The sequence below is a fragment of the Lacerta agilis genome, chromosome 2 (genome assembly GCF_009819535.1).
Source record: "Lacerta agilis isolate rLacAgi1 chromosome 2, rLacAgi1.pri, whole genome shotgun sequence".
Lineage (NCBI taxonomy): Eukaryota > Metazoa > Chordata > Lepidosauria > Squamata > Lacertidae > Lacerta > Lacerta agilis.
Window position 1 is genome coordinate 1,773,804 of NC_046313.1, and position 63,566 is coordinate 1,837,369.

Genomic DNA, 63,566 nt, shown 5'->3' on the forward strand with positions numbered 1-63,566 from the left:
CATGGAATACAGAATAGGGAAGGGCGAGGGCCGAAGGTCTGGGGAGGAAACCAGATAGCTCAGGACTTGGGGCCAACCCTGTGAAAGGTCAGTCAATGAAAAGGCACCAGACAAGTGGTTGGGACTTGCGAATATTTTCAGGATCCTTGTAATTTGCTTTTCCTCTAAGTTTTCATTATCTTGGGCTGCTGCCCAAAGTGGGCCCTGAAAAGCAAGGAAGGGGTAGATCCTTTGAAGGCAGGGAGCCAGGGGTCCTTTCCCTTTAGCTCTCTTTAAAAAAAATAAAAAACAACAACACCGCATATATAAAAGGGTACACAGTCAACTAAGCATTGTGAGCCCTGCCAGTTTGATTAACTAGTGGTGTTTGAAGGGGCAAGGAGGCTCCTAAAACCACTTCATGTAGGATCTTCTTACTAACTTCACTTAATGAAACAAGCAGGAAGCGAGCCAACTCCTTTTGATAACCACTAAGGATGTAAATATCTATGTTGACATGTTACATGTTGTCTGTTATGTGTGTTGTCTTGATTTCAGCAAGGCCTTTGACAAGGTGCCCCGTGATATTCTTGTAAAGAAGCTGGTAAAATGTGGGCTAGACAATGCTACCATTCAGTGGATTTGTAACTGGCTGGCTGACCGAACCCAAAGGGTGCTCATGAACGGCTCCTCTTCATCCTGGAGAGAAGTGACTAGTGGGGTGCCACAGGGTTCTGTCTTGGGCCCAGTCTTATTCAACATCTTCATCAATGACTTGGATGATGGGCTTGAGGGCATCCTGATCAAGTTTGCAGATGACACCAAATTGGGAGGGGTGGCTAATACCCCAGAGGACAGGATCACACTTCAAAAAGACCTTAACAGATTAGAGAACTGGGCCAAAGCAAACAAGATGAATTTTAACAGGGAGAAATGTAAAGTACTACACTTGGGCAAAAAAAATGAAAGGCACAAATACAGGATGGGTGACACCTGGCTTGAGAGCAGTACACGTGAAAAGGATCTAGGAGTCTTGGTAGACCATAAACTTGACATGAGTCAACAGTGTGATGCAGCAGCTAAAAAAGCCAATGCAATTCTGGGCTGCATCAATAGGAGTATAGCATCTAGATCAAGGGAAGTAATAGTACCACTGCATTCCGCTCTGGTCAGACCTCACCTGGAATACTGTGTCCAGTTCTGGGCACCACAGTTCAAGAAGGATACTGACAAGCTGGAAGGTGTCCAGAGGAGGGCAACCAAAATGGTCAAAGGCCTGGAAACAATGCCTTATGAGGAACGGCTTAGGGAGCTGGGTATGTTTAGCCTGGAGAAGAGAAGGTTAAGGGGTGATATGATAGCCATGTTCAAATATATCAAAGGATGTCAAATAGATGAGGGAGAAAGGTTGTTTTCTGCTGCTCCAGAGAAGCGGACACGGGGCAATGGATTCAAACTACAAGAAAGAAGATTCCACCTAAACATTAGGAAGAACTTCCTGACAGTAAGAGCTGTTCGACAGTGGAATTTGCTGCCAAGGAGTGTGGTGGAGTCTCCTTCTTTGGAGGTCTTTAAGTGGAGGCTTGACAGCCATCTGTCAGGAATGCTTTGATGGTGTTTCCTGCTTGGCAGGGGGTTGGACTGGATGGCCCTTGTGGTCTCTTCCAACTCTAGGATTCTATGATTCTATGAAATACGGTATGAAAGGTGCAGGAGCCCTGTGCTCTTTTTGCATCTGGCAACCCTGTGGCTAGCTGTGAAGAACACGACTGTCTAGTAAAAGGCAGAGCTTTGCCAACTTTGCCTTTTGAATACCTGAAGAACTTTGATGGGTCAGCAAAAGATCCCTCTGGAGCAGCACCCTGTTCAAAAGAGGGACCATCCAGATGCCTGCTGTGTGCCATCCTCCCTCCCAAGCGTCAGGTGTATGGAGGGGTTTTATAATGAACTCTCTTGTTAAGGAACATTAGTGCATTTCGTTTTGTTGCAAACTCACTTTGAATGCAAAAACCTCAGGACAGGGGTGTATAAATAAGCATTGCAGTTCCATTTGGTCATGAATTCTGCGAAGAAACCTCTTTTGTTCCCATGGCACCATTTGGGGGTCTGGCTCAGGGCTAGATTACCAAATAGGCAGACTAAGAACATGCTGAGGGCACCAGCCAAGCAGCGGGACACACACACAAAAAGATACATATATATATTTGGAAAGAATTCAATATTTGATTTTTTAAAAAGCATCGGAGTAGTTTTGTTAAGACTCCACTGGACACACTTCTCCCATTTTTATTTTCTTTTTCCTACTTATTTATTTTGAATTACATGAGGAGACACCATAAAAAAATTCAGTGCTTAAGTTCTCTAAAGGTCCCTGCTTAGGGCAGGAGGCTTTGACTCTCTTGGGCCAGCATTGTGGGAAGGGAGGGGGGAGGGAGGGAGGGGAGGATGGTCTCTTAACTTAGTTAATTGACTCACAGGGCACCGACTAACATGCCAAACTAAGTTGTTAAGTCAATCTCTGAGCACAGCCTTCAGCTTGGATGCCCTGTGGAATCCAGTACTGATCCAGTTTACAATCCGATTAACCGTGTAACACTGACAAGTTATAGCCAATGGCAGAGTTTGCAGGTCACTTTAAACCACAGTTATGATTAACTACGGTTTACTATGCAATTGTCATCAGACCTAAAAACAAAGGCTGCCTCTTTGAAAGGTGAAGCCCTACAAAAAGCAATTGTCAGCTGCCTTACCTGAGACCAAAGCTTGAATCTGTATTCAAGTGCCAGAGACCGGCCAGGGAATGGGTGCATGCAATACAGGGGTGTGCAGTCAGTGGACTGGGGGACCTAAATGTTCCCCTGGCGCCTCCTTCCCAAAGCCTGGGAAGCTTCTGCCTGGCTTAGGGAGGGAGGCACAATGCTCATGCATCACAGGACACCTGGAGGCCAGGCGCACTCCCCCTCCCCCCACAATCACCCTCACAAGCTGGCACCTCTAGCCCTAACTGTGCCCCCTATGAAAGGTTTCACTGCACGCCACTGCAATCACAGTAAAGGCATGCATCTGCTGAACTGGGCTGTGGCCTACAAAATCATACAATACAATATGTTTGTATTCAGGGTGGGTTTAATGGGCAGTTTGGGTTTCAATCTCACGTGTTAAATTAGCATGCAATAGCTTGAAAGCCGATGTCTTCAGTGGCTGCTGCTATGAAATTAGTCACTCTGTTCTTATCTTGTATATATTTGAGCCTGACGAAAAAGTGGCACAGACCTGCGTTGTTACCTCTATTCTAGGGAAGGATGACTCTTTCTGCATACAGTGAAGTCTACCAAAGTCACAATAATGCTGTTAGGTATCACAAGATATTTAGATTTTGCTGGAGCAAATTAGCAGTGCAGTCTGGTGTGTGTTTTCTTCAAAACAGATTTCACTGTGTTCAGTGGGGCTGGACTAAACTCCCATCATCCCTGACTGTTGATGATGCTTGTCGGGGCTGGTGGGAATTGAAGGAGCAGGGATTAGTGTCATACCACCATTTCCTGTGGATCAGCAAGGATATCCTTTCCTGGTTGGGTTGCTTTACAAAATACAGTGGTACCCCGCTAGACAAATGCTTCGCTAGACGAAAAACTCGCTAGACAAAAGCATTCGTCTAGCGGGAGGCTGCCCCGCTAGACGAAAAAGTCTATGGGGCTGCCTCGCAAGACGAAAAAATTTCGTCTTTTTTTTTTTTTTCGTTTTGCGGAGCGCGGCTCCCATTGCCGCTCCGCAAGACGAAAACCCCGCTAGACGAAAATTTTCGCGGGACGAATTATTTTCGTCTAGCGGGGCACCACTGTAGACAGTTCTGATGGAATCTCAGCCTGTTTCCCCCAATTTGGATTTTTCTCTACAGCAATAGTACATTTGGAGATGGAACAGAATGCTGCATCTGACAGCCCCCAAGTGTATTCGAGACAAGAATTTTGGAACCTTCACAAACCTATTCTGTCTTTATTGCCTTTTTATTTCTTCCTCTAGAGTTGTGGGTGTACAGTCGGTTGGCTGACACAAGCAAAGGTCCAGTGAGGAGAGGGCTCTTGGGCTCGGGTCACAGTTGCTGAGTTTCTGCAGGCATCTCGTTGGCTGCTGTGAGATCTGAATTCAGTGGCCTTTGGTCTGATCCAGCAGGGCTCTTCTTATGTTAAGTCCTATCATGCTGCTGTCACTCCCCTCCCTGGCCCTGCTTTGCACCCTACCCTGTTTTTTGCCTGGCTGGAATGTGTCCCTGAACTCTGACAATGGCTCGTGCGTGCCTGGGAGGAGGAGAAAGAGAGAGGGGGTGAGTCTGTGAAGTAACTAGCCTACTGGACAAAGGGAGAATCCACTTGTGTTGCTCTGTCCAATTTTGCCTCTCTGCACACATGACTGCCATGGACCTCGGGTTTCTGGAATTCGTGGTGGGTGACTGTGTCATAATTGTGGACAACAGCACAAAGAGCAAATGTATCCCTCCCATCTAGCACAGCCCCCCCATTGTGGACAGGAAACACTGAGATAGATTGGAGAGGCCTAAAACTGAAATGCTCATGTGTGGATGAAGATGCATCAACGCACATATGGAAACAGCGATCCAGGATACTAGGATATCCTAGTATGGACACAGCCAAAATCAAAGGCACAAGCCAAGGGCCCAAACATCCAGCATTCCGAAGGCAACATCTGTATATCTCTCTCTTCACGTGCTCCTTCCTTGAAGTTTTTAAGTAGGCTTCCAAGATTTTACCGGCTATTAGAGCCAGCGCTATTATAACTGTCTAATCTCCAAACTCAATTTCCTTGTTCTCATTTATGCCAGTAAAAACTGCCATGAGCCAGGACTGAATGGAGGCTCTCCCTATGCCTTAGGATACCTGGTGATTATGTGTGAAATCGAACAATTTAATATTTCATACAGACCAGCTCATCAAATCTGGTGGCTGACGGGTTGGTGTTCCAAGGTGCAGGGGGTGATATTTTACTGGGTGACTGACCTGTGATGCAGGGGAATATTGGAATAGGACTGGTTCAGTTGAGTAACTGCTTTATAAACCCATATGACTCTCATTTCAACGTGGTTAACAACTGAATTAATCAGTGAGGTAAGGTTGTGGCTTGTTTTTGAATATTGTTGATCTTAATCTGATGACTGATTAATTTTTGCAGCTCTTTGAATTTGATTCAAGATAAGTCTGGTGTGTTTCCTCAATGTTAAGTAAATAAGGTCCTGTGAAGGACTGGGTGTTTCTGAGACATGGGCTTTAGAGCAGAATAGTTAGTATTAACTAATTGGTTTAGGATATTGGGGACATTCTTCTACCAAATAAAATTCTAGCCCATTCAAAGTTGGACCATCAACTGTGATGCCACACTGAGTTTTCCCTGTCTTAGATTCTCTTAACTAAGTTTTGTAATTTTCAAGATGCAGAATTGTTTTGTTAAGGTGAGAAATCCAATTATCCCCAAATTGATTTAACTATAAATTATCTTTTGCATTCTCCCCACTACGTCTTCGGTCCCTGTCTTTGGCAATTAATTCTGTAGACAAGATCAGATTGGTCCACTGAATGAGGTAACACCATAGTGTAAGCAGTGTTGCATTATGTCACCGGACTTCAGTGGATGAAATCATGTACTTAACACCATGTCAGATGTCATTATTCTTGCCCCTAGATGTGACCATAGCTCAGGGGTGAAGTGCATGATTTGCATGCAAAAGGTCCCAAGTTCAATCCTTGGCATTTCTAGATATGCCTGGGAAAGACTGCCTTATATCCTGACTAGCCCACTGTGGACAACGCTGAGCTGGATGGATCTGCAGCCTGCCTGACTTAATACATCTGCTTTTGCTACACATGTGTATCTGTGTGTTTTATTATATTGAGAATAGGAAGTATGTTTATAGGTATTTTAACATGCCCCCCAATCTGACTGGGTTACCCGAGCCACCCTGGGTGACTCCAAACATTAAAAACGTCCCTATATAGGGCTGCCTTCAGATGTCTTCTAAAGGTTGTAGAGTTGTTTATCTACTTGACATATGATGGGACTGGTTTCTAAGTCACCTTCAACGGTAGACCCACACAGAGCACATTGCAGTAATCTAAGCAGGAGATCCAGAGTATGTGCCACATTGTGCAGGCAGGTAGGATCTCAGCTGGCGTACCAGATGGAGCTGGTAGACAGCTGCCCTGACCTGTGCCTCCATGGACAGCTGTGAGTCCAGAATGAAAATGTAATTATGTGTTAGTGACCAATTCAGACTAACATCATCCTACCGTGTTTCTCCTAAAATAAGACACCGTCTTATATATATTTTTGCTCAAAAAAACACAGTATGGCTTATTTTCAGGGGATGTCTTATTTTAACCGCATCACATCAGTACGCTGCATAGCCACGCCTCCCCAGGCTGTTTTAATGGGAGGTACCACGTCACTATGGCTTATTTTCGGGGTATGGCTTATTTTCGGGGAACGGCTTATATTTCACAAATGCATAGAAATCCTGCTATGGCTTATTTTATGGCTATGTCTTATTTTAGGAGAAACAGGGTAAACAAAGGTGGTCCAACGCAAGGGCCACATGCAGCCCTTGAGGACTTTTTTGGTGGCCCTCAGGGTCTCCCACCAGCCCCTGCTCTGCCTTCCCAAAGCCAGGTGAGCTGGGTGCTATGGCTTTTAAAATGTGTTTGTGGGAGCGGGGCTTATTGGTTTGTTTTTGTTTTATTCTGTATTCTGTATTTGTGTTCTCATTTTGTATTTTTCTGTTGGGAACCGCACAGGGATCTTTGGATGAGAGGCGGTAGGCTATGCAAATTTTATAAATAAAAAATAAACATAAAACAAACCAATAACCAATATAGCCCTTCCCTGCCTTTTTGTTCGAAATGTAGCTCTTCATTCACCCCTTCTTCTTTGGCCCGGAGAGGGGGCACAATTGGTGGTCTGCCTCGGGTGCCAAAATACCTTGGGCGGCCCTTGTAGGAGGGAGGGCGTTGGTGCCCGTCTCTTCGCTGCTTTCTGAAGGCTGCCGAGGAGCTGGTCCGGCTGCTTCGAGCTCCTCCAGACTCGCTTTACCCGAAACGTCGCTGCCTGCCAGGTCCCTTCCCCAGCCCCGGGTGGGGTCAGGGTGGCGCGGGTGGTGGGGCGTGGCGCTCCCGGCCTCCGCGAGCGCCTTTTGCAGCCCAGAGCTTCCGGGCGCCGCGCCAGGCACTCTCCTGCCTGCCTCCAGCTCCGGCGGCGCGTTGTCGCGCTCTTGCTCGCCGTGCTGGCGGAGAGGGAAGGCGCTGCCGGAGCCCTCGCTCTCCCTCCTGGGCACGGCGGGCGGGCGACTGTGGGACCAGGAAGCCCAGAGCAAGATCCTGGTGGCGGCTTTTGCTCCAGCGCCAGCGGGCGGGGGCGCGCGCGCGTCTAAGCGGGCCAGCCGGCCAGTGCTGTTTGCGTAAAGCGCGTACGGGCTCCGAAAAAACCGTCGCTTCCAATGGGTTCCGCGTTGGCTTCCTCGGGGCTTCTCCTGCCCGAGGATGGTTCGGCTCGCCTCTTTTCCCCGTAAGGTCATCCATCCGGGGCCCCCAAGATAGCGCCCCCACTCTGGACAGGCTTCTCCAGGCGGGCCGAGTAGGGGGCATGAAGGTGAGTGCGTGGCGCCCGAGGGAGGTTACCTGCTGGCGACAGGTGGGGTGCGGGCTTGGCAGCGCCTCGGATGGATGTGCGGGCGCCGAGTTAAAAGCCTGCGAGAAGTGGCATCAGCAGAGGGGAAGCCGCAAAAACCACCCACCTCGTGACACCTCCAACCAAGGCTAACAGATTTAGGATGGCCACACAAGCTTTTGCGGACCCGAGTCCATGGAAGAAGGACGAAACGGCACCACTTTTGCCAGATGCCCGGCGCAGCCACTGTCTATATTGTCTGGCAGATGAATGAGCCATGAGAACGGAGGCATGCTAGAGTTGCCAGCTGTGAGCCAGGAAGCCTTGAATTCAGATGTCACCCTTAATATCGCCTAAGTGGTAGCCTTAGGCAAGGAAAACTGCTCTTACCTTCAGTCCCTGCAGTTAAGCATTTTCACCCACCTTTCAGGAGGAGTGTTAAGACAGTGTCGGCAACGTGCTTTAAGCACCCTGGAGTGCTGTGATATTGCAGTAATACAGAAATATAAATAACAACAATGTTACAGTACTGCTGTTGGGGGGCACAGCCCTCCCATTGCACAGGCAGAATGCAGCATGAGCAAAATGCTTTTCTATTTTATTTTCTCACTGCTTCCCTTTGCTCCCCAAGGTGGCATGGAGGGGACAGGGAAGAAGGTGGAATGTTGGGCTTCTGCCTGGTGACGTCACAGACTTGCCCCAGCTCCCCAAGGGGCTCATGGATCCCATCCCAGAAGAAAGCCTTCTCGAAGTGATTTGGAAAAAGATGCACTTGTTCCGCAGCTACAGCTATCAGATCCAGCTGGAGGGGCAGGTGGGCAGTGCCCCCAGGATCCAGGGGATCCGATGGGTGAGTACCGGTGCTCTGAAGCCGGGTGGTGCGTCTCAACAGGTGGTTTTTGTTGTGACTGGGTAGGCAGGTGGCTCTGAGTGACAGGGAGGCTTCTCCTGACCCCAAGTGAGCATGTGGAACCAGTCAGGATAAGCTACCTGTTTGTCATTATGCCCAGAGCTGGTTTTGCAGGCTGCTGTGAGTCAGTGTGATAGCAAAACCACTGGCACAAACAGGGCCAGGGTTCAGTATGTTCTTGGCTCCAGAAAAGACATGAAGCCGTTTTCCATAACCGGAATCTCTCTCTCTCTCTCTCTCTCTGAGTGAGTGTGTCTGTGTGCGCGCATAACCTTTTGGCACAGGGCTGACAAACACCCTCTCAAGTGTGTCCTGGACCAGCGTTCGTAGCACCTGGCCGGTCCACTTTACTTCTTTGGTCGCAATTGTTTTCAGTGCTGTACTTTGCAGAAGTTGTGTTGGCACTGGCTTTGCTCGGTTTGTCTGTTTCCACACACACACGCTTTCTAATAGTGGCAATGTAGCAAATGGTTAAAGCCACTATGCATGCAGTCTTTGTTTTTCACGTTTGTACCTTGGCTTCTTCCAAGGAGCTCAGTTAATCTGCACTTTATCTCCGACAGGAGATTAAATAATGTATATGACTGACCCAATCTCTGCACACGTCTGTATATGTCTACTCAGAAGTAAGTCCTACTGTGTTCAAAGGGACTTGCTTCCAAGTAAGTAGGGACAGATGCCAACCCCAAGGAATTTTGTCAGAGATGTAAGCCCTTTTGAGGTCTATTCTCTACTGCCCCTTAGGTTTCGGAGTTCTAGAATTCCTACATGGAGGGCACATTATTATTATTATTATTTATTAAGCATTTATTTAGAGTTTCTGAGTATGCAAAGTGTTCTGCATACCAGCTCAGTAATCTTCAAAACCACCATGTAAGCTAGACCAGTATTACTCATAGATTGCATTAGTCTAGGAGTGAGCATGCTAATGCATAAGACAGTCCTGCATATGGGTAGAAGCTGTGCTGTGTGTATACCTATTCAGGAGCATCAACAGGACAAATGTTTAGAAGGTATAGGAGCAAATGTGTCCTTTGGGTCCTTAAGCCCTGGGATCCCTTGCATTCACACACAAACCATGCTGGATCATTCTCACACAAACTGCTAAACATCTCCAACCCACAATGAAAATCATTAGAGTTTAGCTGTTTTGAGGTGGATCAAAGCTGCTTATCCCTACCTTCATCAAGATCTAATTACAGGTGAGATTGCTTACTCCCACAGGTGTGCAATATGAAATCTGGTACCTTCCACTGAATTTAGATTCCTTTAACAAGAAATCATTCATTCATTCATTCATAGAGTTCTAGCTTTATACTAGTGTAGTATCTATAAATCAGGCAGTCAGTTGCATGCATTAAACCAGAGAGATAACACGTGGTTTTGTTTTTTTAAAGCCTGCATCCAACACCATTGGGCTACTTTATATCTGTTTGTGTGAAAACATAGTTTGAAACATAATCTTCACTATAAAATAAAAGCTGGGATTCCCAGGAATCTGGGATGGATCAATGAATCATGGCGTTCATGAACTGCCTTACCTCTTGCAATCCTTTGCTTCTGATCATAGAATTACAGAGTTGGAAGGGACCCTGAGGGTCATCCAGTCCAACCTCCTGCAATGCAGGACTCTCAACACATGGTCCCCCATTCAATTTGGAGCCACCCCGAACCCCCTTGGCTTTTCAAATGTGCTGGCAGTTTTTAAAACTGTGCCATGCTACATCTGGACCAAATGAGATTCCCACTTATTGCTAACCCCTTTGAGATGATGGATTCCTTTCCTGGTTCTCTGGAGGAAGCAAGCAATCAGTGTCAAGTTATAACAAGCACAAGTCACTTTGTTTCCCCCTCTTTTATTTTAGTGCTAACAGGCAAGGACGCCACTCCCTGCCCCCAGGACTCCAGCTTAAATGCTGCTGCTGTTTTTAAAACATACCCTTTAGTCTCTAGAATTTGGGAAGTTAACAATAGACTTCTAGAAGAAATGGGGCAGTGACAAAATCTGTCCCCATGGCCTCTCCCTCTTGGAATATACTGGGAAGGGACACTGTTTTGGATGACTTTGGGCAGAGCCTTGTCGCTTGGCCTACCCTCTCTCACAGCATTGTCATAAGGCAAAAACTGGTGAGCTGATCTCCTTGGAGGAAGGGTGGGATACCAATCTCGTAACAAGCAGAAAAATAAATGCAGCCAATAGCTTGGATCTGACCAGTATGTGAGAGCACTTGAGCTTGCTTTCTGAAAATAAGAGTCTTCCTTTGTAATCCAAGAGATGAGAAGGCAGGGTGTCAATACCCAGCGGTGAAAGACAAGCACTTGGTACATGCTCAGAGGTACTCCCACACTTTATTATAATTTCCAAAGCTGTTTTAGCAGACTGAGGTTTTCACCTTGGTATGAAGGCAACCAGGAGTGGACTATGGTTCAATTTATGTATTTCTTTCATTTATATCCCACTTTTTCTCCAAGGAACTCAAAGTGGCGTACATGCTTCTCCACCCTCCTCATTTGATCCCCACAACAACCCTGTAAGGTAGGTAGGGCTGAGAGGCAGCGTCTGACCCAACGTCCCCCAGTGAGCTTCATGGCCAAGTGGGGATTTGAACCTTGGTCTCCCAAGTCCTAGTCCAGCACTGTACCACACTGGCTATCAATGAAGCCGTGCAGCACTCATCAAACATATGTAAGCAGACAGATCCTCAAGTCCCTGAGTTCTAGGAAGTTGTTCCAAAAAACAAGCAAACAGTCCTCATTCCATACAAGCCTGCATGATCACCAACCTAGTCCACCATACAATCAAACCCAGAGGAAGGAGGCTCCCCTGGGGAATTCTTGACTGTTCTCTTTGGTCTGAGGAAGGGCGATGGCCTTTTGGGGACAGAAGTAGCCAAACATAGCCAGGAAGAAAACGGCAGGCCCCAGGTTTGGCTGGCTGCCCGTGCAGGCCGGATTTCTGGCGACAGGCAGACTCTCTTCTCCCTACGGCCACAGGCAGGAAAGTGGGGGAGGGGACAGCCCCTTAGGAAGTTGCTTGGATGCTCAGAGCTGGCGCTGCCTGACTGGAAGAACAGCTGTCCTGATCAACAACACAAGAGCTGCGGTGGTCGGGGAAGAGTTGTGCCAAGGGTGGGGGATGTAAACAATGGGATACCCCAAGGACACAATTGGGGCTGGTGCTGTTTTAACTTGCTTGCAACTTGCTTCTATTAGGAAATCAGAGAGGTGAGGAAGGCATGCGCTAGTGGGCAGGGTGCTGGAGCTTGGGAATCCTGCCTTCAGAAGACAGGATCCAGCCGTTCACTGCAGTATGTGGGGGCAGCAATGAATATGGCTTAAATGCAACTTATCAGCTGTGCAATCCTGGGAATCTGGGAATGTTATTTTGTAAGGGCTAAAGGCGAACTCATATGGGGTAGGAACCAAAGGTAGAAACAACTTCAGATTGTGCTTGTTTCCTACAGCAGCTAAGAGGCAAGTCCCTGGTTCATCTATTTCCTTTTCCATGAGTGAATGCAGCAGCGAGCCCTTTGGGAGTTCCATAGCTAAGAGCACATGCTTTTCATTCTGAGAAGGCCCTAGGATCAGCCCCTGCCATATTTAGTTAAAGCATTGATGTAGCAGGTGAGGGGAAAGACCCTCTCTGCCTCAGACCCCTGGACAGCTGCTGCCAGTCAGAGTGGACAGTAATGGGCTGACCTGTAGTCTGACTTGATGTAAAACAGCTTTCCATGTTCCACAAAGCCTCAGCCCCCCCCCATGCAAATTAATACCAGCCCGCCTTGCAGGAATGTTGTAAAGATTCACCAGCACTGCTGCTGTGATTTAGAATCTGCACAAGGTGATACTGGGCTCAGCTCTGTAGTAGGTTTTCTGGATATCGTGAGGGCACAGCTGTGGCCTGTTACTTTCACTCCTCCCAAGCAGCAGGTGGTGTGGCTGGGTTTGTATGAGGAAATGCTCCTAGGTGCAAAAATAGCTTTATCCACTAGCTGACACCTAGATTTTCATATGCAGAGAATTAGGGTGTGTTTATGAAGGAGCCTTCAGTTGTTTTGAGACCTCATCTCATTACTTGAGTCTGAAATGGTACGGTCTGGTCATCACTCCACCTGTTGTTGGTGACCACTAGTCCTCTTTGGTACCATGAAGATAAAAGGAGCCCATCTCTCAGGACTACTGTGTGAGGATGAAGAAGAGCCAAGCTAACGAATCCAGATACAAACAAAGAGACGGCTCTTGCACCTTTAATAGTTGTGTTGGAATTCAAGCAGGTGTAGCAGGCATGACAAGCTACACCTGTTGAAATTTCCTCTTCCACACAACTATTAAAGGTTCAGGAGGCCCCTGGCCAGCGCAGCTGAGATACACATTATATTTGATGTGGACAGGCTCCCATCTTTGCCTCGTGGGAGTTTAAAGACTCTCTTGCTGACATGCAGAAAAAGCTGGATAGCAATCAGATGCGTAGGCAAGGAGGAGCCGGTGTGTCTTGCGCTTTCTGCTTCTCTCAATTGATATCCCGTCTCAGCAGCTAACAGTGCAATTCTCTGCTAGTGTGCTTAGGACAGCTCAGTTGGTGGAGCGTGAGACTCTTAATCTCAGGAACATGGGTTTGAGCCCCATGTTGGACAAAAGATTCCTGCATTGCAGAGGGTTGGACTACATAACCCTCACGTTCCCTTCCAACACTACAATTCTAGGATTCTAGGAATGCAGCCACCAAGGAAGAAGACGAGCAATGGTAAAAGGCAACAAGCCCAAATGTGCCTGAATGTGTGGTGGTGATCCCTTCCAGCTTTCTCTGCATGCACTGCGTTGGGACCCATGCGTGGCTGATGGGCTGCCTTTGGATTGATGAGTGACAGCTGGCCAGGTGTGTGGTGAGGATACAGGCAGCTGTTTCATGCCAAGTCATCCTGACTAGCAGCAGCAATTCAGGGTCATAAGCAGAGGTCTTCCCCAGCTCTGCTACCAGAAATAATTTTAGCCACAGAATGTCATGTTAGGTATTGATGCCAAGCATGTACTTTGCCACTGAGTTATGGCTCCTGAACTGCACTATGGCAAACCTGTTCCTAGAATTTGCTACTACAGGCGGCCTGTGACGTTCTCAGGGTCCCCTAGAGGCCCACAGGGTGATGAGTCTAGAGGTCCCTTAATGGTCCTCGCAATACAATACTGCCACCACCTACTGAGTCATAGCGGGCAAAAGGGTTTTCTCTCTATATTATTGTTTGAATATCTCCACACTAGACATGTGGGATGGGATACACCAACCTTGTAATCAACCTAGGCTAGAACACTGACATTTAAAACAGTAAACATGTATTTATTTCTAGAATATACCGGTAGTACCTAGAACAAGTAGCCATTTCATGCAGAATACTAAAAGAGGAGTTCAAATATTCTCACCCAGCTTTCCCTGGCTTGGTGACTTCCAAATGTTGTTGGACTCCAAATCCCATCAGCCCCAGCCAGCATGGCATAGGGCAGGCATCCCCAAACTCAGCCCTCCGGATGTTTTGGGACTACAGTTCCCATCATCCCTGACCACTGGTCCTGTTAGCTAGGGATGGTGGGAGTTGTAGTCCCAAAACATCTGGAGGTCTGAGTTTGGGGGTGCCTGGCCTAGGGGGTCAGGGGTGATGGGTATTGGAGTCGAAGAACATCTGGAAGGCACCGGCTTGAGGAAGGCTGCCCTTACCTAACATAACGAACCCTGAAAAAGCTACCTTTACTTAGGCTTTCTTTATCCCTCCCATCTCATTCGCTGGTCACCTCTCCAGTACTGTCTTTGCGGGAGGCATTCAGCTGCATAGAGGAAATTTAGGTTTGTGCCATTAAAGTGGATTGCAGTGTTCTGGTGCAACAAGTCCACATTAAAAACAAAAACAAAAACTCACAACAGACTTTCTTCCTGTTAAGAAAGTGACCAGCGGACTGCACTAAAAAGTGTGGGATAAACACTGTGCAAGCAAACCAAAGCGAGTGCTCATTGTTGCATAACCACCACATAAGTAAACCAAATGCTCAGTGAATACAGGGTATCATCTAACCTTGTGTGTAAGCTTTGTGCAAGTGAATGAGGGTGAATGCTCAATGAACAGGTCTTTTGGATGAGCTCTCTCTGTCCCTCCCTTCTTCCCTCTCTGTCTCCCTCTGTTTCTGCCTCTCTCTTTCCCAGCAGCCTTCAACTGTCATTCTTGAGAGACACTGTCCACCTGTCACTCACTCTAACCCCAGCCCACATTCCATCACGCTCCGCTGCTGTCAAACACCCTTCTGCTCCCTCTTCCGTTACACTGCCCATGTGGGACAGGTTCTTTTGTTTCTCACATGTGCACCCACTCGCACTCTGCACACAGAACACTTGCATGCCAAGGATTAAACTAGCGTAGAACTAGGACCACTAAGAGGGCTCCTGCTGCACTGGGGACAAAGCCCCCCTAACTCACGTTCTCTGCTTTTTAAGTGACTGTGGGAATCTGCTGCCTGGCCAGCCCTTCCATTTCTCTCCCCTACATCCCAGTCTGTGGTGAAACTGACAGTGTTGGGAAAGGCTTGCCAGTTTTGTAGCTGTCTCATCAGTTTTGTGTGCTTGTCAGGAGTGGGGAATCTGGTGCCCTCCAGATGTTTAATTAGTCATTCATTTGACTAAGTGGATTTGCTCAGTCATCTGCAACCTCAGTCTAAGTGGTTTACTGTTGCTGGGCTCCAGGTCCCTTCAGTTCCATCCAGCACAGCCAATGGTCAGGGATTATGGGAAATTGTAGGCCAACAATGTTAAAGGAGAAATCTGAGGGCTCCCTTGGACAAAAAGCAAGGACACCAGCCAGGAATGCCAGAGCAAAACAGCAGCCAGTGGGCTTGGTCTTTATTGAAGACTGATGGAAAACCCCGAACAGGAAGAGACCCCAAATTTATTAGTTACTAATCCCCCAAGTTACACCCCCAAACTACATCATTACTACATCACGGATGCATCAGAACTACATCACAAACTGGGAGGGTCAGAGGAGGTAACCTGAGTGTCCTGACACCTGTGTCATCCCTCCTTCGACCCCTCCCAGGCACACATTTCTGCAAAACAAAAGAGTGTTCAAGACTTCCTGCCCTGGCCAGGTAGAGCTAATGACTGTCCTTTGTTCTAGCTCCTCGGGCCAAATCCATTTTCAGGTGGTGGATCCTTTGTGAGGGAAATGACCCATAGTCTGGCAGCTTTGGGTGGGTACATCCCCTAGGCAGGGCTCCGCTGTGGACGTGCTGGTATGCTTAGGGGATTATGGCTGCCTTGTGAGCACACCAGGCCTCCCCCCTTCGACAGCCCTCCTAATCAGTGCTGTCAAGTATCCCATTTTCCCCGGGATTCTCTCTTATTTCAAGCAGTTTCCCGCTGCTCTCCCTTATTTTTTTATTTCCCTTAAATTTCCCGTTTTTAATGGAAGCAGCTCCTCCCCTGCTGGCCAGGGACTGGGTGGGAAGACCTCGCCTACTTGGAGAGAAAAGCCTCAGCCCTCAAAGCAAGTGGGAGCCGTTTCCCGTGCTTACAGGGGGGTGTATTCCTCCCCCTGCATCAGCCCCTATCCGTTGCTGCTGAGCCCCTCAGCCGGCCAATAGGGTTAGCTGGCGGGCAGAACCTGGCTGCCTTTGAGCAGCTGCTGCTTCCTGTCCTGTTTTGATGGGATCAGACAAGAAGACGATGGGGCTCCATCGCACAGAGCACATGGCTGCCCTCCTCTTTGCTGGCTGCCCTCTTCTATGCTCTGCTCCGAGCCTGAGCCCGCTTGGAGTTTACATTGCTGCTCCGCCCACTTTTGCTTCTGGCTCCGCCCACCACTGACATGTGACTGTCCCCGGGATAGGTGAGACTGCTGATCCCTTATTTTCAAATCCAAAACTTGACAGCTATGCTCCTAATATGGTGAAGAACAAAAGTGGAATGGCCCTGATCTGATATACGGTTGAATTTATAGGAATTAATAACAGAAACACTATAGAGAAAGAAATATTTTCACTCAAGTGTGTGTGTGTGAGTGTTGTGCCTGTGGAACTGGGTGGTTCAGGGAAATTCCTGTAACACAATATCTGGAGAGAGGCAGGGTTCCTACCCTGGTGTACACATCCCTACCCTTTTAAAGAAAGTGCCTTTGACAGACCCATGGGAAATTGAAAAGGCATTTCCCCAATCCAGTCCATTTTGTCAGAGAAGTCAGCAGGTAATGCAGAAAATGGAGAGGGGTGAAGGTTACGTGTGTCCAGAATGTCACAAAACATGTCATGATGGAATTGTATCTGAGTGAGGCTACAATATATTATGAACCATAATCTAGGGAGGCAAATTGGGGGGGGGGGTGCCTTGGACCTCACTATTTGAGATGAGCATGGTGACATCTGAAGCATGAAAAGCTTTATTTGTGAATGGTGGTAAGGGACCCCTGACCGTTAGGTCCAGTTGGAGACGACTCTGGGGTTGCGGGCACCGAGGGAGCCGGCGTACAGCTTCTGGGTCATGTGGCCAGCCTGACTAAGCCGCTTCTGGCGAACCAGAGCAGCTCACAGAAACACTGTTTACCTTCTCGCCGGAGCAGTACCTATTTATCTACTTGCACTTTGACGTGCTTTCGAACTGCTAGGTTGGCAGGAGCAGGGACCGAACAATGGGAGCTCACCCCATTGCGGGGATTCGAACTGCCAACTTTCTGATCAGCAAGCCCTAGGCTCTGTGGGGGAGAGATTACAGAGTGATAATTAAAGCACCTTTAAAGTGCCCATTTAGCTTTGACCATTGTTGCATCTGAAACCAATGTGCATCTCATGTGGGCTTTGCATTTCATCCTACACAGTCTCTGCCATTGTAGTGGCACAGCTGGGATCAGCCCATGCACCATGTTGTATCTTTTACAACAGTCTTGTTCTGCTGTTGTTTTCTCACACTTCATAAATGTGCTGACTTAAGTGATTATGTGTGCTAAAAATGGCTCCTCTCTTGCCTCTTTGAGTCCACATTCCTGGCTGGTGCCAAATTTGCTCCAAAATGTTTACAGATACTCTGAGGGGGAAGGGTCTGTGATGGAAAGATAAAGATCAGTGTAGTTGCTTCAAGGGAAGCAGCACTTTGGTTAGACTGGGGAAAGGACTAGATGCATACTATAGTGGTGGGAATTAAGGAAACATGTTGCAGTGACATTTGGGCTGGGACTATGGTTGTAAAAAGATATTGCTAAAAAGGTCAAATCAGGTGGACAGCATTATATTGGGAGAAACCTTTGGTTGGAAAAAGTGGGTCTTTCCATAACTGAAAAGATGGCCAATACAGGTGATGTGTTGTCCCAGAAACTAAATAGCTGTACCGTACTTCTTTCTCAAAGGGTGATGCCATTGTTCTCCCCTTTCTCTGCCTGGGGGGTGAAGTCATGAAAGCCTCTCTCTCTCTCTCTCTCTCTGTAAAAACAACAAACTGGCTATCTCAAAGCTGGTTCTGAAAGTGATAGAGAGAAGCTATGGCAAAATGCCCCCCCCCCATTGTTGGGGAGCAGGGTCTGTTGGAGTGTTAGTGTTGTGAACCTTCCATTTCAAGGCGGGGTGAGGTAGTGACCTTTGAGCAGCTGGAAAGGGTTGCAGATCAGGCTTTTGAGAAGTTCACCACCTCCTGCACACTTGGCACCTTCCTGCCTCCCCCCACTGCACACCCTCCAGCCACTGTGCTACTGCCACTGGGTTGCGGTGGGTGGACGTGCATGAGGGGTAGGCATGTGATAGGCGGTGAGGCAGCAGAGGGGTTAGCATTTCTGTTTTGTCTCTCCCGGCAAAACGTTCTGGGCTGGCCCTGTTCCATCTTGTGTATGCAAACAAAACCTTTTATCACAGAAATACCACAAGTCTCCTGTGACATTTATTCCAAGGGAACCAATCCCATGCCCCAGGTATGTACTGGGATCATCTTCCATGTGACAGCCCTTTATGTATTTGAGGATGGCTGCCTTATCTCCTCTCGGTCTCTTCTTTTCCAGGCTAAACATTCCCAACTCCCCCAACTGCTTCTCATAAGGCTTGGTCTCTAGACCCTTGAACATCTTGGTTGTCTTCCTCTGAACATGTCCCAACTTGTCAATACCCTCCTTATATTGTGGTGCCCAAAACTGGCCACCATATTCCAGGTGTGGTCTGACCAAGGCAGAGTAGAGTAGGCCTATTCCTTCCCTTGATCTGGACACTATATTTCTGCTGATGCAGCCTATGATAGCATTAGGTTTTTGTTTTTTTTTGCTGTTGCATCACACTGTTGACTTATGCTAAGCAAGACCCCAAGATCCCTTTCACGTGTACTGCTAGTAAGCAAGGAGTGGGGAGCTTGGTTTTTGTGTATTTTTGAGTCAGTAGCCAACTAAATTTGGCCACATGTCCGTACAGAGTGATTTGATTCTTAATTCCTTGGCAAGCAGATGCCTCCTGCTTGGAAACAGGACTGATGGAGTTAATTTCTGAAACTTCATCCCAGCCTTTTCTAACAGTCTGGCTAAGAAACAGGTCAGACTGGTCCTCTTCTGGCCAAGCTTTGCCCCTAGGGCGTCTGGCATGTGTGGCTACAGAGTAAAATGCTACATCTCCAGGATATGGCAGTGAAGAAGGACCTGCTGCTTCCAAAATAGCAGAGCCTGCGTCATCTTTTACGAAGCTTGGACCCCTTTCTGCAGCTCCAATGGTCTCAGTAGGCATTCACCTGCCTGACCCCGAGGTAAGGAGAGGGAGAACGGTGCCGCTCTCTTGTCTCCCTTGGAATTCTAAATGTCTATTTAAAATCTGCCTATTTCCTTGGAAAGAAATACCTCCAGCTGATTTGGCCTAAAGGCACAGCTGGGGAAAAAGTGGGTAACTGGTGGTGCATTGATAATTACTAGCTACTTCTGTTTTGCTGCGGAAAGTTCTTCTGCCACCTCCTCACACCTGATCAATATTGGTTTGGAAATAAATCAGTGTTGGCTTATCTAGCAGTTTACCATGGTTTTCCCCTCTGGGTGTTTGTTGGTGACTGCGGTGGTTCTAAAGCAAACATGGTTGGGCCACAGGCCATTGTCCGATGACCTTCACAACTCCATACTCATGGCAAATGATTAAGGGGGCAGATGCTTGTTTCTCTTTCTAGCATGGTAATAAAATGTGACTTGATCTCCACTGAAAATACAGTGTGAGCCTCGTAGAAGTGAAATGCTCCTTTAGCACTGTGGTGTAGTGGTTTGTTTGTGGAATTAGGACCAAGAAGACCAGGTTCAAATTCTCAGTTGTGTGGCAACTTTTTGTGAAGATAAAATGTGGGGATGACAGCACTGTATGCTGCTTTGAGGTCCTTGGAGAAAACACAGGAAATAATATATAAACTAAAGTGAACACGAGGGTTATCAAACTTGCCTGATTAAGGTGTCCTCCCTTCAGGTTGATTTCAGCTGTGCACAAAATGCCCTTTTAATTCTGAACTTTTCGGGGTGGCAAGCTTTCATCAGGTAGCCTTATAACTGAGGAAAAGCTGGTTTTCATTAGTGATTTATAATTAGGCTTTATAATTGTTGTTACCCATTCTGAGCCCACAGGACTGGGCAGCTTAAGTGTCTAATCACATGGAACTCCCTGTACCAAAACTGGCTCGCTTATGGAAGCAGAAAGTAGCTTTTGTGGCAATAGAACTTGCTGGAAAGCAGCTTTGTGTCATGGACCTGCTGGATGCAGAGGAATGATGAGAGGTAACAGCTGGGGAACCCCCAGGGGAAGAAGGCTCAGAGCCAGGGCACTGGTGGCAGGATGACAATGTGTGGCCAGAAGAAGAGGAAGAAGACTGGGAGGAGGAGGTGATGGAAGCTGAAGAGGTGACAGGGTTTAGTGAGCAGGAAGAGGCTGTGGCAGAGAGTAGTCCAGAGTCAGAGGCAGAAGTGGAGGCTGGAGAGGAGGGGGAATAAGAGACAGAAATGAGGCAGGCTGCTGAAGAATCCAGGGGGTCTTCCCTTCTTGCTGTGACCAGGTCTCATCCCCCCGGTCTCCCAGAACACGGAGAGGAATGAAGAGGGCAGAGCAAAGAGAGACAATATGAAGGAGCCTCAGGTTACTCGGAAAGGACCCAGGAGAGGAGTTTTAGACAGCAGTGGGACCTTCAGTCCTTGCAACTACTTTACTGGGACAAGACCTACTGGGAAGAGTTGCTGGGATCACTAGGCCTGAGCTGTTTTGCTTGAATAAAGAGTTAACTTAGTTGACACTGAGTGTTTTATTTCTGACCTGCTCCCGACTCCAGCTCCTGACACTTGGTTTGTGGCTAAGGACTATTCCATGCCTCCAAAATATATTATTCCTTCTAATAGCAAACTCAGGTGGTGAGTGACGACAAAAATGGAGCCAAAGCAGGGTTCTTGAGAAACAAGAGGAATTTATTAGCAGGCCCTGAGCATCCCAAGGCTTGCAGTAATAAGAAAGAAAACAAACCCCAAGCTTTTCAGGAAAAACAAGCAAACGGCCCAGTGAGGACTGAGCAGGCTCAGTACCCACTAATCACAGAACACCCAGTGCATTTTTTGTAAAACCTGGCAAGGAGCATTGTTGGGGAATGGAATGGAATGCATTGCTTACAACTAATAGTGTTGCAGAGAAGGGCCAGTCTGGTTGGCAAGAATCCTGCACAGGAGCACTCCACAAGATGGTGAGGATACACTGCAATCTTATGTTGAAGGTCCCACATGTTGTAAATAATTTTTATCATCTCAGCCTCAAACAGGAGTTAGTTCCTCTGCAGTGCAGACGTTGCCCCCCTAGATGCTGAGGACTAACATAAGCACTAGCATGTGCATGGGTGGATTAATTTATCTGGTAGATGTGTGGCATGGGCCAATGTGAAGGTGCTCATAAGTTTTGGAAAGGGCTGGTCCAGCTGCACATCAGTTGGGAGGTTGACTCACCTGTGCTTCTGGGCCAAATCCGCTAGTCTTTTCAACATTATCTTGGCAAAGCAGGAGGTGGCACAAGGCCCCTGGCACGAATGCTTGGCACGCCTGCCCAGCTGATGTAACAGCTTCTGAGATTGCAGATTAGGCAGGCTTCTTTAACAGAGCTACAGTGATTACAAGGAGTCGCAGTGATTACAGCAATCAGCCGCCTTCACCCTTTTCAGAGTTGGGACCCATGTTTAACGTCACCATAGAGTGTCAAACACGTTATAGATTTGGGGGGACCCCCCAAACCCTAGAAAGCAATAAATGGTAGGATTTTGATTATTTGGAGTATTGAAGGGAAGATTGGAAGTCAGTGGAAAAGTACAGGCTAAGATTTCTTTCCAAACCAGGGCCTCGTCTGGGATAGAAGCATCAACATGACAACATGGCGTCTTTGGGGCTCCTTAGTCCCCACCCCTTTTCCTGATGCTCCAAGCAGAGCAAGGGGGGTGGCTCTAGCTTCCATTTTAATTTCCCACAATCCCCCAAAGCAACATTACGTTGAGGCCATTGTGAGAAAATGAACTTGAGGTTAGACCCACACCCCATGCTGTGCTGCTTGGAGCACTGTTGCCTCCAGAGATCCACCCACCAACAGAGGAGACCCGCCAGTCTCTTCAAACCTGGAGCTGGCACTACCTAAGGAATGAGGAGAGATGCAACAGAAAGCGGAGTGCAGGGGAGCAGGTGCTCAGTTGGTTGCAGGTCCTACATTGCAGAGACGCTCCCCTGTGTGAAGGGATGTCAGAGGACGGTTCTCTGCTTGAGGAGGTCCTCTCCTTGAGGTGCTCTCTGGTCCAGCTCCAGTTAAATACAAGGAATCCTAAGATGGGAGAAAGTTGCCCATCAACAACTAACTCCATCCAGAACATCTGATGGAGCAGGCAGACAGAGCACCTGGCCACAGCCTTCTCCACTATGGCAAGATGCATTAAAAAAGAAAAGGGGGGAAAAGACAGCAATTACTGTATCGGCTGCACTTTTTTTTCCCTTCCAAATTCTGACCATGAAAAGTTAAAGTGTGGCTTATATTCACGACTTTACAGGTGGCAAAGCGGCGCGGCTCTTTCTCTCCCCCCCCCCCCACCGGGAAACAGCCTGTGAGCGCAGGGCAATGGCGCACTGCCTGCCCGCTGCTTCCAAATCTCCAAATCGTTAGGGGGAAAGGGGGGAGGCTGCCGGCAAAGCGGCGTGGCTCCCTCCCCAGACACGCAGCCCATCCGCCACTCCCAAGCCTCCCCTGAGCCACCGAAAAGAAGGAGGAGGGGGGGAAGGTCACTGGCAAAGTGCCCCCCCCCAGGAAGCAGCCCAGGTATTGCTTTTTCTCTCTCCTCCCCTTCAATTTTAAAGGTTTGGCTTATTTGCGGGTGCGGCTTATATTCAGGCCAATACGGTATGTGAAAACTTGCCTCTGGGCCTATATATTATTCTATGCAAAGATTATGCGAATATGAGTTGGGAATATGTGTCCTTTTCCAGGAGGGAGATGTTATTTCCTTTTTGGGGGTGATATGTGAGTGGCTACCAAAGCACCTGTCCTGATGAGATCTCAGCAGGATGGGCCTTTTTCAGGTGCTGGGTGGGAAGATAAGAGGGCTAAGGGGGGCAGGTGGGAATCGGAACCTATGGGGAGGAGCTGTGCATATATTGATCGTGTTTATTACTAGCCCTTCACCAAAGGTGTCAGGGTTGAGTACAACAGTAGTCAACCTTTTCAGACCTGGGCTTCACCTTTAGCCCAAACATGCATTTGGAACCCATTAATTTAGTTTTTACGTCACATCTGCATGCTGCTGCTGCTGTGACAATCCACCTTGGATCAGGCCCTGACCCACCAGTTGAAGACCGGTGGATTACAATGGAATGAACACAATAAAATGCAGTAGATAAACAATTAGAACGACAAACCAACCAATAACAACATTTGCAGAAAGGAAACAATCATTGCACATTCCTGAAAGCCTGGGTGAAAAGGTACGCCTTTGTGTGTGTTTTTGGAAACCTCCAGTGGTGGGGGCCAGGTGTACACCAAGGGGCAAGGAGTTCCAAAGTCTGGGCGTCATCACAATGCACTCTGCTTTATGTGTTTAAATTGTTAGAGATTTGCTTGCTACCTTATTGGGCAGGTGAAAGATATCAACATGAATTAGCTAAGCTCTTACGGACGAACCCATTTATTTTTCTGCATGCTTTTTGATGCACGAGGATATTGCTTCAGGGAAAGGCAGGGTGACTTCTGGGTGTCTCACTTTGGCATCGGCAAGCTCTTCTGATCTCTGGGTTGCAAGCAAGGCAATGTGATGAGGCTTCGGCAGAATTTGGGGCCTCCCTGCCTGCCTGCTGAGCTCAGTTTCTTCCCTTACCTGCTGAGTCTGGACTGGAGGCATTTCTCCATCTCCTGACAGATGGCAGCCCTTGTGGTATTTGCCGTGTAAACACGCCAAGGGGCGGGGTGCTGTTTGTACTCCACAGCTGGGGAAATGAGGAGTCCTGGAGAACTGGCAAGAGACCTTGGGAAGGGAGGCTGCCTTCCTGAGACTCAGGGCATTTCTGAGAACCAAGGGAGCAGCCGCTGCTGCCTGGTCTGCCCACTCCCTCTGATCTCAAATGCGTTGATTTTAGAAAGGTGCCAAAATAGGGCCTGTTGGTGCTGTGGTGGCAGCGCTGGATTTACGTATAAGCTAAACAAGCTATAGCTTAGTGGAGCCCCCCCCAAAAAAAATTAAAGGGGGGGGGAACTGGATGTACATTTCCAAAATATAAGATAAAAAACAAATTACTTTGATAAAATACATATTTTGTTATGTGCAAATGGCTTTAGATACCTATTAGGTCCATAGATTACCATATAGCGTATATTCAACACAAAAAACAGTGACAATTTGTTGTTGACAAAGGACAGCTGGACATATAAAGGGCCCCATTACCTTCAGTAGCTTAGGGCCTCATCAAACCTCAATCCAGCCCTGTCTGGTGGGCTTAGCGTTTTAGCCCTGGAGCCCATGTTTGCTGTCTGAGCTCTGGCCTAGAATAAATGCAGGAAAATAAAAGAATGTTTTGCAGCAGGGGAGGGGGGCTTTTTAACCTAGGGGCCACATTCCTTTATGGAAAGCTTCCTGGGGGCCGCATGCTGGTTGTAGGCTGGATCAGAGGCAAAAGTGGGAGGAGAAAAGGATGTGTTTTTGACCTTTGTGCAATAGGCCAAATTCCTGCCACGCAAAACCCAGAGGTTTTTGCACACACACACATCCTCTCAGCATACCTTTCTCCATCCAGGCAAGCAAGAGGCCTTGTCCCTGTTAAGAGCACACTGCAGCCATGCCGAGACACTCAAGGAGGACATGGAGCAGAGTCTGTCTCTCTGTGTGGCCTAGGCAGACTCCTGAAGGCTGGGGGAAAGGCACGGAGGGCTCCGTTAGCCCTCAAGCTGAGGTTCTCCGTCCTTGTCTTAAGAGCATGTGCAGAGTACCTTCCCATCACCCCTGAGGTTACAGTAGCTGGAAGTGCTCCTACTGCAGTAAGCATCATACTTGACAGGTGAGTTTGGCAGATGAGGAGAGAGGTACTCAGGTGCTATGCAGGTGCTATGCAGAATTGTAGAGTTGGGAAGGCACCCTGCGGTCATCTAGTCCAACCCCCTGCAATGCCAGAATTGCTGTTGCAATGCAAGAATCTCAGCTAAGTGAGTCACAGTTGCTGCGTCTGATGTCAACCTGGGGGCAGAGAAATTACATAAAAGTAGCAGACATTTTTCCAGCGTCCCTGGAAATATCACCTACTATGCCAACCAATACGAGGACAGCAGTATGTTCTTGGAGGGAGCTGAACTCTGGAGGCTGAGCTGGAGGAGCGTCGTATCACATTGCCATGCTCCGCAGAGCACAAACAAGGCAGTGACCAAGGGATCTTCCACAGCACCATTTGGAAAGGCAAGCACTAGCATGCTCGGGAGTCGCAGGGTGAAATCTCCATCGCACAGAACATTTGTCCTTCCCCATCTGCAGGAAAGGGACCCACAAGTAGGAAGCTGCAGCAGGCAAAGGGATTCTGTGGCGCAGTCTGCCAAGTAGGCACAAACATACCAGAGAGGTCACTGGTTCAAATCTACCCTGTCATGCATCTCTATCCTTTCCTACTCGCTATCACTCACTGAGAAGGGGGTGCACAGACTGATTCCCTGATGCTGGCTGGGGGTGGGGATCAGCGCAGTCCCAGGGAGGATGGTAAGTGGGCCAGCAGTGTGCAGCTCCTGAGTGCCAGAAGTCTCGCCACAGGAATGTGCCACCCCAAGCCTAGAAACACACAGACCCAAACTTCTTTCCCACTGGTTGTGGGGCAAGGAAAGGGACACAGAGCCACATGCACACACATTGCTAAAGCCGCAAGAGGTAGCGCATAAGGACAGGGAGGTAACAGCCCATATGCCCCTCGGTGAGTGTGACAGCCCCACTCCACTGGAACCTTGCTTGGCAGGTGGAGCCCGGCAGGTTTTACAAGTGGGTGGCCACATGCTCATGAAATGTGCATTTGGGATGCTGAAGATGTGCTTCTGGTGTCTCCCCTTGTCACAATTGAAATTCAGGAGACACAGTGAGGATTGTTCTGTAACGAGATACGGACAAGTAGGTCATGCATTTGGGTCTTACCTGGTTGCGTTTAGGGGCAGAGTACCCTTTCCTGCGCCTGTATTCTCATAAAAAATGAGCTCCGAGAGTCCTGCTTCTGTCTCTCTGGATGTTTCCCTCCATTTTGAATATTGTTTAGTGGTTACTCTATCTCAGGCCAGGAGAGATGCTTCTTGGGGCTTGTGTTGAATTCTCTGTGCTGGCCAGTTTCTCAAGAAACTATTGGTAACCTGGCAAACCACTCAAAGGCTGAAATATTTCTGTGGGCTTTCTCATGATACCACTCCAAATTCCAGAGCTTTCTGGCCAAGCAAACACTTGAACTAGAGTTGTGTGCGTGTTTGTGTTCTGTAGCAAATCTGCTTCATTTGTAGGAAGTTCCATCAGTAATGGAACACAGAATCCGCTTCTTGGGCTAGCTGCCTCACATTACCTCATTGTAGGTCTGGCTGCGCTTAAGGCTGGTCCCTGCAAATATGTCTATTAAAGTAAGTAAAAAATAAAGCATTTATTTAAATCATTTTTATACTGATTTACATTTCCGGGGGGGGGGGGGTGTGGAAATCTCTGTAGAGTCTGCATAAAGCTTCAGATATGTTTATTTAAAAGTATAATCTTTATTTATGTACTTAAATCATTTCTCTACCTCTACACGGTTCCAAAAAATATACAAGTGGTTTTACAGCCCATCTTAAAACATCAAATAGAACATGGCAAAATGGAAAAATATAAAATTTCAGAAGAAAATCAAATGCAGTAAGATTCACATTTAAGCAGCATGATTAGCAGGTAAATAAAATATTCTCTCAACAAAAGAGTTTTTCAGCTGGAACTCGGCTCCACCATCTCTCAGGTGAGTGGTGTTGCCATTCTAAGAGAACAAGGGAGGTCTTCGTGGTGAGTTCCAGCACCTCTTTTTCTAGAAAAATAGCACTGGTTACAAGTAAGAATCAAATGCTAAAATGCAGTAAAAAACATCCACATATAAAGCATCATTGGCAACTAAATGAAATTTCTGAGACAACACTTTTCCACCACAGTAACATCTCCCAAAGGCAGCCTTATTAATCTTTTACATATTAAAGTCATTCCCACCAACCACACCCATAGCACAGCTAATCTCCAGCCAACTATTTGTCACAAGGCCAACATCTGACAACTATTTTCTTACTCTGTGTGAGTTTCTGCTGCATGCTGATTTTCAGAAAGGGGTGGAGCTCCCTTGCCTTCTGCTTCTCCTTGGGTGGGGCAAACTTTGCTGTGGGTCTCAGGATGAGATTGCACCTGCATGCTCATCGCATGACGAGAGCAGTGTCACACGATGCCTATCAATTGACGCGTATGTATGGGAAGGGACCACCATCACAGATCAAACAGATCAAAACAGGCAAAACTTTTGTATCCCTTTGGACCTTTAATTTATTTATTTTTAATGGAGGCAGGTTGCATATTCAGGTGTGATACTCATCTGCTACCTTTGCCGCAGGCATATTAAGTTATCAGTATGCACACTGTCATCATTCTGAGCAGTTCTCCTTTAGTGAATCTCAACCATCGTGCCAGTATGTTACTTCTCTCAACTCCACATCAGGTGTAATCAGGTGAAGTGGCTCAAATTCATGTGGGAAGTCCTACACAACATTGTGTGAACGGACTTCCTAGCTCAGGAGTAGCGAACCTGTGGCACCTCCTACTCTCAACAGCCCCAACCAGCATGGATAATGGTTAGGGATGGTGGGAGATGTGGTCCAGCAATATCTGGAGAGCCACATGTCTCCAACCCCAGAGCCAACTCCCATTAGCATTCTGGCCACAGTTGACTTGGCTACCAAACTCTGCCGATTTTTGCCCAATGAAGGTCAGACAAAGACACCTGTTTTCCTTTGTCGAAGGCTGGAGGGCATGGGTTGTGGCACAGCATGGCATTTCTTCCCTTCAGATCTACAGTGGCTCAGTGGGCACCTAACATGTGACATCTGGGCAGCCTGGTAACTGCCCCCCCCCCCGGCAACAGGTTCTCTCTTGCACCACTTCCTTTGCAATGGAGGATGCCTGCCTGCTTCTGCACTGGGCTGTGTACTGGGCTAACAAACACTTGCAACCGACAGCTCCTTCCTCACTTTGTAAATGGACTAAGGAAATGTCCTTGATCTTTCTGTTTTCCAGACCCCTCTTCCAGACAGCGAATCAGCCTTAGTGCCTGGCCACAGCCTAAAGCAGGTAAATATCAAATGGCGGTCTCTTGACAGGGACAAAGAAAGCACAACCTAAAAGTAGGGGCGGTTACTGCCCCCCCCGTCTAAAAGGGTTGCATGATGTGTGTCCTTTCATACAGGTCTGTGTATGTATTTCAGGGATGTGTGCAAGCATTTATTATTATTATTATTATTATTATTATTATTATTATTATTATAGATTTGCATCGCACCTTTCTGAGGCTTATGCCACATTCATGGGAGCTTTTGCACACTAAAATCACATTAGTACATGGTGGTGCAGCAAAAACCTGAAAAGGTCTTTTCTGACAGTGGAAGCTGGCTGGTGGCAGAAGCGTATGAACCTCAAGGGGCAAAGTGTTACATGATCTAGGTGTAGCTGTAGAAAAGACCTGTCTCTCCCATGGAATTTGAAGCTACAAACCTCTGTTTGCATTTTTTTTATATTAAAAAAAGTTCCTAGTCCTCATGATAGTGAAGATCAGTTTGCAGGTGTGCTGGATGGTGCCTGATGAAATCAAAACCGCCAGTTCCAGTTGCTGGAAAGCACAGGTGGTGAGAGGGCTCTGGGGCTCATCTTCTGCTCCCTGGCCTCCGACAGGCATCTAGTTGACCTCTGTGAGAACAGGATGCTGGACGAGATGGGCCAGAAGGCTATTCTGATGTTCTTACGACTGTAAAATCAGAAAGCCCTCTCTTCAAATCTCTCTGACTCAGTCCTGCCCCCACCCTGTTCCCCAATATGAGGGAGGCTAATGCTCACCTACTTCAGAAGGTGGTTGTGATTATTGAAACAAGGCCATGTTTGTGAAGTGCTGGGGGCAGTCAAAGGGGATATATATAGATACAGACACACGAGGTATTTATTATTAATATTAAGGCTAATAATCTTATAGGGGCTCCAGGCCTCTCCTATTTGGTAAGTACTTGAGAGGCCTGGCTGGAAGCCTGTGATCCACGTCTCGCTAGGGTTGCCAGGTCTGCTTCCAAAAAATAGCGGACAAGCGGGGGGGGGGGGTTAAAATTAAATAGAATTATATATTTTCTTACAGACATTTTAACATGTATTAAAATACCATTTCATCATAAAGCTTTTGAATAAAAAATGTCCACTATTTTGTGAAAAAAATAGTGAACATAATGTGGAAAAAGTGGACTGTCCACTCAAATAGTGGACACCTGGCAACCCTACGTCTCACTGAGAGCCAATCATCGTAGCCAGGATGCAAGTTGGAAGAAAATCAGATTTTTAAAACAAATTGACAGAGGAGTTTAAAACGAACCTGTTTCCATGTATTCTCCCTTCAAAATAATCGGCTTTTAAAAGGAAATTCTGTATTCGCTGGAAACAAGAACAGGCCCATAGTGATGATATCTTAGGACTGAACCTTTGAGCTTCTATGAACCAGTGAGTGGAAGGCTGAAAAGAACCAGAGACAAAAATATCTGGCTTTGGAGGTCAAGTGTTTATAAATATGACACAATTGTTCATGCATATTTATTATTCTGCAAACTACAACTTGTTCAACTATGCATAACATCCCTTTCCTCTCCCCCCTGCTTTCCCCCAAATCCAAAATTAGTTTTGGGCTTTCCAGATACTGAGTATCTGTAGACTGAGGCAGAAGGTTCATTATCCCTGAGTGGGGAAGCCTGGCTAGCCCAGTCTCTCATCTTCTGCTGCCAAGCAAATACATTCCCATTTAGGCAAAACTTTGACTCACGGGTCGCCTTGTGAATATAGTGTAATTGGTTTTAACTTGTTGCATTTAGTGTTTTTTTATTGTTTTATCTGTCTTTTAAATATTTTTCTTACTCTTGAGCACTTCCCCAAATGAAGCGAAGGCCGTAATCACCAGGGAGAGGGCCTTTTTAGTAGTGGCACTCCAGTTATGGAGCAGCCTTCCCAGGGAGGCTCGCTGGCTCCATCTTTGTGGTCTTTTCAGTGCCAGGTGAAAGCCTTTCTGTTCACCCAGGCCTTTTAAATAACTATATGACATGGGTCTCTCCATTTTAAAATTGGTGCTTTAACTTTGGTGGTTTAGGAAGTTTTTTCTTATTTTCTGAAAGCTGCTATGATTTCTTCCTTTCCTTTCCTTTCCTTTCCTTTCCTTTCCTTTCCTTTCCTTTCCTTTCCTTTCCTTTCCCTTCCCACCTTCCTTCCAAAAAGCTGAATACTTCTCCTCCCCATTTCGTCCTCGCAACAACCCATCACCATAAACTTTTTTGCACTAGCCAAAGGTCATGGCATCAACCTCACAACAGCCCTGTTGTGTAGGTTAGGCTGAGAGACAGTGACTGGCCCAAGGTCACCCAGTGAGCTTCATGGCTGGGTGTGGATTTGAACCCTGTTCTCCCAGGTCCTTCTCCTGCACACTAACCACTACACCACACAGGTGCTCTATGTTGTGGAGCAGCATAGAAATGCCATGAATAACGAGGAAGGGGACCTTTTCATTCCCTTCTGGGCAATGCCACTGGTGCACAGAGCCAGAAGCAAAGTGGGCAGAGCAATTAATGCGATTCCCCCCCCCCTTCATGCAATAGAGAGGTTCCCCACCCATGCTGCAAATAAATAGGCGCATTAATACTTGTATTTAATTGTTCTTGCATTTGTGTTTGAAATGGTCACATTTGCCACCCTGGAACACTGGTTGGTGGAATGGCTGTTTGGTACGAATGTAGCAAGCAAAAAGGTCTTGCCATATTCTTTCACAGGCTTCATCGAACAAAATTCAGAGAGCAGGGAGGCTCCTCTGTGCACACCTGGTCATCTTGTACCCAGATCTAATCCGCGATCACAAGCACCACCTCCGGCTTTACAGGTGTGCATATACCTGTCCCTCTAAGGAGTCAGGGGCGGCTAGTGAGCTGCAGGGTCTGTGGGCATGCTGTTTCCTCTGAGGCCCGGGGGGCTCTTGCGAGTAAACCAATTAGCTGCCCCTGAAATTTCCCCCAAAGTGAATTTCAAAGTGGGTGCACCATCGTGAGTGCTCCCCCACCCCCAGTAAATGGTAGTGACTCTGCGGGTGGGAAGCTATTGCTGCAGTTCTGCCTCCTACAGCAGAAGGTTGCAGCTTCAATCCTGGCATCTCCGCTTTCTAAAAGGATCAGGTAACAAGAGGCGAGAAATGCCTTTTTCTGCCTGAGACCCTGGAGAGCCTCTGCCAGTCAGAGTAGACAACGCCGTGCTGGCTGCACCGACCTCATGTCCCTACTCATCCTGTACTGAAAGCCCAGCTAGTCCTGGGATAGGGAACTTGGCCTTTCAGATATTGTTGGACCACAACTCTGGTCACCCCTAACCATTGATCATGCTGGCTGGGGTTGATGGGAGTTGGAGTCTGACAACATCTGGAGGGCTACAGGTTCCCCATCCCAGAGTTAGTCGAACAACCCATTCCCAGAGTGACCAACTTTGGGAAACCACAAATAGGACGTGAACGCAATAGTTACAGTAGGTAAGGCATTCTGCCTCTGAACTTGGAGGCTGTACGTGACTCAATTGCCACTGGAAAGACTTCTCTCCCCCCCCCCTTAAAGACATTGGCCAATGAGTTCCAGAAATAAACTATGTCTTGTCTTGTCCTTCCCAGACATCCAAAAGATGAAACCCTTGAAACCAAGGAAAGGGGGAGGGGGAGCGGAGGGGAGATATAGATCTTTAAAACTGGAAATCCAATCTGAAGTTCAGAACTTGCTCATCTAGCTCTGCTGCAGATAGTGGGAATTCTTCCCATGAACTCTCCACTGTTTGATGTCTCCCTTCCAGGCAGTGCTGTTCTGGGAAGGAGCTGGTGGATGTGCTGCTCAGCGCAGAGCTTTCTGTACAGACGCGCAGCCAGGCCCTTGGACTCTGCCAGGTGCTGGTGGACGAAGGGGTCTTGGCTCATGGTGAGACAACCAGAGGAAAGAAGTGGGGCCATGACAGTCTCAGGATCCCGCTGCTCGTTAGGCACTGCTCACGGTGCTACCTAACCAAGCCGGTCCATGTCAGAGCACTTTTCTTTTTGTTTTGTTTTTTTAATAATTTTTTTATTATTTTCTACAATAAACAGCAAATACAGCAAACAAAAACCAAGAACAATTAACAAAAAACAGAAAACACAGCAAACACATTAAAACAACATAAGAATTAACAAAAGAAAACTTATACATACCTAGACAGGAACACTGAATAAATCATTGTTTAGTTCTAATTTCAGATCTTCTTTAGGGGACTTCCCCCGTTCTCTCGACTGCGTTCAATACTTTTGTTTTTTGCCCCACTGCTTCCCCCAGCAAAACCCGATCTGAACTGCTGAATCAACACAAACAGCAGTTTGGGTTTTCTGCAGATTGCTCTTTGCTCCGATTCAGCAGAAGAGAGCAAGTTTCCACAGGGAAAGCCTCGCCGGGGGGGGGGGGGGGAGGACACACACTGAATTTTGGAATTGTGCAGGGCACTGCTGATATTTGAGACCCCCAAGGTCTGCCACTGGAGAAGGGGGCTGGATTGAGTGCTCTCCAAGGCCCCCTCACCCTCTGGTTCTTGGTGTGCCTGCTGGGCTTACCCAGCAGCTGTAAATGCCACTTTGCACTCCTTTACTGTCCAGATAGCTGCCTGTCACAGGGAGAAAGGGAAAGCTATAAGAGGGAACAGATATGCTGGCAGGGGCCTCTTCATATCTCCTGTTGGCTTCTTCTAAGGGCAGGGAAGCTGTGATCTTCTAGCAGCTGATGATTACAGCTCCCATCAGCCCCAGCCAACATAGCCAGCAATCAGGGGTGATGGGAGGTGTCATCCAATAGTGCCCGGAGGACCACAGGTTCCCTCCCCATCCCCTTGTGCTCTCTTATTCTCACCCTGCTTTCACCCGTCTTCCCTGTGCAGTGCGGCAGGAGAGCTATTTCCAGGATCGCGACACCCAGTTCTTCCGCTTTGTGGCCCTGGAGCCAAGCGCCGAAGACCGGGATGGCGAGGAGCTCCTGGAGGCACTGGCATTGCTCACCCAACTGGGCCCCACCGCCCTGCTCACCACCATCTTGCACAAACCGTGAGTGTGAGGATTGAGGTATAGTGTGGCAGGCAGGCAGGAAATGTGGAAGGTTTAAGGCTTTGCTGCTGATAGAACAGTATAATTTCTGTTTATTGGTGAACGAAAGTGCAGATGGATAAATGATAGATAGAAAGTAATGTATATATTGTTTTCTTGATTATTTCATTCACTCGCTTTATTTAAATCCCGCCTTTCTAGGGACTCATCCACACTTTTGCTTGACCTATATTTTGATGCTGTTCTTTGCTGATTAATTCCCCTGGGTCTGAGAGCTTTTCTCATTGTTCTCAGTTATGCTTTACAAAAATCCGATATTACGGAAAATCTCTTTGGATATTACGCACATCTGATAGGATCTGATTCAGCAAGTGATTGGCCCCGTGAGAACAGGATACTAGATTACATAGGCCATTGGCCTGTTCTAGCAGGCTCTTCCTAACTTTAAAAGTGAATTTCTCGCCTTCATGAGTGTAGCCAAGCTACCTGGTGTCTGGCCCTTGTGCCAGAGGATATGACGGAGGTTAAGGACGTCCCGTTGCTGCATTGGTAGTTTGCTCTGTTCCTTGTCCTTCCCCATGAACAGAAGAAACAAGAAGGTTTATGCCATGAATTTACACCCTTCGCTTTGAAGGAGTCACAGGGCAATCCACACTGTCTTGGGGTGGTGGTGAGTGCTGTAAAGTGATAGGAGAACCTGACACCGTATGTGTGTCTTACCTGGATACTCTCCTTCAGTCCTGGCCAGCGCACAGATGAGGAGCTTGCACTGATCTTTGAGGAGCTGCTGCATATCAAAGCTGTTGCCCATCTCTCCAGTTCTGTAAGTAATGGTCACATTCTGCCTCATTTGGCCCATCTTTAATTTGAATGCAATGAGTAATGGATGGCTAGGAATGGAAACAAATGGGATGGCCAAACAAATGCTTTCTCTCCCCCTGCCCCCCCCCACTCCCATTAGCTATTCCATTTGAAAGGATGAACCTATCTAGCAGATTTGCATGTGTCCTATTTCCACCTGGTTGCTTCCTTTCATTTGTCAGTCACTTCAAACCTGCCCACGTGTCAGACTGGATCCATCTCCCATACTGATGTTGGGGGGAGGGTGAAAAATACATGCATGTTAGGAGGGGGGGTGTTTTCTGTTCACCCCTACCTATCTTACACTAGATGTAAAGAATTTATGATGCTACTTTTAGAATTGGCACATGTCAAGTTTTCTAAATATTTCAGTTTGCACACGCACAGAGCCATTGCATCAAGAGTCCCCTTTTCTTCAGTTCTGAGCTCAGTATGCTTGAGTGACTTAATGGACTGTATTTGATGGGTGATTTAGAGGAGGAGAGCTGTGTCAATTTGAACATGCAAAGCAGTCTAAGCACAGTCCAGAAATCAAAAACGAAAGAATGGCAGCTGGCTGTTAAGTCCACAAATAAGATCAGGCGGGGAGCAGTTCGCCACCAACAGCGGCATCTGGTAACCAGAACTTTGTCACCCAGCATCATTAGCAAAATTTGACAAATATAGCACCGTATGTTGATGTTAAGAAATATGCATCACTACATTTTTTTCGTTGACTATAATTTAGTACACATAAATGAGCTTCTAAGTGGACTTCTCTTTAAGAACCACCAAGATTACAGAGAAGTATAGATATTAACTAGGCTCAATTTCCCTCCCTAGAAGCCTTTATGCATGTACCTTCCATGAACTTGCTTCCTGCTTGGCCAGCCAGTGGCGGAGCTTCATGGGGGGGGGGGAGAGAGCAGGCGGGGGCGTGGCTGGCATGCATCCTGGGGGCGTGGTGCACGGCCTGTGGGGGCATGGCACCCAGCTCAGGGGGGCCAGCCGCGATAGCACCCCACCAGGATCACACTGCCAGGGGCGGTACACTCCCCCCGCCCCCCTCTTCCTCCGCCAGTGTGGCCAACACCTTTAATCACCAAAGTTATGTTCTGCCTCGGCTGTTTGTGCTAGTGGTTTTCTAGGGCAAGCTCACTGGTTGTCTCCCTCCTGCCACAGGTGAAGAGGGAACTGGCTGCTGTCCTGCTGTTTGAATCCCATGCAAAGGCTGGAACTGTGTGTGAGTAACTGGCTGGCAATGGTTTTGTCACTTTCAGCCTAGCTCTTCTCTTGACTTCCTGCAAGCATGCCATAGCTCAGTGTGAGGGCCACGTTCCCATCTCAGCGAACTTCTCGGGGCCACATGGCAGTGGTGGGTGGTGCCCGAGGCAAAAGTGGTCAGAGCAAGGAATGTAAAATTTACCTTTGTGCAAAGAGCTATTTTCTACACACACACTTTTCTCCCTTCCACCCAGCTATCAATGTGTATCATCAGAGTTGAAGGACGCATTTCAACCAGGCAAACACTATCAAGGAGCAGTATCTTGCAGCCACTATAAATTGGCTTGTTTATTTATTTCACAATATTTGTATGCTTCTTGATTGTAGTTAAACCTCAGCGCAGTTTACAAAAAAGAGCAAAACAATAAAATTATCAGTGAAAAGCAATATTTTATAACCTCCAAAAAATAATTAAAACCAACAATAAGCTGAATACCAGATTAAGACACGTCAGCATTCTACCTGTCTTGATAGACTGTCCTATCAAGGCACTGAAAAAGAGTCCAGCGAAGGTGCCTGTCATTAGGCAGGGAGTTCCAAAGTGGGACACTGCCACACTAAGGGATCAATTCCTTACAAATGTGGAATGAGTATTAATTATGCGGCACCTGTAACAGTACCAGTTCTGCAGATGGAAGCAGTCGAGTGGGTGTTCAGAGGGGTAAGATGATCTCATAGGTAAACTGGTCCAAGCTTTTAAGGACTTTGTATAGTAATAATAACACTTTGAACTTGGCCTGGTAGCAAACCAGCCACCAGGGCAGGTCTCTGAGCAGAAGCTTTATATCCAGATCAGGGGCAAGGAAAATCCCACAGAGAGTGCATTGCATGGGGATGGGTCTCGTGTGTTGTTGCTGTGCCACCACCCCAGTGACTTTTGAGAGGGTCAAACTTCCCATTTATCTCTGAACTCATTCTTCCTCCTTTCCAATTCCCTGTGGCAGCTCTTTTGAAGGCTCCCTTGGGAACCTGTTCTTCTTGCTTTGCCTGCTTGTTCCTGTGCCCCCCACCCCACCCCTGCCCCGATGTGACCACTGGATGTTTCACACTATAATTCCCATTCCGGCTGGGGCAGATAGGAGTTGTAGTCCCAAGCATCCAGATGATCCCACGTTGGGGAAGGCTGGTCTGTGCCATTGGGCACTCGTTTTGCAGGTGTCTCAAAGCATAAGTCCCATAGCACTGATGCGAAGGATTTCCCCCCTCCAGTGTTCAGCCAAGGGGACAAGGGCACCTCCTGGTACATCATCTGGAAGGGATCAGTCAACGTTGTCACACACGACAAGGTTTGTATGTTTAATCTCTGTAGACTTTACATGGAAAGGGTCAACTTGGGGTTAAGTTCGGTGTGTTTGTAGGAAATTTTATATCCACATCTGGACTAAGAGAAATCTATTTACGTAGATGTTTCTTGTCATATATTGATGCTTTTAGATCAGATTACATTTATATACAATATAATGTATTTGTTTGTCCCAAAGTTTCACAGTAGTATGAACACCTTGCTTGTCATATTTAATCTGCTGACCCGGCTATCCCTCTGGTGTTCTTTTTAAAAATGACTCAGTCAGTCAAAATACCTTTGGGGGAGGACTGTGGCTCATATATCTACATATATACATGCATAATTTTATTTGTATGCCACCTATCCATGGTTAAATCCATGCTCAAGGCAGCTTGAAACATGGAGAAAAATACGTAATCACAAAAATATCAAAAGTAGTCATAAACAACAAATAAGACATCCAAAAGTACACAGCCAAGTTGAAATGAATTCCACACAAATCAAAAGATCTAAAATAAAAAATATAAATAACAGCAACAATCCCCACCCCCACTGCCCAAACCCCCCAAACAATGCCCAGCCTATGGGTCTGTTCAGCAGCCTCAGCTTATGTGTTGCACCCAAAAAGTCCCAAGTTGAGTCTGGAAAGGACGCTTGCATGAAACCCTGGAGAGCCATTGCCCATCAGGAGTGGCTTGCCCTGAGATGTTGATGCTTTGCCAGTCAGAGAAGAGAAATACGCCTGTTGCGAGGGGGAGGGGGAAATAAGGGAGAATTGGTGAGTGGCCTTGGTATTCAGTTGCCCTCAGCAGGGCCACCCATATTTGCCATGGTAATGTCCCTGGGAGCAGTAACGGACGTGGCACACTCACTTTTCAGGGCTTGGTGTCCACTCTGCACGAGGGTGATGACTTTGGGCAGCTGGCGCTGGTGAATGATGCCCCCCGTGCAGCCACCATCATCCTCCGTGAAGACAGCTGCCACTTTCTGCGCGTGGACAAACGGGACTTCAATCGCATCCTCAAGGTGGGCCAGGAATTGGGTGACACATGGAGGCTGGGGTCCTTCCATTCTCTGAGAGTTTTCAGCACTCAATAGAGTTTGCCTTGGGAAGGAATTTTGTCGCAAATGTAAGGAATTGGAGGGCATTCAGGGACCAGGAGGCAGCAATAAATGAAGTTACCTGCAGCTTCCCCAGGACTTCTGCCACATGTCTGTGCCTGAATGTTCTCCTTTCCTCTGTACACTAAGCTCCTCGCCTTGAAGTCCCTCCACCCCACCTGCAAAGCCTAGGTGTTCATTATCCTATCCTTTGGCACCTTCAGCGTCTCCCCTGCGCAGGGATCCATTGTGAAGGGCAGGTTGAAAATGACCTTCTGTCCATAAACAAGTTACTCTGATTCAACTAGGCATTTGCCCATTCCTGGCTGGTCTTCCTCCGTATGCCTCCATTTTATCAGTGTAATGCAAAATGTATGCATTATGAAGCATATAGGAATAGTCTGCAAAGCCTTCTTTTAATTAAGTCCAGCTGTGAAGCAAGCTGACTCCCCTTATTCATTCACCCAGAATGAAAAGTAAGCTTCAGATATTATTTAGTTGCACGTGGTCTTGCATGGTTCTCAGCTACAGCAGCAGTAAAAACTATGCAGGTAAAATACTTATATTTACAGTAAAGACAGCTTCAGACATATGCCTGTTACTGGAACAAGCAGAGGGCATGTCTGCCCTCAAGACTTGATGAAGGAAGAGAGGGGGGGGGAGGAAAGAGGAATTTCTGTATGCTCTTTGTCTCCCAGAAGAGGAGGGGGAAATGACATCACACAGAGCCCCCTCTACCCATTGCATCTCTATGGTCTGAGTCTCTGCCTATCAGCAATACAGCTCTGTGGTCATTTGCCCCTCAACCTACTAAGTAGCAAGAATATGCATTGTTGGATTTGACTGCAATCTCTCACAACAGATGTAGCATAGAACTAGAATCCCAGGCCTCTTTCCCTGCTTTACCATTGTGAAATTAGTTGTGTGGCAGAGTGAGCAGACTGGGCTGAGCACTTTGACTTCAGGTGGAGGAGCTGCACAAGACTAGTGCTGTATCTTGATGTTATACCCAACGTGGAATTCAGAAGTGTACAACTCACTGATTTTCTGCCCTAAAGGAGGCCCATTAGGATAGCATCTGAGGATGTCTGCCTAGGGCCAATGGCTATTGTCCAGCTCCGGTGTAGACGTGCCCGAAGCATGCTAATGCAACCCAGTTAACTAGCTTCTGCTTTCCTGTCTAGGATGTTGAAGCCAACACTCTGCGGCTGAAGGAACATGGGAAGGTGGTGCTTGTTCTGGAGAAGAATTTGCAAGGCAGCAGCTCCAGCCACCTTCCTGGGACTCCAGGGAGCAGTAGGTACTGCGGTCTGGCCCCCTTTGTTTCCCTGCTCCCTCCTAGAGGCAGAAGTAACTTCTGTCTGATGCACCCACAAGCTTTTCCTGCCTTCCCCACAAAACAGGGTTGGGCGTCAGGAAACTTGCACTTCCTTCCAGAAGTACTCTTGGAAGTGCTTTGCAGGCAGCTGCAGAAGCAGCTCGTCCCAACTCCCATGGTGCTTCTTCCAGAGGATCTTGATGTAGCACTGATGCTGGATTCCACATGAAATAGAATCAGAGAGAACATTTGGAGTTTTCCTGATGCCAAAACATTGGGGCTCCCCCTCCCCCCCACAGGAAGATGTATTTAAATTTCCATCTGCTTCTGTAAGGTCCACTGGGCAAGTAGTTGTCGCTAGTGTATGCTTCTTTTGCATGCTTCTTTGCTCATGTGCAACCTTAAGACTACAAAATATACGATGCTGTACAACTGTGGGCACAAAATATGGACAGGAGATCATCACTCATTGCTTGTGTGAGGGAGGGAGGCTTGTTTAATTTCATTGTACACAGGTTGTACAATGACAATAAAGGTACAGTGGTACCTCGGGTTACAGACGCTTCAGGTTACAGACTCCGCTAACCCAGAAATAGTACCTCGGGTTAAGAACTTTGCTTCAGGATGAGAACAGAAATTGTGTTCTGGCGGCGCAGTGGCAGCGGGAGGCCCCATTAGCTAAAGTGGTGCTTTAGGTTAAGAAAGGTTTCAGGTTAAGAACGGACCTCCGGAACAAATTATGTAACCAGAGGTACCACTGTATTATTATTGTGTGGCAATTCTAGACTACAAAACCTATTATATAATGTGGTTGTGAGCAAAATATTTATATGCGAAACTGGGGGGGGGCCTTCAAAATCAGCTGATGATATGGGAGGGGGGAGCACTTGCTGCTTGAGTCTGGTTTCCACCTCATTGTCATGCTATCTGAGAACTTCCTGTCTTCCTCTCCTGTTCAGGTACTCAGTGATGTCTGGGACCCCTGAAAAAATACTTGATTATCTGCTGGAAGCCATGCGTCCAGACTCTACGCTCTCTGACCCCGTAGGTAAGTCGAGGGCCACTTAAAGAGAAAGGGTTAGTTAATACACCAGAGAAAAACCCATGCCAGGCATTGGTTCATGGGCCGCTGTAGGGCTAAGAACTGGGGAAAGAAGTTTGAACAGAGGGGCATCTACACAGACACATCCCTTTGTAATTGTGGAGTTTTCATCTCCCTTGAAGTGTTCAGGGCAATGTGTGTACACTGGAAGAATGTGCATGGGGCTATTTGTCGGGTTAGAGGGGTTTAAATGCAGATCATCTAGATCTAGGAGATCGTCTAGCCCATGTTTCACCATGCTTCTCTGCCATCTCTGTAGACACCTTCCTTGGAGATTTCCTTCTGACGCATGGTGTGTTCATGCCAACACCGCAGCTGTGCAGAGCTCTGCTCCAACAATATCCTTTGTGGTTTGTGTCTCTGCTCGATCCAGTCAGCAAGCAGTTCTGTTTGGAAGGCCACTTTAGAAGCAAGCTATTCCCTGCACATGCCTGCCTTGCCTCTGTGATGCTAAATAGCAGTGTTGGGAAGGAGACTTTGGGGGCCGGATTTGGCCCAGGGTCTGCTAGCTGCTCATCCTTGCACTAGAGAGATCCCAGATGTATGCTTCATACATCTCTCGTGTCCCAGGTTAAAAATGAAAGTGGCTTCGTCTGAACAGCATACATTTTAATCAGGGCTGTAAATTCTAGTTGATTAATTGGCTAGGTTAACCAATGAATTGACTTTAGTTTGACTAAAAGGGCATCTCAGATTAAGGGAGCAAAAGTTGTAAATCACGACTAATTTGCCTCATTGATTTAAGCTTTAAGCAGCAGCTGACAGCTGGGTTTAGCTGCCATTTTTAATTTTCTACAATGCCCAAAGTGACAGTAGGTTGGGGGCATTGTGGGAAATCAAAATGCCACTCACCCAATACTACTAGGGGAATGTTGCCCCCTCTACCATTGCTGCCAGGTACTTCTGCCCTGGCCCACCAACCGAGGAGGACGCCGACCAGAGGGCACTTAGCCTAAGACCCTCTAAAACCTAGAGCCGGGCCTGGTCCGTGGGGTTAGGCCACCTTGCATACGGCTGTGTTTCTGTGTCTCCTTGACTACTGTTCACCTTTCATTCGGAACCGTCAGAGGGCACCGAACAGGACAAGGCTGCCTACATCCTGGGCAAAAGGCAGAAGATCCTGTGGCTGGTGAACCAGTGGGTGTTGCTCTATGGGCGCCTGCTGCAGGCAGAATCCAGCTCTGTGGCCTTCTTGCAGGTAACAGGGTGGGTGCAGGGAGCAGTGCTAGAGGTGCAACACCAAGGGAGGATGAGAGGATAAAAGTCAACTTGGGTTAGTGGGAGCCTGTTGCTTGCTTGGCTGGTCTGCTCCTCCTTGCTCTGTAGCTTCTGCTCATCCGCTCTGGCCGTTCTCTTGCAGAGCCTGTCTGAGTGTGCAACCCAGGATGCTCGCCTGGGCCCCCTGCTTAGGGAACAGATGCAGGATCGCCGGAGGAACCGAGTGTGAGTCTTCTACTCTGCCCCAGTTTGTGTTTGCGAGGATCTGGGTATGTGCGGGGAAGATGAGGCAAAAAAGAATGGCAAAATATCTGGTTTCCTCAGGGCAAGTCTTAATGTCTGTAATGTGATTTGATATGTGTATCAAAATACACACGTGGATGGTTGTAGGATTACCTTATTTCCTGATGTAGGAAGCATGTTAGAGTAGCCTTCAGATGTGCAGCTACTCAGTCAGTCAGACCCAAGTTACCTGGTAGGTGCTCACCCTGTCAGGTGATTGGTGGTGGTTTTGGAAGACTCTGTGATGACACAAACACATCTGAAGGGAACTCGTGACTTTCTGAGAGGCTCGCTTCTGCATGACACTTTGCCCTTTCAGTTCAGTGTGGGGAGAGGTCTACTAATCACAATGATGGTTATGTTTGACCTCCAGTACAACTCAATAAGGGACCCAGGTGGTGCTGTGGGTTAAACCACAGAGTCTAGGGCTTGCCGATCAGAAGGTCGGCGGTTCAAATCCCTGCGACGGGGTGAGCTCCCGTTGCTCGGTCCCTGCTCCTGCCCACCTAGCAGTTCGAAAGCACGTCAAAGTGCAAGTAGATAAATAGGTACCACTCCAGTGGGAAGGTAAACGGCATTTCCATGCACTGCTCTGGTTCGCCAGAAGTGGCTTTGTCATGCTGGCCACATGACCCGGAAGCTGTCTGCAGACAAACACCAGCTCCCTTGGCCTATAGAGCGAGATGAGCGCCGCAACCCCAGAGTTGGACACGACTGGACCTAATGGTCAGGGGTCCCTTTACCTTACAACTCAATACCAGCCTCTGGGGAAAACAAGCAGGAGAGAGGCGTATTGTGTTCGAGTCCTGCTTGTGGGCTTCTCAGCAGCATCTGTGTGGCCACTTTGAGAACCGGAGGCTGGACTAGATGAGCCTTTGGTCTGACCCAGCAGGTGTCTTTTGTTCTAAGAGGTGAAGGGGAGAAGCAAAATCTGGACAAAATGTGTTCCTTAACACACACACACCCGTCACTCCTTCTTTATAGTAGGTGAGTTATTTTAAGTGGGTGGGGGAGGTCTGGTGTTTCGTTGCGCCTGGGGTTGGCCCCCATATCTTACTGGTCTTACTGGTCTCTTTCATTGCTGTAATTAAATGGTTGCTGCTTTATCTTCCTTCCATCTCTTGGCCAGCAGTATCTGCGCAGCTGTTACAGCATACATAAATAGTCTTTTCTGCTCCTTTGGTATTTCTGGACCTAAATTTCCTAGTAAAAAAAGCCAGTGGTTTTTTCACAAAAGTTATTTTAAACATTTTTTTCAACTCATTATAAATCATTTCCCAGTATCTTTTGTCATTTTGCACATCTACCACATATAGTAGAATGTGCCTTCTTTCTCTTTACACTTCCAACAAATATTTGTAGCAGTTCTATACATTTTTGCTAATTTAGTAGGAGTTACATCATTTTCCTATAATTTTCCTTCAACATGCAGCATGCTGTAAATTTTAGATCTTCCCTCCATAACTTTTCCCATGATGAAAATTGTATATTATGTCCAATATCCCTTGCTCATTGTATCATTACTGATTTAACTTCTTCATCTTTAGTATGCCATTCTAACAATACTTTATACATTTTTGAAAGTCATTTCACATTGTTTTCCAGTAAGTCTTTTTCAAACCTTGAAATTTCCTTACAAAAACCATTTCTTTTACCCTTCATAAATACAACATTTAATTGGTGATACTGCAACCAATCAGTTACTGAATGTCTTATATCCTCAAACTTTCTCATTTTAAAGTGGTCTTCTCCTTCCATTAACAGCTCTTTTTATAAGTTGCCCATTCACTTTTTGCATTTACTTTTTTCAAGGATATTGCTTCTAGTAGGGAGAGCCACCAAGGTGTTTTCTATTCTTGTATGTTTTTGTATTTCTCCCATACTACATAAATTGATTTTCTTACCAAGTGGTTTAGGAAACCTTTATGCACTTTTGTCTTTTCATACCATAGATATGCATGCCAACCAAAACTATTATTGTGGCCTTAAAAATCTTATAAAGTTATCCACTCCTGAAGCCAGCAAAGACAGGACGCCTCATAATATAATCTCAGGTCTGGCAGGGAGAAGCCACCTCTTTCCTTAGTATCAGTTAGCAATTTATATTTAATCCTTGGTTTCTTCCCTTGCCAGATAAATTTAGAAATATCTTTTTGCCATTGCTTGAAGTGTCCTGCACCACTGATTACAGGAACTGATTGAAATAAAAATAGCATTCTTGGCTATTTTATTCCTTCATCTGATCATATACATCTCGCCAGGGTTTCTAAAATGAGAATAAACAGTAATGGTGATGGGGTCCTTCTTTCCTCTTTGGACAGGTTAGAAAATGGCAGCAACTGTGCGTCTCCGAAGCTTCAGGTAAAGTACAAGTCCTTTGCCTGAGAATCAACAGTTCTTCACTAAAGGCAGCTGCAAACAACACAAAGCAGAATGAACATGCTTAATTATTTTCATTTGAAAAGGCGGCTCCCTCCCCTCCACTAATTTGAAATATTTTTGTCAGAGATAAAGCAGAACTCAAGTTAGGCGGCACACAGGAAAAGACAGTGGACAGACAAGAATCATGTTATTCCATTCCATGGCACCAGGGGCAGGAGCAGAGGAATTATCCAAAACTCTCCTCTTTTCAGTTTTAGGCAACTTATTTCTCAAAATAATGAGGTCTAGAAATGTGAAAATAAAATCTAGGATGGAGCCATCTCATTTTCCCCAGCAGAATAAAAAGCAAGATCCAACAATTCACAGCCTTGCATGTCAGGTGGATTCTGGTCTCTGTGTAGCCATCAAATAGGGCCTGTTTGCTTCACCCTCAAGGTTTGGGGTGGCTCCGTAGTTGGCAAACATGTGCCACACCCAAGGAGTGACAGTTTGTCCCATCTCTGAGTTTGTGTATATTTGAGACAAGCACAAGACGGAGAGTGTTGGGGAGACAGAGAGGGCAGAGACCTCTGGCTGTTCCGTGGCTGGAACGGAGCCTCTAAGGCAAGAGCCACACCCAATGTGCTGCCCACTTTCGATTCTGCCCCCTTCACCCTGGGCATGTGCCCTTCCTTTAAAGCATTGCCCATCCAGGGCAAGCGACTCTCTGACGGAAAAGGATTTCCTACTCTCCAGGTTATGCTGGTAGGTTTTATCCTTATTTACGGGCCTGGGCCTGAAGATGCCTCTGGATGGAAGAGAATCCCATTGCACCTTAATGCATCCTCCTGTCTTTCCGCCGCCCCCAGGTGCGAAGTGCAGTGGACTGGTTTGCCAGCCAGGAGGAACCGTTCCTGAACAGCAGCTACACTATCCGAGCCCAGGACAAAGGTAATTTAGCGTTGTTTCCTCATGAGCCAAGCCTGGCCGCCCTTTGCTTTGCCCTCTTTCATCTGGACAATTCTCAGAATGCCACAATGCCCCAGCCAACATGGGAGGTACGTATATCCAGCCCCCAAGGTGGCTGCAGTAACGTGGCTGGAGAGTTCCAGTTGGCTGGATTTATTTTATTTTTATTTATTGCTTATATTCTGCCCTTCATCACATTACATGCAGTCCTGCTGTAACTGGCATTATCGATGATTGAACTTGGAAGCTTCTGTGGGCAAAGTGTACAAAGCTTCAGCTCCTGCGTTAAAGCTTCTTTGCTAAGGTCCCCTCCTTTTTCTTCTCTCTCCCCCCTTCTTCCATATAGTCCCATATGACATATACAGGCCAGACTACTCCTGCCTCACGACGGTGCTTCGGGTGAATGCTTCAGTCCAGGAGGTGCTCACATCCCTGGCAGACTGTCCCGGCTGGAGCAAAGAATGGGTCCTGGTCAAGATCAATTCAGTGGGAGGTGAGTGAGCCTCATGGTCTCTGGTGGCAGCCCAGTGATGCATAGTGATGCAGGTGACATGGATCCACTTGAGCAGTGCGCATGCAGCCCCCACAACGTGCATGATTTCAGCAGCCTCTCTCAAGAATGAAACAGACATAACCTGTTTTGCAGAACTGTGTGTATAGAAGGGGCCAGCTCTGCCATTAGGCAGGGAGAGGCAGCTGATTCAGGCTGCAGATTGTGGAGGGCTGCTGCCCCCATTCCGAGCTGCTGACCGCCCCTGCGTTTGTAGTGCTTACCTGTTGCTGGTCTGGGCTGATTGGCTGTCTCCACTCCACCTTCTTCTCACCTTTTCCAAAAGCACCAGAGATGGGGAAATAACCCTGTTTAAATGAGCAGGCAAAGAAGCAGCCAGCCCGCTGGGAGGGCATGCTGAATTTTTCAGCTTTCAAATTCCCAAAATGAGGGGGTCTAAGAAGTTGTAACGTGACTTGGGCGTTCAAGATATTTTGGTTAAATTAACATAATTTAGTTTTACTTGCTAAGTAAAATGTGTGTGCAGTTGCCTAGAAATCATTAAAAATGATTGCCATCTACTTGTAGTTATATATTAATATTATTTATTATTATTTAGCATTACCTGATATTTTCAGAAGGTGAAATTTAAAATTCTTTGCTTTTCTGAAAACAGCTTATGTGCTTTTTCATAAACGTAGACTTACCAATCACAAAAATAATAGCATATTTGAATTAATCACACCCGAAAACATGTTTTTAAGATCTGTCACTGAAGAAATTTGCAAAAATTAAGCTTCACCTCCTAAAATGACCCACCCTGCTAGCTCAGACCATACACTCCAGCAGGCATTGTGTGTGTGTGTGTGTGTGTGTGTGTGTGTCCCTCCAGACATGATTAATTTTTGTACCTCTTTTAAGTTCTGCTTATACTCAGAGAGAAAAGACTCCAGGGAATTACTGAATGATAGGAATTTTATGCATATGACTCTATGGGGCACAGGACTGCTGTGATCTAGTTTTGGATTTAGGGTTGCAGAAAACTGCCCTGTCTTGCCTTAGCCTCCAGCCTCCCCTCGTGGACAGATTTCAGGGTTATTGGTTGCTTTTTTACTAGGACCCCAAGATCAACCAGCCAGAGCCAGGTGCAAAAGACATGTAGCTGGAATTAAAGAACAGGATGCTTCTGACTGCATTCTGAGCCTTGGGATTTCTTTGCATAGCCAGAAATAAGCTGAGCTAATAGTCCTGCCATGCAAAGGCCACCCCTGGATAACTTTCTGCATCAGTTTAGGTGTTTTGTTGTTGCTATTGTTGAATTGGGAGTTGAAACCCACGGCTGATATGTTACAAATCACTCTGAGGTTTACCCGTCATAGCTCAGGACCAATAAACTGTTTAGGGAAGTTTTTAATGTTCGATGTTTTATTGTGTTTTTAATATTCTGTTGGGAGCCGCCCACAGTGGCTGGGGAAACCCAGCCAGATGGGCAGGGTATGCATGTATGTAGGTATGTATAATTTGTTTGTTTGTTTGTTTGTTTGTATATTATCTCTTTTGCTCATGCCTAGATTTGTCAGTTAGGCTTGTCAATAAGGGTACCTTGAGCAACACTGCTCCCTTGTGGCAATTTGGGGCACTGCCGTGACTCTTGTTCCTTCTTCCCTCTTTCTGGCAGATAAAGAGGTCTTGCCCTTGGATGCCTTTGCTGTGTTTACATCCCTGGGGCTGAACGAGAGACTCTTTGCTGCCACTGTCCAGGAGCTTCACGGCTTGGTGAGTGTGTTTTCCTTGCAGATTCTCACAAAGCTCTCACTTTAATTCTCTGGCCCACCCCCGGACACAAGGGTAAAATTACCTTCTGCACAATCCCCATGGATGTAACCACCTGACAATAGGAAGCATGCTTGAATTCTCTGCTGCTCATCAGCTGGTGAATGGTGGGTTAAATCCTGCTTTTTTGGCTGTGCACCCCTGTTCGCAGCAGGGGAACTGGCACACACAGACAAACAGAGCAGTAAGGAGGTTAAATCCTTCTGCTTTGGCTCAGCAAATTGGTTTCCTGTGGGAAGGAGGTTGGTGCCACCACTGCAGACTTGAAGTGCACTCATCAGCTGATGCCACTCACCCACCAGAGTGGCATCAGCTAAACTTTAAATGACTCAGGATCATAATACCTCTTGGACCCCCCCTCCTTGCCACATTAACCAACCTGGACCCTGTGATCATCATCGGAGGCCTTTTTTGTGTGCCTTCTCCACGAGAGATCCGGAGGTTATGTATATTCAAGAACAGGCCTTTTTTTGTGGTGGCTCCCCATTTGTGGAATTGATTCCCCAGGGAGGCTCGCCTGGCACCTTCATTACACATCTTTAGGTGCCAGGAGAAAACGTTTCTCTTCCACCAGGCCTTGGGCTGATTAACATTCTAAATGTTTTAAAATGTGTCTGTGGGAGCAGGGCTATTGGTTTGTTTTTGCTTTATGTATTTTGTGTTTTCATTTTGTACAGTATTTTTGTGTGTGTGAACCACCCTGGGATCATTGGATGAAGGGCAGTATACAAATTCAACAAATAAATAAACAAACCAGCTTATCGACAGCTGGGCACAGTTTTGGGGAAATGGCCAAATTGCAGGTTGCAGAGGATTTTGGGCATGCCCTTGACATCATGAAAGCCTCCAGAATAGGGTTACCAAACGTCCCCGGTTCCCAGGGATAGTCCCCGGATTTGCAAATCTGTCCCTGGACAAATTCCATCCCCGGAATGTGACAGCGGCAGCCTCAGCAGCCCAGAGCCAGCCTGGTAGCGCAGTTGGCTTTGGCTGACTTCAGGAGTTGCTCACTGCTCGCTGCTGCCGCCACTGCCGAAGGGGAACCGGGGACGTCCGGCAGTACAGATCTCCTGCCTCCTGCTCCCTTCGTTTTGACAAATTGAGAGAGACTCGGGAGTCGTAGGCGGGTGGCTGTTGCCCAGGAGGGGCGCAAAGTGGGCGGTTTCTCTGCCAGGCAAGGTGCAAAACACTTCTTTTGCACCCTGTGAAACATAAATGTGCAGAGTTTTTTTTAAAAAAACTGGGCAATGGCCTCCCCAATGAGCTTCCCCCGATCAGTCAAAACAAAGGAGGAAGGGGGCAGGAGATCGGAGGAGGCTTGGGAGTCATGGGCGGGCAGCACGCCATTGCTGTTTTTTTAAAACTCTGTGCATTTATGTTTCACAGGGTGCGAAAGAAGGGCTTTGCACCTCTTTACAATATGCATGTGTGCCTGGGCCCAGAGTCTTTTGCCTCACCATCCCCACTACTGATTCCCTGTTGCTACTCAGCTTCAAAAAAAAAAAAAAAAAAGGGTCCTCGGATTCATTGAAAAAAAATCTGGTAACCATACTCCAGAAGCCTTTATGGGGAATGCACAGTGGAGGCAGTTTAAAAAGGCTTAGGCTTGTAGCATGGATGTTTGATCTGTTTGTGAAGGTGGGACCAAGGCAGCAACATCCATAAGGTGACCAATTTTGCAAATCAGCTGTGGCTTAGGGGTGTCCATGGCAAGGTGCCTGCATGCACACGGTGCCCCTGCAGAGTGGCTTGCACTGATTTCTCCTCCCATTTGCACAGGCCCCTCACCCTGAGCAGCGAGGCCCCACGGTGGGTTCTTCAGAAAACCTGGATTTCATCAGCTCCAAGGACCTGGCCAACCACTTCACTGAGCATGACTGGAACCTCTTCAAAAGCATCCATCAAGTAAGGAGATTTGTTCCCAGACGAAATCTGTTGTAGTGAGGCACCAGACCCTGGGACTGAGGAGATCTTGCTGCACACACACACACCGCAACTTTGACATTCCTCACCCTCATGTCCATGGCATTGTGCAGAGATTTTGACACCTGCCCTGCATGTCTAAGGTGGGGCAGAGTGGCTTGCATGTCTCCAAAGTGGAGCTGAGCCAAAGCATTGTATTTTTAAGGTTGGATTTCAGCGGAGACTCTCCCGGCTGTTGTATTTTTTAAGGTGGAGCTGATCTACTACATATTTGGACCGCAGAAGTTTCCCAATGCAACCACGGCGAACCTGGAGCGCTTTCTGTGCCGTTTCAATGAGCTGCAGTTCTGGGTCACCACCGAGCTCTGCCTTTGTCCTGATGTTATCAAGAGAGCCCAACTGCTCCGAAAATTCATCAAGCTGGCCGCACAGTAAGAGTTTGGCTGAAAGGAAAACCGTTGGCCAGGAATGGGCAGCTATCAGACTTGCAAGTTTGAGGCTGTGTTTTGTTTTTACTAGAACCCCAAGGTCCGGAGCTGAGAGCAAAATAGCGGCTCAGGGGAATAAGTTATTAGTGAGACAGACATGCTTGGCCCATAAATTTGTTCTTGGTAATGGAACGGAACTTTTACACTCTGTTCTCTGAAAATGCCATGGGTGCCAGCTTGAACAAAACATAGGCACTTATAGGGCACCTCTCAGTACTTCTGCGGAGTGCACCTTCCTCAGCGTGCACAGCTGGGCACAGACCTCCCCCCACTTGCCTCTCACTCCCCACCTGCATGCAAGAAGTTTCTGCTTGCTCACCTGTCTCCCACCCATCACCCACTCGCCCGCTCGCCTCTCTTATGGCCCTGCCTCTCCCTATCTGCCCTGGCTTAGACACACCTGGGAATGGCACCAAAAGCCAGGAAGCAGGCTGGGAAAGGGGCAGCGCTCAGTTTGGAGAGAGGGAAGAAAGGAGGTAGGAAGGCACCAACTGGCATAAAATATTAGGGGGCTGCCCTCTAAATATTTTATTGCAGGGGGCAAAGGTATCATGGTCCCATAGAGTTGTCACCTTTGGAAAATCCCATTCCTGATTTTCTCCCAAGATCTCTGGGTTCAGCAGCCTTATTTCATTGATTTTTTAAAAAAGATTTCTGAGCCACAATATGACACCAGGCTGGGGTAAAGTCACAAGAGTGAAAAAATAGTGAAACCAGAGCCAGATCCCAGCACAGTCAAATATATTGAAAGGGTATGTGTGAGAGAGGTCTTAATGTTATCACTATTGTTAAACTATTAGAAAGCAAAGATCCTTGCTGATCTACTGATCCAAAGGTCTACCTGTAGGCTTGAACTAGCTTCTGGCCACTCATGTATGTAGGTCACCTCCTTTTCCTAGGAGCGACTGTGGGAGCAGGAAAGTGTGTTCTGGCTTTCACATGAGGAGCATCTGGGGCTTGACACTCGCTTCCGCTTTGAGCTGAGTGCCTCTTGTGTCTTTGTTTTCAGCCTGAAGGACCAAAAGAACCTGAACTCTTTCTTTGCAGTGATGTTTGGCCTGAGCCATTCCACCATCAGCCGCCTCTCTAGGACCTGGGAGGTACATTTCTGCCACGGAAGGAAGGGAAACCAACTGAACTAACCATGCACGCTTTGAAACTGCTTCTATACCAGCCTCCTCCCGCCTGGTACACTTCAGATGTTTTGGACCACAATTCCCATCGCCCCAACCGTTGGCCACAAGGCTAAAGCTGGTGGGAGTTGTTATCCAAAACATTCAGAAAGCACCAGGTTGAGGAAGGCCATAAAAGCAGCAACAATGAGAAGTGATTTGCTGCCTTTTCAATTGCCAGTCCTTGCCACCATTTTGTAAGGAGACACCATGGATCTAGCATTCCTTTTGCGGGATGCAGGTGAAGGCAGGGCTGCAAAGCAGCTGTTAAAAGGGGGGATGTGACTATGTGAGAAGGAGCCCAGCCTCATCTTGGTCACATCACACATGCCTGAATATTGCCTGTATCTCCTAGCCTTGCACAGATTAACTGTGGCACTGGATGTGTCAATTCTGTCCCCCCCCCCATGCAAATCCTTTCTAATCAAAGTACCAACGGTGCATGCATGAACTTGCCCTCACTTTCTGCAGTAATTTGTTGGCCATTTCTGAACAGCCTCCTGCCTCTGTCTCTCTCCTGTCCACAGAAGCTCCCACACAAGACGCGAAAGCTGTTTGGCACCATGGAGCGCATGCTGGTGAGTGGGGGTCCTGTTTATCTTTGGAAGGTGCTGGAGCCTTGTCACCGTGTCTCTCTCACCTCTGCTCCATTCCCCATGTGCAAAGTGCTTTGCTATTCTTTACTGTGTTCAGTCTGCGAGCTAAATTGCTGCTCTTCCCATTTCACAGATGGGGAACTGAGGCTGAAAAAGTGTTCTGCACAGTTACCATATAAAGTCTATGGCTGAGATGTGGATGTGAGCCCAGATTTCTCCCTTTGGGGCTTATTGAACAGTCCTTTGCGGCTGTTGGCTCATCCAGCAGGAGACAGGCTTCCCAAAAGAATCCTGAACAGAATACCAACCAGCCCTTCGAGCTGGAGCCCAGTTGTCCTTCTGCCTTTAGCAAAAGAGTTAGGCTCTTTAGAGAAGGGATGAAAAGTCCATTCTTGTTTATTCTAAGGTCTTTTTTCTGCTTGCAAGATGGAACAATTTCCCCTCTTTGTTCCCTGTGTGCTGTTCTGGGGGTTTCTCCTGACCTACTGGTGGTGGGTGGCACAGAGGGCATGGGGGGAGGTGGTGGAAAGCCCCATTAAGCTCGTGGGAGTCCTTGCACAGGCATCAGCCAACACCAACCCTTAGTGCGGATGGAGCTGAGCGCTCACATAACTATATGCTCCAGTGCCACAAATCTGGGAGAAGAGTTGTGTGTGCATAGGTCTCTCCTTTTTTGGGGTCGGGGGGTGGGGGGAAGCATACTATCTTCTAAGCCTTCACCTGAAATGGTATAGTCCAGAAAAAAGACTTAGAAAGTTAATCAGCTGTTGGTGAGAACTAGACTCTACTGGACAAGCAAAGGAACACCATTAAAGGGTAGCTTTGGGGTGAGGCGCCGTGCACCTAATGCACACACACTTGCAAACAGTCCCAACGCTAATCTATCTTCCTTCTTTCCAGGACCCTTCTTGGAATCACCGGGTCTATAGGCTGGCCATGGCGAAACTGACTCCCCCCTTGATTCCCTTTATGCCCCTCCTGCTTAAAGGTATAATAAGCTGCATGCTCCTTACTAAATTTACCTTGGTTGTTGGTTTGCATGCATAAATGCTCTTTGTATCTTGAGACCTTAGGGATCTAAACTCACGAAACATATGAAATTTGAAATAATTCAGAAAAAGCACCTAAGACTGGGGACTGGCCATGGGAACTCAGGCTTGCCATCCCATCTGGCTCAGGGGATTCTGACACATGGTCATAAGCAAGCTTTGTGTTTTCAAGCCCGTCTCAGTAAGAGTACTTGACCCCTGAGCTGTGGCTCCTCTCCTGAATGAATGGGTTGGGTAATGTGGAGGTGCCCTCTGATAGCCTTTGCTGCCTTGTGGAGGAGCTCTGCTCTTGCTCATTGCATTACTTTGCAAAGGTGGGGCATGAGACTAGAATCAGGGCCCGGCTTGAGGGCACATGATGCAGCCAGCCTGCTAAAGTTGGGAAGATCTGGTAAGTGCCTGGATGGTAAGTGCCTGGACTGCATGATAGTCCCATGTATGTCACCTTGAGTTCCATCATGGAAGAAAGGCAGAATATACTAAACATATAAGCTCAACAGCTCATCTTCTGAACTTCATTGTCTGTGCATACTGTGCAGGGGCCCCATCGGGCCCCATCAGACCTACCTGCAGCTAGTGGAAGACTGCACCAGCCTGTGTAGCATTGGGGAAACAGTAGAAACAACAACAGACAGTCACGGTATCTGTACCTCAAATAAAATACAAAACCGTGCCTATATATGCTTTAAGCCTATATATGCTTTAAGCCTTTTTATTGTATAATTGAACTTATATCTCTAGTAAAGTTGATGGTTTGTATTGTTGTTATCAAAGATAAAGTCCAGACCTTGAAGAAACTGCTGGTGAAACGGGAAGTTTTGAAGCTGGCCACCCGTCGGGAGGACATACCCACATGTTTGAGAGACTTTGTGTAACTTTCTCCAACATTGGGAGGATGGACCCTTGCGTCCTATAGACTTTTGCACAACCATCTTTAACTTTATATTGAACATTATATTGCACTTTGTATATTGCACTTTGTATCAGCACTTTGATGTTTTAAAGCATATATAGTCTTCGCCTCTGAGGAAATATCTATGAATGCTTTGTGTATGCTGATATTGTCAGTTTAGTTCCATATTTATACATTTCTATCCAGTGATATACACGGTTTTGTATTTTATTTGATGTGTAGCATTGGGGGCATATGCTTGACGTCACATGTGTGTGCCGGGCCACTTCCATCTTGTGGGCAGCCCGCTGCCTGTGGTACTGTGTGTTGAACAGACTCAGATCTCCCTCTCCCTTCGCAGACCTGACATTCATCCACGAGGGCAACTGCACATTGGTGGAGAATCTTGTCAACTTTGAGAAGCTGGTGAGTGGAGAGACATGGCTGGGGTAGTCTTACTGTGGCATGGTAATGGCAGGAGGAGCCTGCATCAGTTAGAGAAAGTTATCATTCAACAATGACCTTATCAGATTAGACAACTGGGCCAAAGCAAACAAGATGAATTTTCACAGGGAGAAATGTAAAGTTCTACACTTGGGCAAAAAAATGAAAGGCACAAATACAGGATGGGTGACACCTGGCTTGAAAGCAGTACATGTGAAAAGGATCTAGGAGTCTTGGTAGACCATAAACTTGACATGAGTCAACAGTGTGATGCAGCAGCTAAAAATGCCAATGCAATTCTGGGCTGCATCAATAGGAGTATAGCATCTAGATCAAGGGAAGTAATAGTACCACTGTATTCCGCTCTGGTCACACCTCACCTGGAATACTGTGTCCAGTTCCGGGCACCACAGTTCAAGAAGGATACTGACAAGCTGGAACGTGTCCAGAGGAGAGCAACCAAAATGGTCCAAGGCCTGGAAACGATGCCTTATGAGGAACGGCTTAGAGAGCTGGGTATGTTTAGCCTGGAGAAGAGAAGGGTAAGGGGTAATATGATAGCCATGTTCAAATATATCAAAGGATGTCATATAGAGGAGGGAGAAAGGTTGTTTTCTGCTGCTCCAGAGAAGCAGACACGGGGCAATGGATTCAAACTACAAGAAAGAAGATTCCACCTAAACATTAGGAAGAACTTCCTGACAGTGAGAGCTGTTTGACAGTGGAATTTGCTGCCAAGGAGTGTGGTGGAGTCTCCTTCTTTGGAGGTCTTGAAGCAGAGGCTTGACAGCCATCTGTCAGGAATGCTTTGATGGTGTTTCCTGCTTGGCAGGGGGTTGGAGTGGATGGCCTTTGTGGTCTCTTCCAACTCTATGATTCTAGGATTCTATGATTCCCCTGCTGGAGAGAATAAGCTACAGTTCACTTTTAGGTGTTGAGAAATTTCAGTTGTGCATCAGGGCATTTTATGCTATCTTGTCCTCTTGTCCTCTTTGTCTGCAAATGACTTACTTAGGGGTGAGATGAGGCTGAAACGATTGAGCCTAACATTAAACCTCTGTCTGTTCCATGCAGCGCATGATGGCCAAGGCAGTTCGTCTCGTGCATCGTTGTCGGAGTCACCCCAACCGTGAGTGGGGCAGGGGAGCAGGGGCACAGGACAGGTGTCAGTAGGGATAAGCGGAAGCAAAGTAAACCTAACATTCCAGAATGGGAGCTAGATGGACAGATCAGCCTAACCTCACCCCAAGCCATTTTTGTTGTTGTTGTTGTTCAGTCGTTCAGTCGTGTCCGACTCTTCGTGACCCCATGGACCAGAGCACGCCAGGCACGCCTATCCAAGCCATTTTTACTGGCACACAATCATAGGTCTGCCCTGTCTTATTTTATGTGGAATTTGTTAAAGAAAGGTTTGCATTTATATTGTTGGCAGTATTGTTACACACATTATCATGCACAGCATTGTATGCATTTCTCTCCAAATACATAGTTTTTTATACTCTTCAGTGGGCTTTTCCATAAAATGCACATTTTTATCTTCATCATTTTGTTTGTATGCCACCTTTCCATTGTTAAAACCATGCTCAAGGCAGCATGCAACATGACAAGATTTACAGCGTTACAAACATAGCAAAAGGCACAAACAACAAAGGAAACACATCAAAAAGTACACAACCAAATTGAAACCATTTCCACATAAATCCTAATAAGATCTAAAAATAAAGATACAAAAATCAATAGCAATGAGAAACCCCAATGAAACAACCTAAACAATACCACAGCCCAAGAGTCTGTTCAGCAGTCGATCAGTCTGTCAGGGCCCCTCCTCCCAAGCCAGGTGGGGAAAGGCCAGCAATGGAGGGAGCAGAACTTCCAGGACCCCCACAGCCAATATGGTTTCAGGAGCCTCAGCGTTTGTAGCTGGTGTCAATTAGGCCTGTGCCCTGCCGGGCCAGCTGGTTGCAGACAGGTCTTCCAGGACTCACAAGATAGATATTTTTGTGCACTGATGCTACACTGCAAAATCTTGAGACATTGCATTCCAACCCAAAAGTTTTGGACAATCAAATTAGGCCAGTTTTCTGCATAAAGTGGACCAAGCAAATTCCTCCTCCATCCCTAAGGGTGGACCTTCAGTTCAATGCACTTAAACAGATCCAAGTGCTGGAGCAGCTAGAATGGCCTCCTCTTTCAGAGGCAAACCATTGTGCCCTACTGCTTCTTTTGCGCTAAGTTTAATTCTTTTCAGAATTGATTAAACTTTCCAGCTCACCTGGACAAGTTGGATTAGGTGATTCTTTGGGTTCCTTCCAACTCTACAATTCTATGATTATATAATTCTAAGGTATTGGGGCTTACTGGGGGTTTATTTCAGGGTTGATACAGGTCAGGGTCAGGGTTAGAAAAAGTAGGGGTGGGGTGGGGAGGGAAGGGGAGAGGCCATGAAATTGAATTGAAATGTTGGGAGGCCTCTAGTATTGAAATAATGCCACTAGCCAAAGGCAAATCAGTATACAATAAGCAGCACAGATGAATAAATGCTTAAGCCAAGAAAGCATATGAAGTTGAAAGTGTGTAAATGTACCAAAACCTTGAGAAAGTATATTTTGAAGAAGAAGACTAGATGTTCTAGTTAAGATGAGATGTAACATGTAAATTTGTATGTATGAAAATACAGTAAACCCTGGGAAAGAATTTACTGAAGAAGCCCAAAACTGTCCATGGGTGAAACAGGGGACAAACGCCGGCACCCTGTCTAACTTTTGTGCGTAACATCTTCAAATATCTCATCTGATTGGACTTGCTTTCATCAATTAACATCTGTGCGTATCATCATTGATATTTCATCTGACTGGACCTATTTTCATCAATATCTACAGGAGCCTGGCTAAAGAAATTTAAAGACTGCAATTGTCCTGTTGCACTAACTTGAATGAGTTTTCTGTTTGTGGCTTCTTTGTTAGACTTCTTGCATAGAATTCAGAACGTGGAATGGTTTGGTAGATTTGTGTGTGCCGTTTTTGTGCTGCTTATTGTATACTGATTTACCACGAGTATTGGCAGCATAGGTTTATTTTTTCAGCAACTAGCCAAAGGCAGGCACGTGAGTCATACATCAAACAGACAGAAAGGATGACAAAAAATTAAATGATAATAAGCCAAACGGATTTTAAAGCAGATCTTTTTTTTAAACCCTTCTCCTCTTCTTCCCCACTCCAGTTCCACTCTCCCCTTTGCGGAGTCGTCCTCAGCACCTCCTGGAAGAAGCCCGGGCGCTGCGTGCCTCTACCTGTAAGCAAGGGAAGGGTTTTGTACACAGAGTGCTTCCACACCAACCCCTTTCCTCCGGTTCTTCCCTCCTTTGTTCACACACTTTTTATGGGGAAGGCACACGACACCATCGAAATCATTACATTCCTGTGTTTTGGTATTGTCTTGTGGCTCCCCCCCAAACACACACACACACACACACACACACACACACACACACACACACATTAGTGGGGGGGGGGTTGGGGTGGCACTGGCGGAGGAAGAGGAGTGGGGGGAGCGCACGACCCCCAGCAGCGCAATCCCGGTGGGGTGCCGTCGCAGCTGCCCTCCCGCCCGCTCTGGGCGCCATACCCCCGCAGAGGGTGTGTCACACCCCCAGGACACGCACCACGCTCCCCAGGACGCACGCCAGCCACACCCTGCCTGCTCTCCGCCCCACCCCACTCCCCCCCTGCCAGAGCATGAAGCTCCGCCACTGGGGGGAGGCAAGAGGGCTACAAAAGCCAAGTGCAGTAGCAGACTGCCCATGTGGAGGACAGTCCTAGCACTGTCAGGGCTTCGAGGGGATCCCTTTTATAAATTGCAAGAGCTCATGCTTTGCATGCAAAAGGTCTCAGGTTCAATCTCGGTAGAGCTTGGAAAAGACTCCTGTCTGAGTCTGCTGCCAGTCAGGGTGGACAGTAGTGTGCTAGATGGACTTGGCACAAGGAATCTCCTAGCTCTAAATAGAAACCTTCCATTTTTGCAAGTTTTGCCCATTTTATTGCTTGCCTGAACTGCTGCCTGAAGAGTGTGTGTGTGTGTGTGAGAGAGAGAGAGAGAGAGGTTTTTTTTTCCAAATTTTGTCCTCTTTTCTTTCCATTAAACTGAGATCTCAATATTTTGCTTTAAAGGGATAGGTATGAATTAAGACATTTTTATATTTAGTCCCTTTCATAATAATCTCTTAGGGTGGAATTTGCTTGCTGAGCTGATGTATTCATTAAGCTGTCTAGCCACAACCCCACGATTTCTATTGTGGGGTCACCACAAGCCATTTCCTATATGAGTGCTATATAGATGTAATATTTTTGACCCAATGTGCCTTACACTTACACTTCCTTACACAGCTGCAGTTTCCCAGCCCATCTCAGTCTCCCTTTGGAGTCTACAATTTGATTGGCTTTTTCACACTCCTGAATGTGCAGTTTGATTAGCTGTTCACCACCCTGGATAATATGGCAGGTGCCTGAACAATTCAGGATACCATCCTGAATCGTTCATTTCCTGTGTGATGTGTGCAAAGCTACATCCAATATCCCCTCATCAAACATGTACTTTGCAGAATAAACTGTCAAAACCCTCAGTCCCTGTGTCTCAAGGACCCATCCAACTACAAAAGGATCTCTCCAAACTAAGGAATGGGTTAGGTAAGATTCCAGGAAAGGAAATGATCCAAATAAAAGATATTTTTTAGTTTTGAAGATTTTAATTTCTAACCATGAGGAGCATTAAGAAGCTATACAGATCACCGAATCCCCTGCCCCTCCCCCCCGGAATTAGTAAATCTCTGTCACTCACAAGATTCAAGAATTCATAGATCGTTTTATGGACACGTATTTTTACATTGTTAAAATCTGTATCCATAAAATGATCTGTGAATTCTTTCAAAATCCTTCCTTGATATCGGGATCTTTTTCTTTCAGGTTCAGAGCAATCCCTTAGCACACGAAGCCCAGCTGCTACCTGGGCCTATACCCAGCACCTGAGAGTGATTGACAGCCAGAAGGAACTTCAGCGGCTCTCACGAGACCTCGAATCCTGATGCTGCCAGAAGCCGAGGCTAGGACCCGGGATGTGCAAAGGACTGCTTGAAGGGGCACCTTCTCGTGAGTTAGCCCTACTTTCAAGATGGGGAGATACCAGGCAGATGGGAGAGCTCTTCGTTCTCTTGGTGGTTCCCTTGCTCTCTGTTCTGCAGCCAGGATGTAGGTGCCAGAGAAAGGACACGTCAGCTGCTGCTACCGATGATGCTTTTGTAGGCTGCAAGGTTCCTGATCCAAAGAAAGACTGCTTTATGGACCACATGGGGCTGCCTTATGGGGAAAGGAGCAAAAGCTCCCATAATATCACTTATCAGTGTTCAATGGAAATGTGGTTTTTTTCTATTAAAAAGGCATACAGTAAGATTTGCTTTTGTATTTCTGGTGGACTGTGACTTCGTGCATAGCTTTCCCACATTGTATCCTTGTTCTTCCTACTGACTATAGCACTGTAGCCGAGGTGTCAAGAGAAGTTTATGGGGCCATGGTTCTAAGGTTGGATAGAGACCGCATCACAATTGTGCTCCGTCTCTGAGAGCTCGTTCCAATGATGCTTTGGCACACATGAATGGACCAAAATCCAAGGAAACTGATTCACCGCACACCAGCATTTTCTTACTTGCACCCAGGGAACAGCGAATGTGCCAGTGGCAACTTTCTCTGCAGTGTTGCAAAGGATCTTGGGATATCAGCCTATGGGCCATGCATGCGGAGACTGATGCCAGGAGCAGCATTCGAACCTCACAAGGGACACATTCTTTTCTGGACAGCCTTCTGAAGGCCACCTGTCAGTAGTGGGTCAGGCTGGGGTCAAAAGTAAGCAGAGGAACAATGGTAAATGTTACTTTTGTACAGGAGACTGGTTTCTACACACACACACAACCCACTTTATGTTCTCTATCCAGGCAATCAAGTATAGTGATTTGAGCTCAAAGGGTTTGAAGCAGGTCCTGTGATGGGTGTGGCCTACAAAGAGTTCGGAGGGCCACATCGAGGGGCCCTGAGGACTACGTTCTGTCCCTGTGCCAGAGGGGTGTGATGGACGTGTGTGGACAGCAAAATACATAATAGCAACAAACAAACAAAACCTACCATTTGACACATTTAAAAGGCCACAGATGGTTTAATCAGCCAAAGGCCTGGGTGAAAATAAACATTTTTGCTTGGCACCAAAAATATTGTTGCACACACACCCCTCCCCAATCTCAACTCTCAATTCTGGCTTATGTCCTTCTCACTACCTGTGAGTTGAGCTCACTCTGTCTCCTATGGAGCCCCTTAATCCCCTTTAGTGGCTCATCACCCAGGAAGCTAGCCTAGCTTGATTAGTTTTTAAGACTAGCTGGAGCCAGGGATAAGAGTGGTCTGGCACCCACAAACTCATAACAATACAGTTTGTAATGCAGGTGCCTGGGGGAAGCATTCCACAGAAAGGAAGACACTGCAGAAAAGGCCTGCTCTCCTGCTATTGTCCTGTGGCAAGAGGGAAGCATGCAGACTTCATTAGGGATGGTTTGAGGAAGAGCCAGAACTTCAATCTTTTCAGCAAGCCTGCAGAGCCACTTTGTCTGCAGCTTCCTAATTCCCCAAGGCTGCATACACACCGTACCCTCAAAGCAACCCCTAAAGCATCCTGGGAGCTGTAGTTTCTTTAAAGGTGCTGGGACCTGTTGCTTTGTGAGGGTTAAACTACAATTTCCAGGATTCTTTGGGGTGGGGAATGTGCTGTGTACTCAGCCACAGATCTGCAACTTGATGTTTCAGTGACTCCTTCCCCCTAAAAGGAGGGCTCCTCTTCAGGGTTCCAGCTTTCCATTCCTTCCAAGTCATGCTCCATGTGTCTTTTCCAGCAGTCGCCGTACATTACACGGTCACTGAGCATGCTCAGTCTCCCTCAGGCTGATGTCTTTTTTTAAAAAAAAAACTTTATTTAGAATTTATTAATAACATCAGTAACAAAGCAAAACTGTCAATGCTCTTCACACACATACACTAATATATAGAGAAAGCAAAAAAAGAAAGAAAAGATCAATAGTTGGCTCACTTTAGCAATACTTAATACTTAATGGCTTATACAATTATGCATTACCTCTTCTTCATATTCAAAATTTATCATAATTTCTTCTCCTCAGTTCCTTCTTAGCCAGTTCTTTATGTATAAAAATACACAAAGAAAAAAAAGAGAGACGAAAAACACAAACACACAAAAAGGGGAAAAGGGGGGGAAAGGGGAAAAAAGAAGGAAAAGGGAGGGGGAGAAAAAATGGAAGGGGGAAGGAGATGCAAAAAACAAAATAAAAATAAAAATGGAAATAATGCTGACTTCCACTTGTACTCATTATATCATTTATTCCATTATCTCCACACACAGATTCAAGTTGGTTAATTGCTTCTTCATTTTTTTTCCAAATATTGTAAAAGGAAACATTATATTTCTTATCTTGCAAGAATCAATCTATATCTGCCAGGAGATGTTTAGAATTGTCATGTTGTTCCAAATAATCTTTAAATATTTTCCATTCTTTCAGAATTTTTTTGATTAGAATAACCTCTAATTCTCCCTGTCATTATAGCCATCTTTGAGTATTCTATCATTAAGACTTGCCATTCATTAATATTAGGTAATTTATCATTCTTCCAATTTCAGGCTGATGTCTTACAAGTATTTTCTATTGGCATTCTCCCAGACATGCTGCTTAGTCCCCTCTTGTCAACCCTCCTTACCTGAGTTTGCAAGCAGAATATAAGTGATAGACAGGCACCACCTGCAAATAATCCCTGCTTGAGGGTGGCAGAGGGCCGAGGGGGGGGGGAAAGTTCTCTGCATTTTGGGGGGGAGAATGCAATCTAAACCGGCAAGAAGAATGTGGGTGTGTTTCTCAAGAACTGTCTACAGTGTGGTCTGTTGCAAAGATGTGGTGGGAAAGCATGAAAAGGCTCCTCCCTGAATGGCACTCTGCTTACAAGTAATCGAGAGGCAGAGGGAGATATAGGGTTGCTAACACATGGTTCACTACTGGAACCGGGTATGCGTGGTCCTGTAAGGCCCGGTTCAGGGTGCATTTGTAATCACCACAAATACGGACTGAGCCGTCCAGCTTAACCGGTGTGACAATTGGGGTTTCCCAGGTTCCCGAATCTACCGGCTCTAAGACCCCTTGTGCGACTAAGCGATCAAGCTCCTCATCGATCCTGGGTTTCAGCGCAAACGGGACTCTACGGGCCTTGACCCGGATGGGTTACACCGTGGGGTTGAGCCCTAGGGAAATCGGGGGTCCGTTGTACAGGCCCAGGGTTCCATCAAAGACTGATGGAAACTCGTGGCAGATTGATTTGAATTCTGCCCCTGGGGAAATCTGATTAAGCCCTGAAATGCTTAAGCCTAATGGCCCGAACCATGCTAGGCCTAGAAGGCTAGTGAATGGGCCTTTAGTTATGATGAGGTTGAAATTCTTGGTGTACTTCTTAAACTGGACCTTGAAGGTGCCCATACCCTTTAGCTGTATTCTTTTCCTCTGGAAGTCCCGCAGCACTATGGGGGCCGGGCGGAGAGGAGGACCGCCGTCAGGACAAAGCTCTTTCAGAGTCTTAGCAGATATTATGGAGTAGGATGAGCCGGTATCCAACTCCATAGTACACGGGGATCCCTCTATCTTGAGTCGCACCCTAAGCTTATTGGGCCCCGGGGACGAAAGTTGCAGTACCCTGGCTGAGGAGGTGGACTGTAACTCCTCCTCTATGTAGGCCTCATGGACACGTTGCTTGGGTCGTGCTCTGGAGGTCTTGGAGCGGCAGACTCAACCAATGTGCTCAGTTTTCCCACAGTGGCAACATGTGGCATCCCAAAACCTGCATGTCCGCCGCTCGTGGTTTTCTCTGCAGCTGGCGCAGGTCCCTCAAGGTGCGTCAGATGATCGCTGGTTCGACAATGTGCTCGTAGCTTGGGAGCTGTGGTGTCGGTCGGATCGGTCCGAAGCTCGGTGGACATCCTCATTGTGGGAATCTACAGAAGATGACCGGTCTCACTGTATGCGGTGAGTTCTCCTTTCGGCATGTGGGCTGTAGGCCGCCTCGTGGGCGTTATCCTTCTCAAAGGCTGTGGCCATATTTATTGCTTCCATCATTGTGATGTCATCTTTTGCCAGCAGCTTGCGGCAGAGACAGCTGTCTCGCACGCCAGTGATGAATCTTTTGAGAAGTCGTTCCTCGATGTCAGTGAATTGGCAATACATCGCAATCGCCCGGAGCACATTGGTGTATTCACTCGCGGACTCTTGCGCTTGTTGCACTCTGTGCGCCAAGTCGTAGCGGCGGTGGTTCTTAGTTGGCTGAGGCACGAGGTGTCTTGTCATAGCCTGTGTCAGCTCATCAAAAGTGCAGGCCTCTATGTCCCTGGGTGCCATCAGACCTTCCAGTAGAGTGATGGCGGAACA

General features: G+C 47.1%; 1 protein-coding gene across 1 annotated transcript; it reads left to right on the forward strand.

Annotated features, from left to right (window-relative positions):
* The first annotated feature begins 7,222 nt into the window (after nucleotides 1-7,222).
* On the forward strand, nucleotides 7,223-59,508 carry RAPGEF3 (Rap guanine nucleotide exchange factor 3). Its single transcript, XM_033136826.1, has 28 exons — nucleotides 7,223-7,632; nucleotides 8,282-8,500; nucleotides 28,326-28,379; nucleotides 31,094-31,200; nucleotides 32,148-32,269; nucleotides 33,249-33,411; nucleotides 34,150-34,234; nucleotides 35,434-35,494; nucleotides 36,745-36,821; nucleotides 37,700-37,846; nucleotides 39,106-39,221; nucleotides 40,199-40,287; nucleotides 40,601-40,679; nucleotides 41,389-41,539; nucleotides 41,702-41,784; nucleotides 44,163-44,202; nucleotides 45,072-45,153; nucleotides 45,518-45,664; nucleotides 47,340-47,437; nucleotides 49,274-49,399; nucleotides 49,667-49,848; nucleotides 50,915-51,005; nucleotides 51,605-51,655; nucleotides 52,574-52,661; nucleotides 53,976-54,040; nucleotides 55,133-55,187; nucleotides 57,278-57,349; nucleotides 59,017-59,508. The coding sequence occupies exons 1-28, from the start codon at nucleotides 7,627-7,629 to the stop codon at nucleotides 59,133-59,135; spliced, it is 2,775 nt and encodes a 924-aa protein (XP_032992717.1). The 5' UTR covers nucleotides 7,223-7,626; the 3' UTR covers nucleotides 59,136-59,508.
* The last annotated feature ends 4,058 nt before the right edge of the window (nucleotides 59,509-63,566 follow it).

Coding starts and splice junctions, on each gene's coding strand:
- RAPGEF3 (XM_033136826.1), top strand. Junction 31,201..32,147: donor CACCACCTCCGGCTTTACAG/GTGTGCATATAC, acceptor TCTCCCTTCCAG/GCAGTGCTGTTCTGGGAAGG. Junction 41,540..41,701: donor GCTCTGTGGCCTTCTTGCAG/GTAACAGGGTGG, acceptor GTTCTCTTGCAG/AGCCTGTCTGAGTGTGCAAC.